This window comes from Malus sylvestris, chromosome 13 (assembly GCF_916048215.2).
Source record: "Malus sylvestris chromosome 13, drMalSylv7.2, whole genome shotgun sequence".
Lineage (NCBI taxonomy): Eukaryota > Viridiplantae > Streptophyta > Magnoliopsida > Rosales > Rosaceae > Malus > Malus sylvestris.
The window spans coordinates 26,546,767-26,618,855 of NC_062272.1; the positions used below are offsets into that span (position 1 = coordinate 26,546,767).

General features: G+C 37.4%; 1 protein-coding gene and 1 long non-coding RNA gene across 3 annotated transcripts; both read right to left on the reverse strand.

Annotated features, from left to right (window-relative positions):
• Positions 1-17,591: 17,591 nt before the first annotated feature.
• Positions 17,592-21,082, reverse strand: LOC126597434 ((DL)-glycerol-3-phosphatase 2). 2 transcript variants are annotated; one of them, XM_050264232.1, is made up of 6 exons: positions 20,902-21,082; positions 20,133-20,357; positions 19,787-19,847; positions 19,451-19,598; positions 18,974-19,053; positions 17,592-17,902 (listed from the first exon to the last, which is right to left on the reverse strand). In XM_050264232.1, the coding sequence occupies exons 1-6, from the start codon at positions 20,978-20,980 to the stop codon at positions 17,770-17,772; spliced, it is 726 nt and encodes a 241-aa protein (XP_050120189.1). In that variant the 5' UTR covers positions 20,981-21,082; the 3' UTR covers positions 17,592-17,769. The 2 variants fall into 2 exon arrangements, with proteins under 2 accessions (XP_050120189.1, XP_050120188.1); XM_050264231.1 differs by lacking the exon at positions 20,902-21,082 and adding an exon at positions 20,651-20,833.
• Positions 21,083-23,511: 2,429 nt separating this feature from the next.
• Positions 23,512-24,721, reverse strand: LOC126595815 (uncharacterized). Its single transcript, XR_007613702.1, has 3 exons — positions 24,339-24,721; positions 23,837-23,932; positions 23,512-23,686 (listed from the first exon to the last, which is right to left on the reverse strand). It is a non-coding gene; the product is annotated as an uncharacterized LOC126595815 (long non-coding RNA).
• Positions 24,722-72,089: the final 47,368 nt, after the last annotated feature.

The following is a 72,089-nucleotide window of genomic DNA, read 5'->3' on the forward strand; positions in this document are numbered from 1 at the left end:
GGCCTTTCATTCATGATTTTCTCGAGAATACCGATCATAACTTTGTTACTTGCTACGGCATGCCCATTCACCTGTGGGTAATATGGCGTGGATTGTTCAAGCCAAAATTTCAAATTTGCCGTGTAGTCTCCAAACCTATCGACCGTGAAAATTATGTCGTTATCTGTGATAATCATTTCTGGGATGTAAAATCTTGTTAACTCAGCATATGACTTTGCTTCCACCCACTTGGTGAAGTAATCTGTTGCTACAAGTATCCACCCGTGTTTTGTTGATCCAAATGACTTTGTGATTTTGCCAATCACATCCATGGCCCATCCTCTGAATGGCCATGGTTTGGTGACTGAATGAAGCAATTCGGCCAAGACTATTTGGATAAGTCCGTGGATTTGACATTGTACGCAACTGTGTGCATATTCTATGCAATCCTTCAAAATACTTGGCCAAATATATCTGTGTCGTCGAAGCAACCATAGGCATTGCATATTCCTTCATGAACCTCAGAAATTACTTGAATGGCCTATTCTGGGCCGAGACATAACAACAACAAACCATCCTCACCTTTTCAGTATAATTCATTCTGGTATACCACATAATTCGTGTCATGTACCCTTGTCTTGCAATTGTGTTTGCCATTAGGATTATCGAGATATCGTATAATCGACCTTTTCCAATCATCTGGCAACGTTTTGACTATGCAGATACTTACGGGAGCCTCTCGTTCGAGTAATGACGGTAAAGACATAACTTGTGTTTGAATTACGTTGTCTAGTTTGAGAGTTTGTTGATTGACCAAGGCCGGGTATGGACGTCGATCAATTGGTGTGACCTGGCCTACCTCGCCCCCCAAAGTTGTGCTTCGAAGGTGATTTGAGCCAACTCATCAGCATCAGTATTCTGAATTCGAGAGATATGCTTTAATGTGATGCCTATAAATGATCCGGCTAAATAGCTGGCGACTATGTGATTGGGCACCAGAGTATAACTCATGCAACAAAAAGTCCCGTTGAGCTGGTTAATGACAATCTTTGAATCGCTGAGGACAAGTACTTGAGCTGCTTTCAAGTCATGAAGAATATTAAGGTCGATAACAAGTGCTTCGTATTCGGCCTGGTTATTGATACAATCGAAATCTAACTTGAGAGAAAAATACCATCTATAGTGATCATGTGATTGGATGACAATATTGACACTAGTTGAGGTCGTAGTACTAGACCCATCGAAATACATCGTCCAATAATTTTCATGTGTTAACACATGTTGATTTCTACATCGTTGCCCTCAAATATGTATGGAGAAGGTTGTTGGGCAAAGAAATCTGTTATGGCTTGACATTTGATGACTTTTGGGGGCACATACTGCAAACTAAATTTAGATAAAGGCATTTTCCATTTTCCAATGCGGCCTTTGACTATTGGTCAAATAAGCATGTAACGAATAACATCAGTTTGGGTAATGACTTGAGTGACGGAGGGGAGCATGTGATGCATGAGTTTGGATGCGGCAAAGAATAAAGCCAAGCAAAATTTCTCGACGGACGAATAATTTATTTCAACCGAGTTGATATTTCGATTGAGAAAAAAGATGGCATGTTCCCGACCAGTGTCGTTATCTTGTGCTAGGAGACAACCAATGGATTTTTCGGCAGCTGAGATATAGAATTTAATAGACTTGTCGTGCTGAGGAGGCATGAGAACAGGATGGCTAGTGAGAGAAACCTTAATTTGTGTAAAGGCGTCATGATGTTCTATCACCATTCGAATCGGTTGGAACCTTTGAGTTTTAGAAGTGTAGAAAAAGCTTTCATTTTTCCTGTTGAATTAGAAATAAATTGGCGAAGAAAATTGATCTTGTCGAGCAAGGATTGCAACTGTTTCTTTGTCGTCGAGGGTGGAACATAAAAAATCACACGAGCCTTGTTCATATCCACCTCGATTCCTCAATAATGCACAAGGAAACCCAAAACATTCCTACAGATAAGACAAAGGCACATTTAACAGGGTTCATTTTGAGTTTATGATGGTGCATGCAGAGGAAAGTTAGCCAAAGATCCTCTAAATGTGTTTAACGGCGTTTGGACTTGACTACGACATCATCGATGTATACGTCAACAATTGTGCCAATTAGGTCGTGGAAAATGGTATTCATGGCACATTGATATATGGCACCGGCATTCTTAAGTCCGAAAGGCATGACAACCCATTCGTAGGTCCCTAGTGCATCGGGGCACTGAAAATAGTTTTATGAATATCTACTTCGGCAATAAAAAATTGTTTGTAACCGGCGTGGCCGTCTATGAAAGATAAAATCTTGTGGTTTGCTACGACATTGATTAATAAATTTGAAATTAGCATTGGATATTCATCTTTACAGGTTGCCAAATTTAGATTACGAAAATCGATACAAATGCGCAAAACACCACTTTTCTTCAAGATTAGGACAATATTCGCCAACCATTCGACGTATCGAGCTGTCCGAAAAAAGCCAGCTTTTAAAAGTTGAACAAGTTCGTCTTTTATGCCAAGCTGAACTTCGGTCGAGAATTGTCTTGGAGGTTGGTTGAAAGGTTTACATCTAGGTTTGATACGTAGTTTGTGTTCAACCAGTATTTGATCAAGGCCAGGCATCTCATGGTAACTCCAAGTAAAACAGTCTTTAAATTCCTCAAGTAATTTACAAAGTTCGCCCTTCATGGGCTGAGGCAACAAGGAACTAATAAATAAAGGCCAAGGTTCGTCGGCCTTTCCAACATTTATCTCTTCTAAATTATCTTTGACTTTAGCTCGAATATCTTCGAACTCGGCCGTTGCAAATCAAATTTTATCGAATGACAACTCTAGGCCGTTATTCCGTTCAGTGAGGAACTCTACTAAGTTCATGCTAGAATATGGTTGCTTGGAAATGGTGTACTAGTGGGCCAACAACCGTTCCATCGTAGATGAAATTGCGGCCTTTTGTTCATCTCATCGTGTTGCGTCAGTCATTAAGACAATTGGCTAAGTCAGCCAATCCAGGTCTTGCCAAATCCTATTGAATAGTTTCAGCGCCAACCTCGATGGCTTTCTGAATAGAGATTCTTGTCTGCCTTCCTTCTTCGTTAAAGTCTTGTAAAGTGATATAGCCGACCTGGTCGTCGTAATAACGTGCTTGAATCATGTTGGCTTCAAACGACTAGTTATCGACCGAATGAACTACGGTCGATTTGCCGTCCAAGAAAATAAGGACCTGGTATAATGACGAAGGGATATAGCCAGTCTGGTGGATCCAGTCACAATCAAACAATGCATTATACTCGGTCTTTGAATCAACTATAACAAAAGTGGTCATATGATTTCGACCTATGATATTTACTTCTAAAGGTAGGACTTTTTTAGTCTGAGATTTATCGCCAACAAAGCTGCTCATGGTCAAGCAAGATGGAATGATTTCATCTTTGGAGTGTCACAGAGCTTTCATTATAGAAATAAGCATGATGTTGACTGTTGCCCCACAGTCAACGAAAACTTTGGATATCGGATATCCTTCAAAATGAGCCGTTACGTACAACGGCTTCATGTGATGAAGGTTGACGGCCAAAGAGCAAGGAAATAACTCAGCTAAGTTTGGTCGGAGCTTCTCTTTGGCAACTACATCACCATCTAAAAAGCTTTGTTGAGACGTGGTTGGTTGGAATTCTGCAGATGGAACATGGACCATGCTAATTTCCATGTTATCGAGGAATGAGGGCCCCATTGGGTTGTATCTCCATCTTTTGGATCGTTTGGAAGAATATCTTGATCTTTGGTCACACCAACTACGTCATCTTTAACCACATGTAAAATATGTGCACCTGGCGTGGCTGTTTCATCTTTGGTTTCGGCAACTGATTTCATTATCGCTAGGACTTAGTCATGTGTTTGCAAAGCTTTGTGAACCCATTCTTGATATGCGATATGAGCATCTCGTGTGTCTAAATAGGCATCCAACCTTTTAACTCGCTTCATCTCTTCGGTCGTGAGGCCAAATAAGGATACAACCGAAAAAACCTCAAAATGATGTCACAAATATTGCAGATCATCTAAATACAATGGGAGGTCTGCAATGTGTAAATCGGTGTATAGGTTGACGTTGAAGCCGAGAACACTGGCTTCACGAATGTGTTGGAATGTGGCCTTTATCCCCAAATCCGAACATTTTTAAATAATTTATTCGACATCGAGGCCGATCAAAGCTAAATCGAGAGACTCATGACATGCCTTTAGGAAGTCGTATAGGTCGTTTGTCAAATTCTACTTGTGAAATTCCCGCATGTATTCTAGAGCCTTACCAAAAAATCGCAAATGGCGATTCCGTCTGACTTTAATCAATGGCTCTTGTGGCGGTAATGAAGGAAGTTTGCTCTCGGCCTTCTTTCTAAAATGCTCAATGTGAGCTTTCATTTCTCCAGGCCGGAGAAAAAGTTTGATTCGTTTATCTAATTCTTTAATCATGGTTTCAAAATAGCGATCAATTACCTTCTTCCCTTGAAGCAACTCGGTAATGATCGCCAGAGTTTGTCAATCATCCTTTTTTTTGCCATTTATTTAGGATGCCATTTTGGGACTAAAACTTCTTGAGCCGCTCGCCGACGGGCCATGCAGTCTATCCTTTGTCGACTACGTTTCAGGGATTTAGACAAAATAGTATATTACGTCGGTAAAGGAATTATAACTATACAAACGGTGGTCGCATGGCTTAGGTGGTTTGAATGTTTGTTGGGTTGTGGATGAACTTGAACTTCCAGAGTTGTGTACATAATAGTCCTCATCATGAAACGGCCCGTTGAAATCAAGCCGCCATCTAGCTAAAGGTAGTTTTTAACTATGTTGTTGAGGGCTGAGTTTGTCAAAAACCTTTGTTGTCATTGACCCGAGTCAAGCACTGGCTGAGATTTCACCAAAATCATATGTGCGAGTTGTGGTGATTCGGCTGAAGGTTTCTTTGGTTTTGGCTTGGCTATGATGACTTCTGATTGGCATCTACTACATAAGATCATTGGGCTTTCAGACTTATCTGAACAGAGATACTGGCTCAACATAAACTGGATTCGAGAAAAAACTAGGCGAGTCATTTTGGGATAAGAAATCTATTTTTAGACACGGCCAGGAATTCTGTTTTGGGACGTGGTATGTTATGATGTACTCAGCTTTTCCTTTTTTCTTATCCTTCGGCAGATAGGCATCCACCATACCCACCATTACTGAAGGAAAATGATCAGCATCAACCAATATTTGTGTCTTCTTCGGGAATTTCAATTTGCCATTGTCGATCTAGCTTTGAATGGCATCACCGAACATGACGCAATTATTCTTCGTGTGCTTGTTTGAGTTATGATACTTGCAATAGGGTTTCCCTTTAAAATCTTCGGCCTTAGGAATGTCATGCCTCGTCCGAAGCTTAATGATCTTTGCAAGTAGTAGCTGGTCAAAGATAGCATAAACCTTGGTGATGTCAAAAGTGTATACCTTTGATGTTTTAATAGCTGCTTCAACAGAGGCCGAGTGTGTTTTGACATCCTTAGAACTAGCATGAGTCAGTGCTTTACATACATAAGGTTTGTCAATCACTATCTCGGTCGCGTCTAAAGAAGATATTAACACATCCATTTTGGGTCGATAAAATTGCTCGTGAATTTCTCAATCAATTCTTCCCAATTTTGTATAGAATTTGATGGAAGGTTGATATACCACATGAACGTCGTGCCTGTCAACAAGAAATTAAACAGTCGTAGTTTATGGAAATCATTGTTGAAATCTCCACATTGAGCGATGAATCTAGCCACGTGTTCTAGTGAGGACAAGGATAATTCTCCAGCGAAGAGATTGAAATCTAGGATCTTGAATCCTCAGGGATATTCAAACCTTTCAATAACGGTCGGGTATGGATGGATAAACTTTGGGAATTTCTGCTTTTTTTTTTCAAGGCCGAATCAATCATTCACTGGACTTCAACCATATCCATAGATGTTATTACTGTTCTTCAGCCAAATTTGGCCTAACTGGTGCATGGCTCACTGTATGTTTTTCCAAGATCGATCGTCCTAGGCCGAGTGAATTCCACCTTGGCTTGTACCAGTGGCAACCTTTCACCTCCTAAACCAGCATTCTTTAAAAAAGGGTGATGCCTGGGTCGATCAACGAGCTCATTCTCGTGAGCTTTGTTAACTAATTTTTTCAAGCAAATTATTATTCACCGATTTGTTATCACACATCGCTTCAAGAGGTTTCATCGTCATCCGAAAAAAGATTTACACGGTGCACCAGAAGTTTCATTGTCGTCGTTACAATCCTTTACCAAGCCTTCGATAAAACCATCTTTTTCTGCCCTGTTAGTCTAGGTGAAGACCACGACATCATGGCTTTGACCGTCGAGATTAATTTATGTTTCTCAGCGAACCGTGCTTGTGGCTTTAGGTGTCACGGCAACAGGAAGATCTTGTGCCCGCGACGTGATACCTTGGACTGTAGTTTGAACTATAGGTGCTAAACTGGTAGTCGATTTACCCATAATTGTTTTCTTTTTAATGGATCATGTCTTAATGGTCATGAACTTCATAGCTTTAACATTGGGTCCCACTAGGCGTGCTAAAATGTTGACCCTAAAAACTACCTAGCCTACGTGGCGCACATGCCTAGTAATTAAATACGGGGTATGCCAACTCGTAGGTCGAGTTCGGCTGGAGAGTAAAATATGTCAATGTGCCATTGGTGCGTTGCTGACTTCTACGTTATGCGTTTACGGCGGTGAAAGGAACTTGTCTCAGCCTTTAGGTTTTAGAGCATGAAGACAAGGCTGCTAGTATCTTCGAAGTTCATGAATCGTTGGCACTGGTTCGGTCTCAATAATTATATTTATGCAAATATAATAACGCTGAACTGGTACCAGATTGTACGAACACAAATACTCAAAAGAGATAAGTGTCTTGATTTTAAATGTGGTTCGGCCGTCTGAATGCCAAACTTTAAAATGTACTTGCGAATATCCAGTCATAAAATAAACTCAGCTTTCAATGTGCCGAGCCTGGTAACACCTTATGTTTGTACCAAACTTAGGGTCTCCGTATTAGATCTCGTATAAATACTCGGGGGACTCAAATGTAATTATGTAATAAATGAAGGGGCAAATATGTAATAAGTGAGGAGCCCTTATTCTATAAAATGACCCATCACTCTCCTCATTGAGGGAGGCCAATTCTTAGGCCTGAGATCCCCAAAGCCTCACTCTCATTACAGAGGCTCTCTCCCTCACAATCCTCTCAGAGAAATACAATATCAGTGTGGACGTAGCCCAAACATTGGGGTGAACCACGATACTCTTGTGTTATTTACTTTCTTGCAGATGCATGGTCGGATTTACGTTGTTCCAAGACCCCTCCGGTTTTGTGCATCAACACCTCACTTCACCGAGAAGGTTGGTCAGATGACCTCTTCCAATAAGGACTTGGAAATCCTCATTAACCAAGACTTGGATAGATAATCAGTCGGTCTCGAAGCAGTGTTGTTTATCCAAATTGAAGGTGCTCCTCAGTCGGCTGATTCTACAACTTTAGTGCTATTTATCCAAACTGAACATGTCGTCAGTTGCCTCCACAGTGCTATTTATCCAAACTGAATATGTGTTGGCAAGAAAAAAGAAAATAAAAATCTCAAGGTGTTTGAGAGGTTTGCACAGGGCAGTTGTGTTAATTGGAGGGGGCTTGAATGATGCACTCCCCTTTCTATTTATAGTAGTAATTTCCCTAATGGTCGAGGTAAAATTTCACTCGGACTAGAACTCCTCAACCCAATATGATTAGGTTTCGACCAATCCTAACTCTCATAGGATTTTGAACCAAGCTCTTTAATCATTTATATTAAATCCCTTGATTCTTGACATCTTTTCGTATTTGAAGCATCCTTAACTTCTGAAGAATCCTTATTGCACTAGGATTCGATCACTTCACCCTTATCCAGGCAAGACCATCTTCTAATAAAATTCAGCCAAATTCTACTGGGCTCGGTCCATGGCAAGGAATATTCCCAATATTTCTTATTGGACCAAGAACACTTCCAGGCTCAACCCAAAGTGTTATTTTGGCCCAAACAGTCACATATACAAAGAAGCTAATATAGCTACTGACGGATTTGCTACCATCAAACATAACTACAAATCAGTCTTGTATTTGGTTTAACAATTCCCAACACCCACCAAAGTTATATTAGGATACATTAGGACTTGGATGGTTTAAGGACCGTAAAAGATCCACATTGAATTGGCCACCATATTATAGGTTCGTAAGATGTCCGAACATTCCCAAGGTGAAATTTAGTAGTCTCGTTTGCATGCATTTTTGTGTTCATGAAATTAGGAATTCAAATTGATTGTTCACTAAAATGAACTAGGGAAGATGACAACCAATCGGTCTCCTTGTCATGCAAGTTTCCAACATGTAAATATAATTCGTTATGGAATATTTGAATTCCGTCTTCCTTTATTCTCACTAATTTGTAACCAAATTATATAAGGACGTATGCATGCATATTGGTGTTTCTAACTTACCAAACGTTACATTATAGTATATTTCTTCTTAATGTTAAAAAAAGGTTTTATTGTTGGATAGATTAAGAAAACAAAAGGATTAAGTTACTCGCATGGGTTAGATTAGAAGGAATAAATATTTTTCACTTTCAGGGATAGGTGTACTAGAATGATACAAACAGTTAGCAGACAGGGAAATTTTGGCATTTTAATGTCGTGCTCTGTGTCAAATCTTCAATTCATTGTTTTAGAAAATTTTAGGTGTCTATGTAGGTTTTCCTTTTTATTTTATTTTCAGAGCTAGAGCCAGGGTTTGATATGAGTATTTAAACAATTTGAGAGGTTATTCTCAAATATATATTGGCTATTTACATGTATGTAACACAATCAACATCTCGATCGTACGACATACTTAAGGATAACTATATGAACCACTTAATTGTTAAGTTTCTAGCCTGTATCGTTTTAGGGTTTGGCATTGATTATAAATTATTTGCAATTTATCTTCTTGCATTCACCACGTAGGGAAATGATAAGGACTCTCTTAAAGTGAAATTCTCCATAGACTTTTTATCACCTCATAGTTTAATATTAATTCTCGTGTCAACAGTAGAGAGACTCATTTTTAAGAGTTTCCTTAGTGTTCTCCACCATGTAAATGACATCTTTCATCCTATCACATACCGAAAATATATATTTATTTTGCACATGGAACAATGCACAAAAGGAATATAAATAAATATACACACACACACACACCCACCCTTTAAGGGAAATTATTTCTATTTTTATATAAAAAAAATGGGGATTAATTGTGAGATTTATTTCATATCAAACTTCAACGATCCGAACCGTCTAATTTGTAAGTCTTGATTCATAAATCATCTTTGCAAAAAATCAATTCAATCCGAAAGCAATTGCTTATTTAATTATCATGATGAAATTTCAATGTTTCTTAGAGAATTTGGCTAATAAACAGTTTAAATTGTTAAAGTTCGATGTGGTGTGCGTCTCATAACTAATCTTCACTTTTATAAAAAAATGAGGATCACTTCCCTTAAAGGCTTCATGTATATGTATACTATGAAATGGGCCCTTTGTCATCGATTTCAAAAGAAAACTATTTTATAACCTTTTTTTTTATCGTTGAAATACATTATGAAATGGGCTCACAAAAACATGTATCAAAAGTTGTATGGAAAAATGAAACTACAAATCTGCTCCCTATATATAGATAGTGTGTGTATTGTCTACGTCAACGTGAGAGGCACCCTGACCTTATCAAGTGGTAGTGGTTAAGATATGGCCATTTTAATTAGGTTAATTAATGTATTTTGGCATTCTATGACTTGCCTGTTAATAAAAATTAATATCATTTAGAGCCTATTAGGTAGAAGTACCCTTTAGAGTTTAGACATTGCCCTCTATCTCCGTGGATTATTTCCACTTCGCTGGTCCTATTTAGCATTAAAGTTCTATAAATGATCTTAAATTTCAATCAAATCGAACAAGAAAAAGCCTATGGTGTCAATGCAATTGAGAAAAAGTTGGTATTCAATAGGGACAGTTGCACTTTTATAAAACCAAACCAAATGGGCTGGCAAGATTTCATATTCTGTAGTTAATATACATAGATGAATAGCTTCTATATAGTTAAAAGACGCTTAAAATTCAAAAGAGGAAAAGCACATGTATATATTATAGGATTATCAATTGAAATACTCTCCGACACTGTCATTTAGTCTCAATTTACCATCTGAAACTGGTTTTGTCTTACTTAATCCCCTAAAACTGACATTGTCAACTCTTTTGTTCTCACTTTAACCCATTCCGTTAAAGAACTGTTAAGTTTAAGGTTATTTTAGGCATCTTATTTTTTACACATTTATTTACCTCTAGCCTACACACTAAACCAATCTCAATTTCATTTTTGACAACTCTAATTTAAAGCGAGTTTTGGTCATTCCGTAAAAATTATGTTAAGTAAGAACAAAAATACCTCAATTTAATAAACAATGGGCCAAAATGATTTAACAAAAATTGAGGGTATTTTTTGTTGGCCATCCTTATTTAATGGAGATTTTTCATAGAATGACCAAAATGATTAACGGTGGACAAACTCAAAGATCAGTTCTATCGATTTCAAATCTCAAGAATCAAATTAAGGAGTTATGCAAATTTCATGGACTATTTTGGCCAAAAGCATTTTTTAAAATAAATTAGTCAATCAATAGAAAAACTTCAAGCAACAAAATCATTATCAACGAATCTAAGGGTTACATTTTTATTATTATAGTCATTTCACTTGCAAGGCAACCATTTATTGGCACTTTTCACTTGGAAAATACTCATTACAATGAAAAGAAAACAAGATCAACCTATTTCAAGATATCTTTCTAATCGAAATTGGCCTAACCACAAGTTTCACCGATAAAAAAAGATCAGATCAACTACACTAAATATAATCTCAAAAAAAAAAAATATCATTAAGCTATCATGTCCAAAATACTTCCCAAACCAAAAACAAAAAAAAACATCTAATGAACGTTCACAGTTTGCAACCAATAATTTCACATTGTTCTCGGAATTTTTCTTTTGATTGAATAATTTAGTTTGAAAAAGGCCCTAACTCATGGGATTAGAATTAGGATTGACAACAATGAAATTGAGATGGGTTTAGTGTGGTAGGCTAGAGGTAAATAGATGTGTAAAAAATAAAATGTCTAAAATACCTTGAATTTAATAGTTCTTTAACGAAATGAGGTGAACTCAAAATAGTTGAAAATGTCAGTTTTAGGGGGCAAAGTGAGACAAAACCAGTTTCAAGAGGTAAATTGAGACTAGATGACAGTTTCAAGCGCATTTCAATTAGGGTTTTTATCATAAATGGTCCCTGAAATTGATCCACCTCATCAAGATGATCCCTGAAATTGAAAATTATTGTTGATGTATGCAGGGGCAATTAAAGAAAGTTGCCAAAACGTTTTAAAATTATAACAACTTTTGTAGTATATATCTACATAATATAATAAAAAATAAAATAAAATGAAAAGGCAAGATATATTCTTTGTAGAAATGTATATAACAAGTTGTTAATGTAGGGTCTTTTTCAGCCCACAAAATAGTGTAGGCCGAGAAAGAGACCACACATGGCCCAATTAAAGTCAAAGACCAAAGAAGATTGAGAAGCCCAAGGCCCAAGGGAGTTAAAAGAGGATATGCCCAAGCGCTAAGACCGACTACTCACTAGTTCAGTTCGAGCAAGCTACATAAAGTACTTTCCGACCGCCAGAGACATTGGGAAGGCTGACAACTTTATAGCACAAGGTCTTAGGAGCAGGCATACTCAAACACTAGTTGGCCACGTGTTAATCAATAATCAAAACCAAAGACATAAAGGTGGTCAGGGCACTGCTTATAGTGACATGGTTAATTAATCAACGCCGAGCAGGCTTCTTAGCCCACATTGATCTAAAAGGGCATCCACTCCTTGACTCAACAAACGTCAGTTAATCGCCGAATATTGACTGATGTTTAAAAAAGTTGTCAGCATGTTGGTCGATGTAAGTGGCACATTAAATGCTAGAAAGATAAGAGAAAGGCTTTCTGGGTTCATTAATGGCCTATAGAAAATGGTGGTAACCTCTTGTAGGGGTTCAGACAATTGAAGCTAGATAGAATTATAGTCATAGCCGAGCATTATATATAACCTTTGAAATCAATATAATCCAAGCAACATTATGGATGCAGCCTAGTTTTGAAGGGTGAACCACTTAAATCCTGACTCCATTTCATTTTAGTTATTGCCATCTGTGGGAAACGCAAACAATTGGGTTGTGTTTTCTACCTTGCTGTCTTAGGCACATTCCTCGATAGTGCTTAACCAAGCAGAAGAATCAGCATAAGGATGAGTGTGAACACGGAAAATTCCTGAAACGAAAGAGACAAGAACAACGTGCACAAACAAATATTATTATTTGATGATTTAGGGTTACAATCTCTCTCTATTTTGATCCTCTGATTCGATCTCTGTAAGGTGTTGATTTGTGAATGTTTGATTGATCCAAAGGGCCGTTGGGCTTGATCTAAGGATGAACGTTCTTCAAAGGCCGTGGACTTGATCTTGAAGGTGGATTTGAGCGGATCTTCAAATGGGCTTTTGGGCTTGCTCTTTGAAGAACAGTGATGAACGGATCTCCAAGGGCTTTTGGGCTTGATCTTGAAGAACGGTGATGAACGGATCTTCAAAGGCTTTTGGGTTTGATCTTGAAGAACGGTTGGATGTGTGGATTTGTCGACGTTGTTGATCCAAAAGGGCCGTTGGGGCTTGATCTTGGATGAACGGATGATGAACGATGGTGCTTTCTTCAAGGGCCGTCGGGGCTTGATCTTGAATTGGTGGATGATTGTTGATCCAAGGGCCGTCGGGGCTTGATCTTGGATGAATGATGAACGAAGAACGAAGAACGAAGAGAGCTTTCTTGATTCTTCGGGAACCTGGATGCTTGAGAGCTTCGGAGTTTCAGAGCTTCAGAACTTCAAGAATTTTGCCTAATGATTTTGGTTCCCCTAAATGAATGAATTAGCCTTCTATTTATAGAAATTTCCAAGGCCTAATTTTGAATATAATATTCCAGATGAAATAAGTCGTTTCTGCCAGGTGTTGACACATGTCCTGTTTGATGACTTTTCCAACTTATTTTGATTTTTTGTTTAGACACACGCTATGTGTAAAATTTATGTAATACATGAGCGTTGAAACTTTGATTTATCGGTCAACATTTATTTACCGAAATTTCGATGTCTACAATGAGAAATAAAGCCTTTTCTAGTAGGTCCAAAGAGCCGTACAAGAAGACGAGAAGATAAGGTTAGGCTTGCCAACTTGGAGGAAAAAATGAATGATATACTTGTCGGCGTCAGAGAGATGAATGAGGTAATGAGCCTCCTCTATGCTAAAAACCTTGCTCTAGGAAAAAGATGTTGACGTCCTAGAACAAATCACTTAGACAAACGAGAAAATCGAGAGCACATCCCGACTTGGGGCTGATCCTACCAACGACCTAACGAATGCAGGTCCTCCTACCCTAAGAGATGTTGAGAGCTGAAGTGAAGATGCCCGTGAAGTCATAAATAGCAAGCTTCGAGTAAAGGAAAACGCTTGGGTAAAAAGGGCACAAGTTGCGAAGTAGGTATCCAAGGGCTTGACCGAGAACCCACACAATCACCTCAACTTGATGAGCACCTTAAGGGAACTCATGGGTAAGGTGATGAAAAGTGTTTGAGACTGATTGTGAAACAGGGCGCCTAAGCTCAAAAACCCCAGCTACTCCAAATAAGAGTTTCCTTAACCATTCTCCAAGGACTTGTTCAACGAACCGACAAGTAGCAATACCTGAGCACTAAAAATGAAAAGCTACATGGGACTTACAAATCCATACAACCATCTTGACAGATTTATCTACGTTGTTGAGGGTCAAGGGAACAATAGCGTAACCAAATGTAGGTTATTCCCGACCACCCTTAGAGGAGTAAACATATATTGGTTCAAATAGATAGCGCTGAGATCAAACAAATAACCCAAGGCCCAAGAGAGTTAAAAGGGATATGCCTGAGTGCTAAGATCGACCGCTCACTAGCTCAGTTCAACCATGCTATATAAAGTACTTTCTGACCTTTAGAGGTCTGTTGTGATTTACGGCTTAAAATGAGGATGATGCAGAAATTAAGTTTGTTTACTTATTTCGTTTGGTGTTCTCTTTGGGTTTTGATTTGACTTTTGGTTGAATTCTTTGCTTGGTGGAGAGATTTTGTTAATTACCTATTTGATTAGGATTTGAATCACTTCCGATTAGGATTATGATTCTCTTGTAATCTAAGTACTTTATAAAAATGACCTTAGGGTTTGGTTATTTTGTGTGCCGGCACTATTGGTTTAGAGAGTTTTCTCTAATTGGGTTTTGGATGGAGGTCACTGTTTGGAGTCATGGGTGTCTAGAAAGTTCATGGCTCATTCGTTTGGCAAATTTGTTAAAATCAATTTGTGAGTTTGTGAGTTAACGAGCATTTGGGAGAATTTTCTCCATTTTGTTTTGAGTTCTTTACCGGTTTGGTTTTGGGTTTGTAATTTGTGGGATTTGGGTTTATGAGAGTTAAACATTCTTCCGCTTGACCATAAAAGTACAACAAGTGGTATCAAAGCCCTAGGTTTTGACTTGGGGTTTGTTTGTCATTGATGATGAACCTTTTTGTGGATTTGGTGAAATTTGATATTTGAAGAATTTGAGGGGAAGAATGACTTTGGTATTTGGCAATTGAAGATGCATGCAGTGTTAGTTGAACAAGGACGTTTGAAAGCGCTAAGGAGAAACGACGACCTCTTGGAGCAGGCACTTGGAGCTATCTTGTTGTTGTTGATGTCAAATATGCTTCGGAGTTGTGGCTCAAGTTTGAGAACTTGTTTACCCATCCCATGTGGTTGTCTTTGAGGCAAAATTTGTTTACTCTGCATTGTCATATGATGGAGTTTGATGTTCTAGACTTTGGTGAAGTGCTAGTTCGCATTTTTGGTCGTTTATTCAGGCTTTACATAGATTTTTGGCTCGTATTTGTTAGTTTCCATAATGAAATTTGTTGGAGAAGGTGTTGGAAGAAATTTCAAGTTTTGCAGACTTCTGGATTTTTTGAGTCGTGGTGGAGATCAGTTTTCGAAAGAATTGGTGCACATTTATGTTTGTATTTGTTATCCCAATTTGAAATTTGATTTGGAAGTTTGATAATTTCTTGCCGAGGTGGAGATTTTTGTGATTTACTACTTGAAATTTGGATGATGTAGAAATTAGGTTTGTGTTACCTATTCCGTTTGGTGTCCTATTTGAGTTTAGATTTGGCTTCTTGGTTGGATTCCTTACTTGATGGAAAGATTTTGTAAATTACCTATTTGATTAGGATTTGGGTTAACTTCCAATTAGGATTAGGATTCTCATTGTAACCTCTAAGTCCTATATAAATAGGACCTTAGGGTTAGTTTATTTCGTGTTCCGTTACCATTGGTTTAGAGACGTTTCTCTAATTGGGTTTTGGGTGGAGGTCACCATTTGGAGTCATGAGTGTGTGGAAAATTCAAGGCTCGTTCATGTGGCAAATTTGCTAGAGCTAATTTGTGAGTTTGTGAGTTAGAGAGCATTTGGGACAATATTCCCTGTTTGTTTTCGATTCTCTACTCGTTTGGTTTTGGGTTTGTAATTTGTAGGATTTGGGTTTGTGAGAGTTAAACACTCTTTTGTAATCTCCGTTTGTTTAGTGAAATTCCTTGTCGTGCTTCACCTGTGGACGTAGGCTTTATGTCGAACCACATTAATCACTTGTGTTCTTATTTTGAGATTGTTTGTTTTAGCTTTCGCCTACGACGTTTGATATTTGGTACTTTGTTAGAATCTGCTTCCGCTTGCGTGTAAAAGTACAACAAGACATGTGGGAAGGTTGACAACTTTATGGCATGAGGTCTTAGGAGAAGGCCTACTCAAACACTAATCAAGCCACGTGTTAAACAACAACAAAAGAAAAATTCTAGGAAGGGACATAAAGGTGGTCGGCCGCTGCTCGAAGTGACATGGTTAACTAATCGAGGCCGAGCAAGCTGCTTGTCACACATTGGTCTAAAAGGGAACACAATCATAACTAAGCAAACGTCACTTCACCGCCAAATATCGACTGATAGTTAAAAAAGTTGTTAGCACATTGGTCAATGGAATTGGCACATTAAATGCTAGAAATGTGGGAGAAAGGCTTTATGGGTTCATTGAGGGCCTATATAAAGCGGTAAGAACCTATTGAAAGGGGGTCGGACAACTGAAGCCATATAGAATTCTAGTCTTAGCCAAGCGCTATTTGTAACATTTGAAATAAATACAATCCGAGTACCACAATGGATGTAGCCTAATTTTGAGGGGTGAACTACTTAAATCATGAGTCCATTCTATTTTAGTTCTATCCTAAAGCCCACCAAGACTAGTTGTTTTAGTTTATTAACCTGCAAGTTTTAAGTGTTAACAATAGTCAACATAGATTAGTTTGGAACATTAAGTATCAAATAAGTGGAAAAAAAAAATCATCAAATAAGTCGGCTTAAACTAATACATTATCATTGGACAATTGTTATACAATAGTTGAAAGAGATGCGAAAGAGCAAACTTCTGATATATTCGTGCAAATTCAGTGATATAGGATCTAGACATCCATGAACAAACTCGGAACTTCTGGTTTGGTGTTGTTGTGCTTTGAAAAAAAATTGTGAGAATAAGCGGCTGTGTTGTGAGAATAAGCGGCTGTGAAATAAATCAGCAGAGTGTTTGGTAAACTTTTTTGTAAAAGTGCTTTTGGAAAAAAAAAAAAAAAAGTCTGATAGTGGGTCTTTTCATTGAAGGAGCACTGTAGCTCCGTGTGCTTTGAAAAAAGGAAGTTTTAACGAAAAACCCACGGTACTTTTCACTTTAACGAAAAACCACATTTTTACACTAAAAAGTCAAACCTACTACTATTCACTTTACCTTTTATTTTGTCCTTATCATTAAAACTCAAAGTTTTCAAGCCCTTTTCATTAATTTCCTTTGAAAAAAAGCCAGTTTTCCAAAGCTGCAAATAGATGCTTCAGCTTTTCCTTTGATTTCAACTTATTCTCACAGCAGCTTCCAAAATAAACCCTTTTTTTTTTAGTTTACCAAACTCCTAAAACCCTCACAGCTTTTTTTCATGGGTGCTTTTTTTTTAAGCACCTCACTTCCAAACCACCCCTTAGTCTCTTGAAGGGCATTTTCTACAAGAAGGCCGACCCATTGAGACATATTATTGTGTTCTTAAGCGTATATGAAGGAAACCGACTATCGTCGTCCTGACCATACGAAGAATGATAAAATTTACTTGTCACACACTTGACCTGATAGTACATATGTTGTGTCGAAGAACGGTCATTTGAGTATTGATGGGTAATCCATCATCTGTTAGCGTTAGTTGGCCTATATTGTAATCCATCATCTAGCGATTAACAGCTGTGGAAGTTTTAAAACAGAATATCGATAGTCACTGTTGAAGCCGCTGGCCAATTAAGAATATCAATGGAATAACAACGTACGAATGATAATCCAGCGAAAACCATCAAAGTGTGCCTTCAAATCTAGGCATAATAGTTGATTATTTCTCTATTTCATCGTAAATGTGCGCACAACGAAGCATGGTTTAGCTCGCCGGATTGTCAAACGGCGGCAGACCCCAATCGCTTGGGTTTAAATCCAATAGGGATTTCAAAACTTGGTCTGCAATATCATAAAAACAGCTGTCCAGTCTTGGATCTGGAACCATTACAACCTTCCTGTTTAACACATGTGATGATAATATTAATAAAAACCAGAACCAAATATTCAATTGAATCAAAGTTTGTATTCTAGTTTTTATAGATATAATATTCGCACGGAGATAGGGTAGAACGTTAAACATTGCAGCATAAAAGCAGGGAATGTATATTTAAATCGACATAAAGTTCAGATGACTTCTATTGGCGATCATTCATTTGAGATGCCACCAAGAACATGTCATAAAGAGGCTTAGATTCTAATGTAAAGGCGACTCAAGGTAGGGCACTGGTAGAGAAGACAAATTAGCCTATTTGGTGCAAGGGCCTTCCTGGTTGAGTCAGAATCAAGCGATGAATTCATGTTTGAATTCTGTTTGTAGTTTAGGTAATCTAAGATTATATATGTATTTGCAAGCGTATGTTCTCTACCTTCGAGGTATTCATTTCAGTACTAAAGACTTGTCATTCCCTAACATTTATGAATGCAATGCGTATTACCTAACACTCAGTTCAATACTAAAAGAAACAAGGCCTCATTAAAAGACCTCAGGACAAATTTTGTAGCCCTTCTGACAGTGGTTAAGCTACATACTGCAATCCAATTCCGCCAACAGCGCAAGTTCTTTTGTTTCATGGCAATATGATCAATGGATGCAGGCAGAAGAACTATGTCAGCTCAATCCCCTTTGGTTGGAAAGAGGAAGTTAATACTAGCACAAATAAACCTTCATGCTAAGCTCATCCTTTGAAACGACATGAAATATCTAATTTTTTCAAGTCCATTTTGCAATACCTCAAAACGAAATGGCCACCGTATCACTCAAAATTCTTTTTGTATTTACTGTTCTATTCTATAAAATATACACATACATCCACATACATCATATCTTTGATTTGTGAAATTATTAACGGCTAGATGTATGCAGACAGATAAGAATGCCACCAACCAAAACAGCAAATGTACACATGTATGTAGCAATAATTCACTCTTTTAACATGTGAAAGTAAATATGATAAAAAAAATCAGTTATTTATGATATGATAACTGATATCTCACATGTGCAATCAAATTCAAACTACAGCACTTACATTCCAGCATTCTTGGCTGCAAGAACTCCAGCTGGTGCATCTTCAAACACTAGAATTTTCTTCGGATCAATTGGGGAACCCTGTTTACACAAATCTTGTAATCAGTCACTTTTACCTAATCAATTTCTATGTTGACCAAAAATACTAATGTGTAAAGGACTTAATAGTACAAACCATTCTGTACAGATATCCCCATACAAAGAAACTATCATGGAAACAAACGTCACAACCCAATCTTGTTTCTGTAATAACCAAATGATTCCAAGTACTTTGATGTCCTTATTTCATTTGTGCATATGTAGTGTGAATGTGTGGAAAGTACTACATCGGTTTTGTGTTTAATCATATCAGCTATATAGATTGATTATGGAAAACCTCATTAGTGACTAGTCATTTTGGGACACCACGCCAATGTGGCAAGCCGCTCAGGGTCATGACAAGTAATATGACAGAGGAACATATCTGAGATGGTTATACCTCAAATCTTTTGGCTGCAGCAAGGAATACATCTGGTGCAGGCTTCCCTTGTTTAACTTCTGGATCATCGCCAAGGACTAGATGATGCATCAATGAAAAAAGTTTGCCATGTTTTTGTGTTTTCAATTCAAAATGTGTCTTCTGAGAACTGCAAGACATATTTTAAAACGAGTGATGGTTGTAGTAGTCTGGTGAGTTATCATTATAAAACTCCAATCATAATAATGATTTATGACAACGCAAAATGTCTGAAAGGTTTGAAGTTATTGGACATGCTATACATAGACCTAATCTCCATTTGCTAAAATTACAAAAAGAAAATTCAAGGAACTATACCCCGTTGCCAAGGCACATGGTATTCCTTTTGCATGAAGATGTCTGATCAAGCGGCTAGCCCCTACAATTTGTACCGAAAAGAATAAATTAAAACTAGCAGACGCGAGCTGTGGCGATGATGATGATTAGCATAAGATAATAATATCCCTGTTCAAAGAAAGTGAAACCTTCATAACTAGCATAAGATTTTAAGAAATGGGGTAACTCATATCCAAGTTATGGAAAGCTAAATCAGATACCATGAAGTTTTGATAGGCATTCGATAGTACATAAGAAGTAAACAAATTTAAGTCTACAGCACTTGTATCCAAGTATTCGTGTTTGTCTGTAAGAATATGAACGGTACCTGGCATGAGCTCACTTGTTGGAAACAAACTCTGCAACACCGCCTCTCTCTCAACTAGAAAACCCTCAGCAGTTAGGGTGTCACTAATTCCAGATTCTTCAACAAACACCCGAGCAGCTTCGATTGCTTTCTTTCCCATCATTTTCGCTTTGAGAGACCAATCAAAAGTTTTATTATACCTAGCAAGTATTTTTTCCTGGACTTCAGTATAAAACTTCTCTGTGTCTGAATCGGCAGAGAAATCATATCCCACCGTCAGTTTATTTCCAAGAATCTGGGCAGAAACTATAATTCTCTCCAACTTAACAACCAAGCTATGAGAACCCGTAAATCAACGAAAACGATATTAAAACTGTTACGGCATTAATTATAGTTGAAAATCAATGTACGCAGAACAGACGAACAACGGGACTAATTAACTTTTCCAACAATGATTAGCAACTAAAATTGGTCCACAAATTAATAAAAAAAGAAAGACCAAGTGAAAATATCAAGACTAGATACACACATATACATACATGGCGAATCCATAAACTTTACACTGGCTGGGCAACGTGCAAATCTGAAGACAACAAAGGATGCCACAACGTGCGTCCGCATAAATATGTGTGTGTATCCTTGATGAATGAATTGATATATGGTAGGTTAAGATGTGAGGGAAGAGCTCAAATACTACTATTGCTAGAGTACTCGAGTGAGACCAAGACAAAGGCAACGGAAGCAGATTGAAAGGGGGAGACGATGTAGGACAAGTGTTTGATGAAATTACCGAGTAAGAGGCCGTCCATATCGAAGATGACATGAGTGATTGGTCCTCTGCCGCCGACAGCTTGGGAGGGATTCGCCATTGCAGAGTACTACCCAACAGCTTTTGCTTTTGGGGAAAGAGGGATGATGCTTCTTCTTTCTGCACAACTGCGACAAACAAAGGGAGGATTTGGGAAAGTTTGGCCATGTCCAACGGGAGAAATTATAGGGTAGCACAGTACCACATCAGCCTAATACTTCCATTCCAATTTTGCCATCTGTTCTCATTTTTACATAGCTGAAATTTAATATCATTTTGACCTTTTAAAAATTTTAAAAAGAGAAAATTGTAACAATAGTCCATCAACTTTAACTCAATTGTTGTGACCGATTTTATTTGACAAGGGGAAGGAGGCCGGCGGCAATGGGAGAAGAGAGAGGTGTGTGTTTGTAGAATTGTGTAGAGGAATGTGTGTGTTATTTCCCCTTACGTAGTGCTTTTATTTATAATAATAAGAGAGATAATAAATCATTCATCCCTAACAAATACAAGTTCATATAGGAAATAATAACTATAATCAAATCTAATTTAGGATTTACACAATCACACTTAAACTATGAAAGTTTACAACACTCCCCCTTGAGTGTGTAAATACTCAAGTAGATTCGACATCATGTAGAGCTTGAGGAAGTCGACTTGTCGGCACTGATTCTGGGAACAAGCTATTCTCAAATAAGGTAGGAACTTGCATAAGGAAGTAAATCTCACTAAAAAAACCCTAAGGCTATGGTAAAAACCCGAGTAGGGACAAAACCCATAGTCTAAGGAAAAATGAGTGAGAAATGCAGAGTCAAATGAAACGTGTATGGGACGTCATCAGGGATATGATCAACCCAAGGTGGGTGCCTCGTTAAAACCTAGTTAGATTGCAAAACCAATTGGGAAAAATGCTCATAATCGTAGGGAAAATAGTACATTAAGATCAAGCAAGTATACTTTAGGATACTCCCCCTGAGTTTGACACAACTCCAAAAAGAACTAGCAATGTTACAACTCAGAAAGTTTACGCATACCAATTCCATGAACAAGCTTCTGAAACGTCATCTTCAGTAGTGATTTGGTGAAGAGGTCAGCTAGATTGTCTTGTGAACGGATTTGCATGACTTCATTCTTCTAATGCTCTTGTTGTTAATGTGAGAAGAAGAACTTCAGCGCAATGTGCTTGGTGTTGTCTCCTTTGATGTAACCCTTCTTGAGTTGTTCGATGCATGCTACGTTGTCTTCATAAATCGTCGTCGGGACATCCACGATGGGGTAAAGATCACAGGAGCTTCGAAAAGCATTCACGAGTTGCTTCATGTAAGGCGAGAATTTCAGCATGGTTAGACGAAGTGGCAACTAAGGTCTATTTAGTTGACCTCCAAGACATTGTGGTGCCTCTAATGGTAAAGACATAACCCGTTTGAGAACACGCCTTATGCGGATCAAATAAGTATCCTGCGTCCACATAACCAACAGGGCGAGGATCGACTCAAGATAAGGGGGTGCGACATCACTTGAGGATCCGTAGGGATAGAATAAGCCCATATCTGTAGTACCCTTAAGGTAGCGAAAGATGTCTTTAACACCAATCCAATGTTTTCGTGTTGGTGCATTACTGTATCTTGCCAAAAGATTAACAGGGAAAGAGATGTCAGGTCTAGTGCATTGAGCTAAGTACAATAAAGCGCCTATCGCACTCAGATAAGGAACTTTAGGCTCCAAAATCTCTTCATCATCCTCCTTCAAACAGAAGGGATCTCATTTTGCATCTAGCGTTCGAACGACCATAGGAGTACTCGAAGGGTTCACTTTATCCTCGTTAAAGCGGCATAACACCTTCTGGTGTAGTTTTTTTGATGTACTAAGATTCCATTTTAACGATACTCTATCTCGAGATCGAGACAGTATCGAGTCTTTCCTAGATCTTTCATCTCAAATTCCAACTTCACGTGTGCAACGCTTCAAGAGTTTCGATAAAATTCATGTCATCGACATATATTGCAACAATCGAAAAATCAGAATATGACTTCTTAATGAACACACAAGGGCATAGTTCGTTGTTCACATATCCCTGACTAGTCAAATACTCACTCAGACAGTTATACCACATTCTTCCAAATTGCTTTAAATCGCAGAGTGAACGCCTCAGCCGAATTGAGAGCGCGTTCTGGGGTTTGGATATATTTGATCCAATCAATGTAAGTCCTTGAGGAACTTTCATATAAATTTCCTTATCAAGATCCCTATAGAGGTAAGCAGTTATTACATCCATCAATTACATACTCTGTTGATGCACAAAATCAGTGAGGACTTTGGTACAACAGAAAGTGTTAAGTTTATGACCTACGCTAGATTGCTCCGGTCACTAGTGTGGATAAGTATGTAAATGGATAAGGACTAGGGCTGGGTTCGGTTCTTTTCGGTTCGGTTTTTTGCCAAAACCGAAACCAAACCGAAATTTCGGTTCGGTTCGGTTCGGCCCATATTTTTTTCGGTTTTTTTCGGTTCGGTTTTTTTTTCGGTTCGGTTTTTTCGGTTCGGGTTCGGTTTTTTTTCGGTTTTTTTTTTTTTTTTTTTTCCTCCAAAAAATGCAAAACAACCACAACATAAGATAGAAATAGAAAATATGACATGTTTCCATCTCTCTAGGACGGTTTTTCAATATTCATGAGACACAAGCGATGAGAACAAAGCCAGCGTAGAACATCCTCGGCACGCCAGATGCGTTTGCAATTAGTACCCCAAGTAGCGGTTTCAGCACATACTGCGCGATAAACCCAACAGAGAGTAGTAAAGGTCTGCAACAGATGAGAAGTAAAGAGTATTGGAAGCACACTCAAAACCTCACTGACAGATTAGGATAAATAAATGACAGTAAGAAGAATATATACACAACACTGAACAAAGATATTACCTTTTGAATGCAAGAGCAAAATCATCAATCGAAAGTTTGATTCCAATTGACAGCATGATCCCACCAAGAGCAGGGGCATATAAATCCTTGGATACCCTGTATTAATTTTAAGTTAATACATTGCTAAACTAAATTAACAAAAAATTAGACTCTCATGTGCCTATAAGCAAACACATGCAAGCAGTCCCAGCTCATGAGCTTTAAAATTTTCCTAAACCAAAATCTCTGAAATTAAGAGTTGACTAAAATGAGCCAGGATTAAAGATAATGACTTTAGATTAATCTATACGAAAGGGTATCCACAAATAGTATTAATTTATAAATTTAATCCTTAATTATCCCAGCAAAAACAAAGTATCCATATATAAAATAAGCTAACTTGGACTGGACTTGCTATAAACTAAAAAAAAAAAAAAAAAACAGAATCCCAGTTGCTAATTCCACAAGAACTCGACATGCGACCATTCAAAATCCAATAAAATTCAAGAAAACCAGAACTGACCAAGTGAACGTTGACGGCTGAGCCAGAGCAGCAATGGCGGTAGCAGCAACGACGAAAGGAAGCATTGCAGATAAGACCTGAGACGACGAGGACTTGGCACGTTGGAAAGAGGAAGAGAGGAAGGAGAGTTGAAGAGAGGAAGAGAGGAAGGAGGGAGAGAGAGACTGAGGAATGAGGGAGAGAGAGCAGCGGATGAGGAAGAGAGAGACTGAGGAAGGAGCGAGAGTGTTTGAGTGACGGCTGCTAGGGTTTGTAAACTTAACAAATTTTATAAAGCATTAGCGATTAGAATACCTATAAATCATATACTGGTACAGATATAGCAACAACAAGCCTACAGTCAAGTTGGCTTGAAGGAATTATCCCCCCTGGACGGAAGGGGTTCGATTCCTCACAGTAGCAGGTTTTAAGTAAATTTAATTTTAAGTTTAAAAGGTTTGTTGATTGCTCAAAAAAACTAAAAAAATTTCTGAAACCCTGGAGGCATGAGGATTCGAACCCATGCGCAGGGGCTTGAAAAGTTTCAAGCAAACCAACTTGGTAACAGGTTATGTCTTGTTATGATTGTATCACTAAAGTATTTATAATATTGAAAAAAAATTAAATATATATATCTATTCGGTTCGGTTCGGTTTGGTTCGGTTTCCGAACCTTAAAAACCGAAACCGAACCAACCAGATTCGGTTCGGTTCGGTTTGGCAGTTTCGGTTCGGTTTTTTTTCGGTTCGGTTTTTTTCGGCCTCGGTTCGGTTTGGTTTTCGGTTTTTTTCGGTTTTCGGTTATTTGAACCCACCCCTAATAAGGACAGGGAAGCAAACACAAGATGTACGTGGTTCACCCAGATTGGCTACGTCCACGGAGTAGATGAGTTCTCATTAATTGTGAAGGGTTTACACAAGTACATAGGTTCAAGCTCTCCTTTAGTGAGTACTAGTGAATGATTTAGTACAAATGACATTAGAAAATATTGTGAGAGAATGATCTCTATTTATAGAATAGAGTTTCTAGATTCATTCTGACATTGACAAGTGTCGTGTTGTGATTGGCTTCTGATGTTGACAGATGTCGCACTATGATTGGCTTCTGATGTCGACACGTGTCGCGCTGTGATTGGCCTCTTGGTTGGAGGGAAACTCTTCTGGGTCCTTGATGGTATAACGTTGACCGGTGCTCAGTAGTTTCGGGATTGGTCAAGTATGGTACAAATAGTGCTCCCCTAAGTTCCCGAGTGAGGGAAGCTCCTCGGTTGGGGACTTGCAAGATCTAAGCCATTTAGTAATCACGAAACTTCTAAGTACTGAAGTATGGTATCATTTTTACTTGCTTTATCTATCTCATACATAGATGTGGCATCTTCTCTGGAAGTACTTTTCCTCCATCCAGGGGTGGTATCTTTAACCGATGAAGATGCACAAGGTAATGTATCAATTTCACTTGAAGCTTACTTGTAGTTTCGGGCTTGGTCAAGTGTGATACAAAACCCTATAGTTGGAGTCCCCCAAGTCGTCGAGCTAGGAGATTTTCCAAAAGAGGTAACAGACAAGGTAAGCAATCAGACTTCCAAGCAAGCAACCTGGATTGGAGGTTCGACTTCGGCTTTCGGTTTATTGTTCTCATTCTCCTTATGTCGTAAATAGCAACAAGGATAAGGAGAAGCAAATGGAGAAGAGATGATATGAGATACTTTTGCTTTTGAAGAAGTAACTTTCCACAGGCTTATTCTTGAACTGGGTTGGAGGGTTTTCTGGTTTCCTTCAGAGTATAAGGCCGACTCAAGAATTTGAGGGTCAAAACAAGTCCATCAAACCAAGAGTGCGTTCGACCTTGATGATATGAGATACTTTGCTGTTGACGAAGTAATAAATGAATCGGCACGTGTTCTGTTGCACTTGTCTCCACATGCTTCCTTGTATCCTTCTTACTTGCCCTATATGTTCCTCAGGCAGATGTGGTATCTTTTCTGGAAGCATAAGATGTTGAAGATGAGTACTCGAGAGCAATGCCAGGTAAGTAATCAGGCAAGGGATTCCAGGCAGTCAGTTCCTGACTGGAAGCTTGATTCTAAGTGCTGACTAATTGCTCTCTTTCTCATTATCTTGCAGGTAAGAACAAGGGAAAAGGAAAAGACAGGGAAAAAGCATGATATGGGATACTTTTGCTTTTGACCCTTATGATATGAGATACTCTTGCTTTGGTGTGACTGGTTTGCATAGGTATTATTGGAGGGGAAGAAAGCTGAGTATTTCGAGAGGCTTCGTTGGGAGTGCCCTCTCAGATATGAGAAAGGGTTGAGCATTTTTGCAGATCTGCTTGTCCGTGGATGATGGAGGTCGACATATATAGGAGTCTCCCTAACAACAAGTAGTAATGTTATTCCTTTACCTTTCTTGGTCGTAGCAATGTAGTGGGAGCTGAAAGCTTCACATGTTTTAACTTTGTCAGAGCACTTTGAAAAAGTGGTATGTGGTATCTAGAAAGCTGATGTTGCGTATGAAGATTGTGTTGGAAATGTGCCCTAAAACCAATCATATGATGATACTTTACGGACATTTCACATGTTAAACTAATCTAGTTTAAATATAAAGGGCAAAGATTATTGTTTGAGCCGTCTCATATAAATGTTATATGCTTAAACGATAAAGTCCAAGGAATATGTGATTGGGAGAATGCAATCTAAAGAAGTTAGATTCATGAGACCATTCTTTCGTAGACACATCCTAAACGTTCCTGATCATAGGATTGCCAATTGGGCATTGACAGTCCGTTAAGATCAGTACGTGCTGTGTCTTCTCTCAGGGAGAGTGACTAGTCTCGAGTCATTAGTGTGTGTGACATTAAGACAAGTACGTAGGTGCTCAATAAAGAATGAGTTCACTGAACACGATCAACGAAGAGTTCTCATATTCATGTCACATGAGAACTCATGGTTAGGATAATGCAAAGTAGTCCTTTGACCTGAGGCATCACAGTTGTCTTGTGGTTAAGTCCTTGATCTTTGATTATGTCAAAGTCACTCCATTTGGAGGGTGTCCATGGCATCTTTGGGGTTAAGCCACTTAGCCATGGAGACAAGTGAATGTGCAACAAGGGATCTCTAACCTTTAAACGGTTTGAGGGAGAATACTCTATGATATGATTTGGAATCTCCTGCCAGAGTATGAATGAGATTTAGGAAGTCGTTCCAAATCACATTCAAGGTAATCATATAAGCACACGAATCACATTGGATAGTAGACATGAATAAACAAACTATCAAAGCAAACAATGTGGTCAAGAGTATTGTATTAGAGAAAGACCGTATTGCATTTGTAATCCTAAACTGAATAGGTTCTCCACCTCTTCTGATTAGCTTGGGTAACCATGATATGCTGCTAGGTGTCACTCATGGTTTGTGGAAGCCCTAAACGTGTATAATCACTAAAGGGAGAATTGAAAGTAAGTTTCAATTCACAATCGATGTGAAATGGTTTTAATCGCCCACTGCCTCGCTAAAAGGAATCTAATGGATCGTACACCGTGTAAGGTGAAGATTGAAGAAACAATGGAGATGAGTAAGAATAATTAAATGGTTTAATTATTTATGGCAAGGATTAATTAATATGTTAATTAATCAAACGAATAAGTTCGTTAAAGACCTCGGGATAGTTTTGGACCTTAAAGCCCAATGGGCTTCGAACGTCAAGCCCATTGACTTAAGTTGTATGACAATTTAATGAATAAAGATTCACAAAGGCCCAAAAGCCCAAATTCCCTATATGGCCGGCCATGTTAGGGAGAATGGCTTTTTGGTTCTTTAGGTCACTTATTTGAAGTGACTATATAAAGGACTTTATAGCCTAAATTCATTAAGGGTTTCTTTTGGAGAAAATTGGTGAGAACTTGTCTCTCCTTTTCTCTCTAGGAGGCCGGCCCCTTTGGAGGGTGCATCTAGCAATCCCACTACTCCAAGGTCACTCATTTCTTCTCCAATCTCTCCTTGGTGTGGAGACTTAGAGGTTCTCAATTTTGGGAACTTGGAGAAACCTTTTCATTCATCCAAATCCATAGATTTTAGATGCAAGGAATGAAGGCCCTCTCTTTGGGTGATTAGCCTTTGCTTATGCAAAGAGGAATCTACAAAGGTAAATTTCAACTCACTTTGATTTTGAGTTGAGTCTTGGTTCACCAATCTACTAGGCTTTGAATTTCATGGTTAATGTTTTGTTTTTGAATGCATGCAAGCATGATTCCGCCTTTTAATTGTTAAATGCATGCTATAGATGTTATTCAAATGAACATGTTTTTCACAAAATCATCCTTCAAGTGGTATCAGAGCCTATGTCTAGTAGTTGGTGAATCCTTTTGGGTTTTGTAGTTCATAGTTTTGATTTAAAAGTTGTAATATGTTACAAGCTTTATTCTTGTTTCTTTGAATGTAAATTTTGTTAGAAAATTTGCCATCTCAAATGTTGTAGATGTAGTTCATATGAGCATGAATATTGGAGCTAAAATTTGGTGCCATGTTTTTGGGAATTTTCGGCCAAATCCAAAGGGTGGATTTTTGGGTTCTTGTTTGACTTGTTAAAAGTGTTTTCAAGTGACTTTTGGAACCCCTATGTACCCTAGTTTGGTTATATGTTATTTCCCTAAAGTTTGAATGGTTTTGGGATGTTTTTGGAGTAAAAATGTTCATGGAAATTTTTTGGGTTTTTCATAAATGTTCTTCATTGTTCTTGACATTTTTGCCAAGAACAAAAAGTTTTGTGTTTTGATTCAAAGTTTTGATTTATTTCATAAAGTTTATGTTTTATGTTTTTCAAATGATTTAATGTGTTAGATATTTGTTTAAATGGTGTAAGAGATGTAAGAGATATTATGGTGGGTGTGAAAGGATTAATTCCCTTTCACACACACCACTTGCACCACTTGCATGCTTTATGTCAAAACTCACAAATCAACACACACATCACTCCATCTCCTCTCCAAAACCGGCCACCCTACATGTAGGGTACTTTTGGGGCTTTTATGCAATTACATAAAGTTTTGATACTTTTGTGTATTTGCACTTTGGCCCAAAAGTTTACGTTTTTACGTTAGGTCCAAAAACGCTAAAGGACAAATTGTTTTGCTCCTTTAATGGAGTTTTTGCATTGTTTAAATTTTGGGTTCTAGTGTAATTACATGAAGTAGTGGACTTTTGTGTTCTTACAAAGTGACCCCAAAAGTTTATGTTTTTGCAATATTGCCCAAAGGTTGTGGTAATTGCATTTTGGCCCAAATTAGGTTGAGAACAAAATTGTTTTGTCTCTTTAAATGAGAATTGGATTTTCATTTCATTTAGCTCCATTTAAATCAATTTTATGGATACAAAAACCAAATGAAAATGTTGCATTCAATTTAATTAGTTAAAGTGTTAATTAATTAAAGGGTGATTATGAACCTAAGCCTAATATAATTGAGCTATGTGAAAGGCCGATTCAAATTTGTTTGAACCATGGGAATGTGTAGATTAGATTTTGGTTGTAATTTGATTTGATCAAATGTTGTAAAAGGGCATAATCCCTTCTTTACTTTAAGGTAATTTGTTTTATGCAAATGTTGTAATGAGCATAAGCTCACCTTTACTTTGAAGTACTTCTTTCTTGCTTTATTTGATATGCATGAAAATGAAGTAGTTGGGTCCAACACCCCTAAGACAACACGCCTTAATGTGATTAAACGCGTAACTAAAATCAATCACCATCCCTAGACCGAGATTCAACACAAGGCTCGTGTTGGATCTAATTAAAAGGTTCATAGTCATCCTAAGGCCCTAAGGCAACTATATAGTCCATCAATGAATGCAAACCTTATGTTAGTAGTATCATATACTCTTGCTTTAAAAACGTTTTATAAGCATAGTGGGAGTATTATATACAACTAAAAACAATCATATGGACCAATAGTTGTAATAGGACCAAAATTGTTTTAATATAGATTAAAATGAATATTTATATGTGATGAGACCTAAAACCCTCAACCAAACCATTATTAAGTTGATAAGCGTGAGAGTGGTTTGAACACTCTTTCGTGGCCTTCCACCGTGGTAGGCTCCAATCGTTTATGACTTGTACACCGCCTTCACCCTATCATGGGGGAGTGCAAAGTGCATGCTTATACTCAGGAGGAGTCTATATACATACTTGATGAGGTGAGTGTAGGCAACGAGGATGGCCGACATCGTATCATCGTGAGGCTATTCTTGAACCCCTTCACAAACTAAGCATGGTGGGAATGACTTAACTAAGTGCAATGGAGCCAACATCATATCATTGTGAGGTGACATTCTCTAGAGGCCAAATAAGATGGGTACTTGCAAGTGATGCAAATGAGTAAGCGTACTCTCTCATTATTATTAATGCTAGCCAACATCACATCATTGTGAGGTGGGCTTGGTAGTAGTGAGTCTCCCATACCCTACTAAGAGTTTCCTCCAAAACTCTCGAATTCCAATGAGGGATATGGAATTTGCCAAAAATAGTGGGTGGTGCTATTTGATTTAAAGACCCGGATCAAATGGCTTAAAATCAATCAATTTATATTCGTTATGTATTTGTTTACCAATATATTTGCAAACGCTATCCAATACTTGACAAATAAAAAAACCGAATGTTTTAGTTTCCGGACTTGGTACCACAATCCCCAAGATTGTCTTAAATGGATTGTATATGTACCTAAGTTGTCTTATCCTCAAAATCTTCCTATAGGTAATGTATCATTGGAAGAACATGTTAGAAAAGTCTATCATGAAGAGGACAACCCAAACAACCAATGCTTAATCCTTTGTTAAATGAACAAAGGAACTTACGAAGATTAGCATAAAGAAAAGGACACTTTTAGTGTTATTAGTTCTTCACTTACAAATCGTTGTATGAAGAAATAAGAGTTGTTTTGAACAACCCTTAGTCAATGCAAACATTAGTGCTTGTTTCTTTGTTACATGAACAAGGAACTTTAGAAGAAAGCACAAAGGCATGGACACTTAATGTGCCATGATTCTTCACTTACAAATTGTTGTATGAAGAAATGAGAGTTGCCTTGTACAACTCTTGAAAGTTTGTAATTATGTTTAGAATATAATGGTTGGTTGACAAAAATAGTCCATCAACATGGACTTATGATGATTTTGAATCATTGAGTGTTGAAGTGATAAACCACTTAACGAGACGGAAACTAGGCAAGGACTTCACCTTTGTGTCCCTATCCTAATGGTTCACTAAGTTTATTGTAAACTATATAGTGACCAATATCCACACGCTCTCCAAAATTGTTTGATGTGTATAACACAATTGAAAAGGTTTCAAGAGAGATAGTGGTAGTTTAGGGACCATGACTAATGTAGTCAAAGGTGAAAGTCAAATGAAGAAGATAAGAATTAACTCCAAGGGAACAAACTTTCTTTATGAAAGGATGGACATTGGAAGGGGTATTTGCAAGAAATGTCTTGCAAGTGTCAAGAACACACCTTTCGAAGGTGTTGTAAATTGTTCTTGAATAGTTCAAAACAGTTGGTTCTTCTACTTGAATGCTTAATTCCGTATTAGTAACTATGTTTTACAATCGTTGTAAAAGTGTGACTAATAAGAAGTAGAAGATATATGAGAGAAGGAAAAGGTACTTCACATTCGGAACGTGAATAAAATATAGATCTCTGCGAAGGCAGATAGTACTTACTTCCTCATATGAACTACCAAAGAAATTGGAAAAACCAAAGATTGTCTTTACATTCCAATTTTAAGGAATTTAATTCCGTCACTATAGTAGAGATGGATGAATGTTTTGTTTGACAAAACATTGTTCTTTATTAATCAATGATTGGATTATAGTAATCTAATTGATTGTCTCTATAGTAGAGATGATATGGTAGTGTTAACTGTTTAGAATATAACGATGCTTAAAACCCAAAAGGTTGCAAGGTAGTGACTAATCTCAACTAAATTGTGATACCTCTAAATCATAAATTACGAGTTGGTCAAAGATGGATGCTTTGGATCGTTAGATCCGGATCCAATACCTTCTTGTTAACATTGTATAGAGGTGAAATGTTCGAATCTTTATTCTTTTGGAAAGAAGAAAGAATCACAAAGTTGTTAAGGTTAATTCACTTAGATGTTAGTGGCACTTGTCCACAACATAATACTACTCATGTTATATGACATTCACCGAAGATCACTCTCGGTTGGACTATAGTTTATTTTGAATAAACACAAATCCGAATACTTTGCAAAATGTTTCAAAGAATTCAAGTAATGTAAGTTGATGAGTAAGACGTCTAAAGTATTTACCTCCTTAGATTTGATCCAAGATAAGGTAACACTTTAGAACAGTTTCCTTGAAAGATATCAAGGAAAGAAGCATCATAAGATAATAAATTTCTCCATTAAGGAGAAGAACGAACTTAAATAAGATTTAGTTCGTTGGATGTTATCTATTACCCATATATAGGATATATACTTCTAAAAACAATATGATTGTCAATTAGAAGATCTTCCAAATTTTTCATAACTCCATAAGATGTAGTTGGAAAGAAAGACAAATCTTAAGCATGTTAAGATTTGGGGTTGTGAGCTAATAAGCAATATTTGTTTGATAACAATCTTGTGGGATATCCTTAAATTAACTTTTGGATATCGCTTCTATAAACCAACTAACAAATGTTGTTTTGTTGGGTAGTTCATTGTAATCCTACAATGTGATTTGCCTAAGAGCAAATGAACGAGAGATAGAACTCAAAGAATGGGTTCTTTGAGAGACAAGAAAGTAATCAACAAATATAAACAACCTAGTTCCTATACCAAAAGCTCCAAGGTAGTCAAGAAGGATTTATAAACCGTCTCAGTTGAATGGTTTGAACTTTATGACTATGTCATAGAGTTGCACCTCTTAATTCGAAGAAATAAGAATGAAAATCCTTATGACTACTTTGAGTGTATATATGATATATACTCAAGGAAATGGTAAAGTACCATTTGACCCGAAATAATGAAACCTTCATAAGCTAATTGGTAGCTTAAGGTAACTACAATCAAAAGGATGGTTGACTTTGAAGAAACCATTTTTGACGTAGTCTTGGTTTCAATTAATTCGAAGATAGCTAGCTACAACTAAATGGTGATTCAATGTTTGGACATAATATGGGTTTCATAAACCATTATTAAGATAGTCTTGATAATATATGTCTAAAACTATAAATCACAAGACATATAAGTTGTAGAGATCCAACCATCATGAATCTTAGCAAGCTAGTGGGAGCTATAAGCATCTTATGAGAAAAGAATCAAATCGTTTGATTTCTCATAAAGATGTAAATGAATCTTTTGTTTACTAGGTTTACAAAAGGTTAGTGGGAGTTAATCATGTTCCTAAAATTCAAATATATATGATATATTAATTTTGGAAATGAAAAGAATACTTCTTCATTAAAGTTATGACTTTAAAACATTATATGAAGATAGAATGTATATGGGAGTTAATCATGTTCCTAAAATTTAAATATATATGATATATTAATTTTGGAAATGAAAAGATTACTTCTTCGTTAAAGTTATGACTTTGAAACATTATATGAAGATAGAATGTATATGGGAGACATAGTCTATATACATGGGATGTAAATCTATAATGATAGATTTTAGGATATAATTGGATTATATCAATCCCTAATAATAGACAAGAGATGCTAGGAAGTTTCTCATATAATGATAAACTTCAATTAGAAGGATGATTCTAGTGAGACTAGCAAGTTGCCCTTCTCAAAGGGAACGTACCCTTTGACTCCCAAAGAAATCATGCGTAAATAGAATCCTTTATGCATACACATAAAGGGGATTTATGTATTTCATATTGTATGAAAAACATTGATATGAGTTGTACCTAGAACGGTACAAGACGATATCAGTGAAAGCCCAGGATCAGAACCATGGCAACTGTCAAGTGAATCCTTAAGTATTTAAGAAATACTAAAGGATAGATTCCTCAAAGAATGAGGAAGAATTAGAGTAATGTAAAGGAAGCGTAAATGTATTAGATTATGAATCTAATCCATCATTGGATGTTTCTTCATTATGAATGAAGAGATAATCAGATATCTCTTTATTATGACTAAAGAGATATTTGGATGGAAACATTAAAGTAATGACTTTAGTGTGTTCCATTATGAATGCAAAATATATTGCCATATAGAAGTTTACAACAATGTTGTTTGGATGGGAAAGTTCATTTATGAACTCTCTATTCGGTTCCAACCAGAAAGTGTATCTAGTGTACTGACACTATGACACTAATGGGGCGATAGCTCAAGTCAGGGAATCAAGGTCTCATCAAGGTCCGAACTCAAATGAGAGACTGAACCACATGATTGAGAATCATGTATAATGGTGACGTCGTTATTCTCAAGGTTGCTTCTATGGATAACATATAGATATCCATTGTCTAGGCCTACTATTCAGCCATTTATGAAATGACTACAGAAGAGGTATCATAACTGATGACCAAGCTGATTGGCTCTAGTGCAAGTGGGAGATTGTTGGAAATGTGCCCTAAAACCAATCATATGATGATACTTTACGGACATTTCACATGTTAAACTAATCTAGTTTAAATATAAAGGGCAAAGATTATTGTTTGAGCCGTCTCATATAAATGTTATATGCTTAAACGATAAAGTCCAAGGAATATGTGATTGGGAGAATGCAATCTTAAGAAGTTAGATTCATGAGACCATTCTTTCGTAGACACATCCTAAACGTTCTTGATCATAGGATTGCCAATTGGGCATTGACAATCCGTTAAGATCAGTACGTGCTGTGTCTTCTCTCAGGGAGAGTGACTAGTCTCGAGTCATTGGTGTGTGTGACATCAAGACAAGTACGTAGGTGCTCAATAGAGAATGAGTTCACTGAACACGATCAACGAAGAGTTCTCATATTCATGTCACATGAGAACTCATGGTTAGGATAATGCAAAGTAGTCCTTTGACCTGAGGCATCACAGTTGTCTTGTGGTTAAGTCCTTGATCTTTGATTATGTCAAAGTCACTCCATTTGGAGGGTGTCCAAGGCATCGTTGGGGTTAAGCCACTTAGCCATGGAGACAAGTGAATGTGCAACAAGGGATCTCTAACCTTCAAACGGTTTGAGGGAGAATACTTCATGATATGATTTGGAATCTCTGGCCAGATTATGAATGAGATTTAGGAAGTCGTTCCAAATCACATTCAAGGTAATCATATAAGCACACGAATCACATTGGATAGTAGACATGAATAAATAAACTATCAAACCAAACAATGTGGTCAAGAGTATTGTATTAGAGAAAGACCGTATTGCATTTGTAATCCTAAACTGAATAGGTTCTCCACCTCTTCTGATTAGCTTGGGTAACCATGATATACTGCTAGGTGTCACTCATGGTTTGTGAAAGCCCTAAACGTGTATAATCACTAAAGGGAGAATTGAAAGTAAGTTTCAATTCACAATCGATGTGAAATGGTTTTAATCGCCCACTGCCTCGCTAAAAGGAACCTAATGGATCGTACACCGTGTAAGGTGAAGATTGAAGAAACAATGGAGATGAGTAAGAATAATTAAATGGTTTAATTATTTATGGCAAGGATTAATTAATATGTTAATTAATAAAACGAATAAGTTCGTTAAAGACCTCGGGATAGTTTTGGACCTTAAAGCCCAATGGGCTTCGAACGTCAAGCCCATTGACTTAAGTTGTATGACAATTTAATGAATAAAGATTCACAAAGGCCCAAAAGCCCAAATTCCCTATATGGCCGGCCATGTTAGAGAGAATGGCCTTTTGGTTCTTTAGGTCACTTATTTGAAGTGACTATATAAAGGACTTTATAGCCTAAATTCATTAAGGGTTTCTTTTGGAGAAAATTGGTGAGAACTTGTCTCTCATTTTCTCTCTAGGAGGCCGGCCCCCTTGGAGGGTGCATCTAGCAATCCCACTACTCCAAGGTCACTCATTTCTTCTCCAATCTCTCCTTGGTGTGAAGACTTAGAGGTTCTCAATTTTGGGAACTTGGAGAAACCTTTTCATTCATCCAAATCCATAGATTTTAGATGTAAGGAATGAAGGCCCTCTCTTTGGGTGATTAGCCTTTGCTTATGCAAAGAGGAATCTACAAAGGTAAATTTCAACTCACTTTGATTTTGAGTTGAGTCTTGGTTCACCAATCTACTAGGCTTTGAATTTCATGGTTAATGTTTTGTTTTTGAATGCATGCAAGCATGATTCCGCCTTTTAATTGTTAAATGCATGCTATAGATGTTATTCAAATGAACATGTTTTTCACAAAATCATCCTTCAGATTACAGACAAGCTTTATCCAAGGAAATCTGGCTCTCGAAGTTCGGAGAACGATGCCTCTTCGGTTTTCGAACAAGCAATCTTGTCGGGGATCTGGCTCTCGAGATTCGGAGAACGGTGCCTTTTCGATTTTTAAGAAAGTAATCCTGTTAGGAGTCTGGCTCTTGAGATTCAGAGAGCGGTGTCTCTTCGATTTTTGGGAAAGTAATCCTGTTGGGAGTCTAGCTCTCGAGATTCGGAGGGCGGTGCCTCTTCGATTTTTGAGCAAGTAATAATGTTATTCATTTACCTTTCTTGGTCATAGCAATATAGTGGGAGCTGCAAGCTTCACATGTTTTAACTTTGTCAGAGCACTTTGAAAAAATGGTCTGTGGTATTTAGAAAGCTAATGTTGCGTGTGAAGATTGCAGACAAGCTTTATCCAAGGAAATCTGGCTCTCGAAGTTCGGAGAGCGGTGCCTTTTTGATTTTCGAACAAGCAATCCTGTCGGGGATCTGGCTCTCGAGATTCATAGAACGGTGCCTCTTCGATTTTTGAGAAAGCAATCATGTTGGGAATCTAACTCTTGAGATTCGGAGAGCAGTGTCTCTTCAATTTTTGAGAAAGTAATCCTGTTAGGAGTCTGGCTCTTAAGATTCGGAGAGTGGTTCCTTTTCAATTTTTGAGCAAGCAATCTTGTTAGGAGTGTTTTCTCGAATGTGAGTAAAGGTTGGGTATTTTTGCCAGTTTTCCTTGCCACGGAGCACGGAGGTTGACACACATTGGGACTTTTTAGTTATCAAGTAGTGGTGCTGTTCCTTTACCCTTGTGGGTAATAGTAGGGTAGCTGGACCTTCAAAATTTATGTGTCTAAACTTTGTCAGAGATCTTTGGCAAAGTTATCTGTGGTACCCGATGAGCTGCTATTGCGTGTGGAAAGTGGTGCATTTTCGGAATCCGGAAAGTGGTACCTTTTCAATTTTTGAACCAACGGCCCTGTTTTATAAAGGCACCAATTGTGTGCAAAAAGTACATTAAGAGTGTTGTTGCTTGTAGGAATTTCCCCCTTACTTTAGAGATTTATTGCACCTCATTTCTCCTTCATCATTTCTAAGAATGTCTGGCCCATCCGACCGTCGTTTTGACTTGAACTTTGGTGGAGAGGCAGCCATGCCTTCTCAAGACAACATTTGGCACCCATCTTTCTTATCCTTTACTGGTCCTCTTACCGTTGGGGACTCTGTGATGAAGAATGATATGACTGCTGCGGTGGTGGCCAGGAACCTTCTCACTCCCAAAGATAACATACTATTTTCCAAACGGTCTGATGAGTTGGCTGTTAAGGATTCTCTGGCTCTCAGTGTTCAGTGTGCAGGTTCTGTGTCTAATATGGCCCAAAGCCTATTTGCTTGAACCCGCCAAGTTGAATCATTGGCGGCTGAAGTGATAAGTCTCAAACAGGAGATCAGAGGGCTCAAACATGAGAATAAACATATGCACAGGCTCGCACATGACTATGCTACAAACATGAAGAGGAAGCTCGACCAGCTGTAAGAATCTAATGGTCAGATTTTACTTCATCATCAGAGGTTTGTAGGTTTGTTCCAAAGGTATTTATTGCCTTCGTCTTCTGGGGCTGTACCATTTAATGAAGCTCCAAATGATCAACCTTCAGTGCCTCCTCTTTCTAGGGTTCTGCCTAGTATTGAGGCTCTGAATAATCACCCTCTGGTGCCTCCTCTTTCTAGGGCTCTGCCGACTGCTGAGACTTCTTCTAAGCAACCTTTGTAAAGGCTCCCTCTTGTTTGTTTATTTTGATTCATGTATATGTACATATTTGTAACTTATCAGAGATATCAATAAACAAGATTTGCTTCATTTCAACATATTGTGTTAAATACACCAAGGCCTTCTTCACTAAGTTCTTTGAATTTTTTCTTTTGTTGAAGCTTGTATGTTGAAACTTTGTGAGTGAAGCATGTAGGTTGAGGTAGTGCTCCCTTAATTTCCTAAGTGAGGAAAACTTCTCGGTTGGAGACTTGAAAAAATCCAACTCACTAAGTGGTCGTGAAACTTCCGAGTATCAAGGTGCAGGAGCATATGGTAGAAGTCTCCTAAGTCTCCGGTCGAGGGAGTTGACGAAGGAGGTATCTTGCTAGTAGCCAAGTTTCCAAAGTAACAAAACTTCACCATTTTCCTTTCTAATTGGTAGCCCAAAACTCCTCCTTCATATATATTTGTTATGAAAGTTGTTAGGCCCAAAGAAAATGAGGCCTAGGTAATTTTTTTTTAATTTTTGGTTTTTTTTTTTTTTGAATTTTCGAATTTTCGAATTTCCGAATTTCCGAATTTTTTAATTTTTGAATTTCCGAAAATATATATATATATATATATATATATATATATTTAAGCTTTGTAGGTGAAGCTTTGAGGTTGAAGCTTTGTTGGGTACCATGAATTGATTTTGCTTCACACTATCTTGATCAAGATAGTGTGAAGCTTTTGTAGGTGAAGCTTTTGTGGGTGAAGCTTTTGTGGTGGGTGAAGCTTTTGTTGGTGAAACTTTTATGGGTCAAGCTTTTGTGGGTCAAGCTTTTGTAAGTGAAACTTTTGTGGGTCAAACTTTTGTGTTGAAGCTTTGTAGGTGAAGCTTTGGAGTTGAAGCTTTGTAGGTGAAGCTTTTGTAGGTAAGGCTTTGGAGTTGAAGCTTTGTAGTTGAAGCTTTGGAGTTGAAGCTTTTATTGGGTACCATGAATTGATTTTGCTTCACACTATCTTGATCAAGATAGTGTGACGCTTTTGAGAATTTGTGGTTGTCCTCCATTAATGAAGCTTTTGTTGGTGAAGCTTTGTTGGGTACCATGAATTGATTTTGCTTCACACTATCTTGATCAAGATAGTATGAAGTTTTTGAGAATTTGTAGTTGTCCTCTATTGATGAAGCTTTTGTTGGTGAAGCTTTTGTGGTGAAACTTTGTTGAATTTCCCAATTTCCTTTCTTCTTCTTTTTTTGGGAAAATTAGAAATTTGTTGAATTTCCCTATTTCTTTTTTTTTCTTTTTTTTTTGGGAAAATTAGAAATTTGAAAATGTAGGAGAGACAACATATACAAATTTTGCTTTCACACTGTTGAGCAAGAGATTTTGATGCAAGCCACACCTTGTAGTAGTCGAAGGTTTGGATGAACCATATAAATTGAATTTGCTTCGAACAGTCTTGATCAAGAGTGTGTGAAACTTTCTACGAGTTGTAATTGCTCTTCATTGATGAAGCTTTTGTTGGCACCATAAATTGGTTTTGCTTCACATTGTCTTGATCAAGAGTGTGTGAAGCTTTTGAGATTTGTGGTTGCCCTCTATTGATGAAGCTCTTGTTGGCACCATAAATTGGTTTTGCTTCACACTGTCTTGATTAAGAGTGTGTGAAGCTTTTGAGAATTGTGGTTGCCCTCCATTGATGAAACTCTTGTTGGCACGATAAATTGGTTTTGCTTCACACTGTCTTGATCAAGAGTGTGTGAAGCTTTTGAGAATTGTGGTTGCCCTCCATTGATGAAGCTCTTGTTGGCACCATAAATTGGTTTTGCTTCACACTGTCTTGATCAAGAGTGTGTGAAGCTTTTGAGAATTGTGGTTGAACTCCTTTGATGAAGCTCTTGTTGGCACCATAAATTGGTTTTGCTTCACACTGTCTTGATTAAGAGTGTGTGAAGCTTTCTACGAGTTGTAGTTTACAGAGGGGAAATGTTTGAAGCAGATGCAAGAGAGCTGAATAGCTTGATCTTCATATGCCATGCACTGAAGTTGCTGTTGGCTTGCAATAAGACTTTGTTGGTGACTATAACTCTTGTTGGGCATAAGTGCTCCCCTAGTTGAGTTGTCAAGCTTGAGGGTTTTTGATTATTTGTGAATGCTAGGAGTTCACATGTACAAGTTGTACCACTCATCTTCTGGTAAGTGGAATGAATGGTGAGTTGCTTTCATCACTTGGTTGATGGTACAAATGTGAGTTCCTTCTTCCCTTGGTTGGTGGCATGAATGGCAAGTTGCCAAATGATATTAGAGTACGGGTTATACATTTCATCACCCGGTTGGTGGCATGAAGGAGAGTACAAGTTGTACATTTCATCACCCGGTTGGTGGCATGAAGGTAAGTTCCTTCTTCACCTGGTTGGTGGCATGAGTGGCAAGTTGCCAAATGATATTAGAGTACGGGTTGTACATTTCATCACCTGGTTGGTGGCATGAAAGAGAGTACAGGTTGTACATTTCATCACCTGGTTGGTGGCATGAATGGCAAGTTGCCAAATGATATTAGAGTACGGGTTGTACATTTCATCACCTGGTTGGTGGCATGAAGGAAAGTACGAGTTGTACATTTCATCACCTGGTTGGTGGTATAAAGATGAGTTCCTTCTTCACCTGGTTGGTGGCATGAGTGGCAAGTTGCCAAATGATATTAGAGTACGGGTTGCACATTTCATCACCTGGTTGTTGGCATGAAGGAGAGTACGGTTTGTACGTTTCATCACCGGTTGGTGGCATGAAAATGAGTTCCTTCTTCACATTTCATCACCTGGTTGGTGAGAATAAGGGCAAGGTGTCTAGGCACATTATAGCAAGTGTCGAATGACACAAAATATGTTGAACCCTTTCAAAGCACAGTTGGCTTATGTATGAATGTGTTGGAATGTATGATCGAACGAATATACTGTGAAGCTGTTCGTTTATTTGTATAGTCTTGTTGACATATACTTAGACTTTGTTTCATGTTAGAAGCATTCATGTTAAAGCTTTGAACCCGAGTGTTTCATTACTAGGAATGTAAGAGAATTAGGATCAAGTTGTCTAAATCACCTCTTTATTGAATTCATGCCAAATAGTCTTCATTACATAGGATGCCGAACGGCTGAAGCTTAACACTTGTACAATGTGAGTTTACTTGTAATAGTACTTCAAGTGATCAGCGTTCCATTGATGGCCAAGGGTCTTGCCATCAGAGCTTCTAAGCTTGTAGGAGCCAGGGCGATTGATGCCAACAACTTCAAACGGTCCATCCCAGTTTGGACTAAGTGTTCCTTCACTCAGGACTCTGTCGCAGATTAATCTTTTCTTCAATACCCAGTCCCTCACTTTGAAAGAATGACGTTTGACCCTTGAGTCATAATAGTTAAAGATGCGCTGCTTGTAGGCGACATTTCTCAAGTGAGCCTGGTTTTTGTGTTCCTCGACTAGATCTAAGTTGAGGGTAAGTTGTTTGTCATTTTCGCTTTGCACGTAGTTTTGGACTCGGAACGTTGCTTGCTCAAGCTCAACTGGGACAACTGCCTCTGTACCAAAGGCAAATGAGAATGGGGTTTCTCCTGTTGATGTTCGATACGAAGTGCGGTATGACCAAAGAACTTGGGGTACAAATTCTGGCCAACAACCTTTAGCCTTGTCCAAGTTGGTTTTTAAAGTTCGCTTGATTATTTTGTTAATGGCTTCAACTTGTCCATTAGACTGGGGATGAGCTGGAAAGGCAAAACATAAGATGATGTTGAACTTAGAACAGAACATCCTGAACTTATTGTAGTCGAACTATCACCCGTTGTCAGTGACTATCGCATTGGGAATGCCGAATCTGCAAAGGATGTTCTTCCATACGAAGTATTCTATTTTTGCCTTAGTAATGGTTGCCAAGGGTTCTACTTCGGCCCATTTTATGAAGTAGTCAACTGCAATGATTGCATAGCGAACCTTGCCCTTCCCTGCAGGCATTGGGCCGATCAAATCAAGTCCCCATTGGGCGAAGGGCCAAGGGCTAATCATAGGAGTGAGCGGCTCGGGAGAGTAGTGAGGAATAGTTACGTAGCGTTGACACTTATCACATGAGCGGTATATTCTGATGGCATCTTGGTGGAGTGTTGGCCAGTAATATCCTTGGCGAAAAGCCTTGTGTGCTAGGGATCGAGATCCAGCATGATCTCCGCAGACTGCTTCATGTATTTCCCGAATGACAGTTTTTGCCTCTGCGGGCGTAAAGCATCTTAGGTATGGTAGGTTAAAACCCCGCTTGTAGAGTTGGTCATTAATGATCAAGTAACGGGTAGCCTTGTATCGAATCTGCTTAGCTTGGACTTTGTCATTTAGAAGGGTGCCATGAGCAAGGAATCTATAAATTGGGGCAATTCAACTATTTCCTTGTTGTAAGTTGCACACTTCCGCAGCCATGGTGCTTAGTGTTGCCAACAATTCGACCTGAATTTTTCTCCCAATCTTGTCTTCCACCGCTGAGGCAAGGCGAGCCAAAGCATATGCATGACTATTTGCCGCTCGAGGAATTTGGGTGATCTGGTAGTGGAGGTGCTTGAGCAACAATGTGTTTGTGCCAGATATGCTGCCATGGAGCTATCCTTAGCGTCAAAGTTGTTGGTGACCTGGTTAACCACCAATTAGGAGTCACTGAAGATATAAATTCGTTTAACCCCAAGGTGTTTGGCCAAACGTAAGCCTGCTAAGAGGGCTTCATATTCGGCCTTATTGTTCGATGCCTTGAATTTGAAACGAAGAGCATACTCCATCGCCACTTTGTCAAGGGTCGTAAAGACTAATCCTACTCCACAACCCTGTTAGTTGGACGAGCCATCAACATATAGACTCCATGCTGGGGCTGTTGGTTCTATTTTATGAGCTTCCGAGGGTAATGAAACTACTTTTTTAGGAGTAAAAACAATGTCAACAGGATATGTGAAGTCAGCGATGAAGTCTGCCACTGCTCGGCCCTTCTCAGCTGGCTTTGGTTGGTAGGAGATGTCAAACTCACCCAATGCTATCGCCCATTTGATCATTCACCCGGAAGTGTTAGGACTTTGGAGTATCTGTCGAAGAGGATGATTGGTAAGCACGATGATGGAGTGTGCTTGGAAGTAAGGATGAAGTTTTCGAGCAGACATAACCAATGCTAGAGCCAATTTCTCAATGTTGGCGTATCGTGTCTCCTCATCTTGTAAGGCCTTGCTAGCGTAGTAGACAGACCGTTCGACATTACCATCATTTCAAATGAGAATGGAACTTACTGCTGAAGCTGATACCGGCAGATAGATAATGAGAGTGTCCCCAACCTCAGGTTTGAAGAGCGAAGAGGCTTTACTCATGTAATCTTTGAGGTTTTTGAATGCCTCAACACACTCATCAGTCCATGTAATGTACTTCTTACTTCCCTTAGGTGCTTTGAAGAAAGGAGCACACCTTTCGGTGGCCTTAGAGATGAACCTAGTTAAGGCTGCCACCTTGCCAGTAAGGCTTTGGATGTCTTTTGAAGTTACAGGTTCCTTCATGTCAAGTATTGCTTTAATCTTCTCAGGATTAGCCTCAATGCCTCGTTGGCTTATCATGAAGCCTAAGAATTTGCCAAAGCCTACGCCGAAGGCACATTTGTTGGGGTTCAACCTTAGTCAATACCTCTTCAGAATGGTGAAAGTTTCAGATAGGTTGGTGATGTGTTGGTCAGCATGTTTGCTCTTGACTAGCATATCATCAACGTAAACTTCCATGCTCTTCCCAATCTGTTCGGCGAACATTGAATTGACTAGTCTCTAATAAGTCGTTCCTGCAGTCTTTAGGCTGAAGGGCATGACTTTATAGCAATATAGTCCCCTGTCAGTAGTGAAGGTTGTGTGTTCTGATAGGAGCATATTTATGCGCCTTAGTTAGTTAGTTCTTATGCATTTATGTTGTGTTTTCTTAGTTAAGTTAGTCTTTTAAGCTATTTTCATGTGTTTTCAGGTTTTAGAGACAAAGTGAGCAAAAGGATGCAATTTGGAGCATTTTGGAGCAAAATTGGGCTAAAATGGAGTTCATGCACATGAAGCACAAGGGATGGACGAATTTGAGGAATTGGTGAAGATAGGAAGGCGTTTCAAAGTTGAAGAATTGAAGATACAAAGTTTCTTAGTTGAAGAAGGAAATGACTTGAATGAAGGATTCCTAAATGAATTGAGATTCCTAATCACTAAAGGAGTCCTAATTGAAGATGGATTCCTAGATATATGAAGTTTCCTACTCAAGCAAGGTTTCCTACATGAAGAAGAAGAATTAAAGCCAAAGAATCAACTCAAGAGAAGGATCTTATCCAAAACCTCATCCATAACCTTATCTTAGCTTATCTTATCCAAACAAACCTTATCCTATCTTATCTTATCCTAATCCTAAATTATCCACATTCCAGCCACTTAGGAGGGTTTCTAACTAGATTAGGATGCTTAAAATGGGATTTCTAGAAGACCTAATCCTTTCCTACAAAGGTGCCACACCTTATCCCTTGTTTTTCTAGAAATCAGCCACAAAATAACCTTTCTAGAAGGCCTTATCCCTTCTCCTACAAAAGTGACGCCCCAAACCTTTCTAGGACTCCTAGAAACCTGATTATTCCTTTCCCCCTTGGTTTCTAAAAGCCTTAGCCTTTTCCTTCAAGGATTGTGTGTTATTATCCTATACAAATTAGGTTTTTAAATCCTTTTCCTTTGCTACATAGGGGCTGCGAATTTCAGCCTATAAATACCACCCTTTGCTGCACCATTTAGTCACCATCCTCTACCATATTTTCACTACACCATTCACCCAAACATACCTTGTGTGCCGTGAGTTTGCAAGGAGAAGAAGGAAGACAACTTGGAGCCGTGCATGCCATTCAAGGAGCTTGGATTGTGGAGCGTTTCTAGGTGTTTTCTATCTTTGTTTTAATGTTTAAATTTATTTATCTTTGTTTATTTGCGAGTATGAGGAACTAAACCCCCCTTGGCTAGGGGAGGATTCGAAACCATGATTATGCTTGCTATATGATTTGATTACTTTTAATTGCGTTTCATAAGTTGTGATTTCAATTTGCTTATCTATGTGAATTAAAACTTATTCTTGTATGTTGATTGAGGGTCGACACTTAGTTTGCATGCATGAATTTTATGCTAGGATATAAGGGAATTTCACCTAATCGTTATGAACTTATATTCACAAGTAGTAAAGGTTGTTGATCACAATCGTGTTAAGTAAATTCTTGGCATAAGTTTCATGCAATCATAGTAACAAGTGCTTCGTCAATGCTTATGGTTTTCATAGAACTTAATGATTCTTGCTTATATCTCTATTATGCAATCATGTAGGGGACTTGTGGGGAATGCTTTGGGTTGTTGTATGCAATCATCCAATTCAATAACATTAGGAAAATCTGAAGGTTAATTTAAGTGGACCTAATTAACTTGGGGCGTTGGGAATTCATGGTTTATTGAAAAGCAATTAGAGATCGTTTTATATGCAAGTGTGACATGTGTGGAGATGAACCCCTTAGCTAGCCTTCCATTCACCCATTTAAATCAAATTCGTTTTTACAATCTGTTCTAATTTACAAAGTTTGTTTTGTTTTTAAATTCGTCCAAAACCAATCCCCCTTTGTTTTAAAGTGTCAAATTAGTCAGTAAGTGTTTTACTTTGTGTTTTTAAGTGTTTTGATTCAAGTTAAAACCCAAATTCGTCCAATTTGGTGCTTAGTGTCCAAAACTGCCCAGATTGTGTTTTTAAGGCAGTTTTGAGTGTTTTGGTGCTGTTTTGAGTCTTTTGGTTTGTTTTGGTGTTTTAAAGTTTAGTTTTGCATTCTTTGAGTCTAGTTTAGTGTTTCAAACTTGTTTTTACGTAGTTGAGTCAATTCCAAGTGATTTTGCAATCCCTCCTAATCCCCGGCCTAGAACGATCCCTACTTACATACTTGCTACAATTGATAAAAAGAGGGTTAATTTGAGTGTCAACATAATTTTCACATCATGTTCTTGGTCCGGAGGGTTCATGAGGATTTGGTTGTATCCTGAGTAAGCATCCATGAAGCTCAGGAGTTCACACACTGTCGTAGAGTCTATAAGTCTGTCTATGAGAGGAAGAGGAAAGCTATCCTTTAGGCATCTTTTGTTTAGGTCGGTGTAATCGACACACATTCTCCACAAGACCTTTCGGAGCAGGTGACTTTCCTTGGTCGGATTCTTCTTAACAAGGACAACATTTGCTACCCACGTTGGATAATTGACTTCGCGGACGAAGCCTATGCCTTTAAGTTTTTCAACTTCTGCCTTCATTGCCTCGTACCGTTCAGCGTCATAAGATCTTCGCTTCTGTCTCACTGGCTTGATCTTGGGGTCAATACTTAAGCGATGATAAATGATATCAGGAGAGATGCCTGGCATGTCCTCGTATGACTAGGCGAAGACCTCAGTGTTTTCTTGCAAAAAAAGAGATCAATGCCAACCGAATGGGTGGTGACAAGGTGGTGCCAATTTTCACCATGCGATTTAGATAATCTTTTGAGATAAAGACCTTCTCTAACTCTTCAGCGGGTTGTGCTTGTTGGGTGAAAGAGTCATCTCGATGATCATTGGGTTGACTGTTGCCATCATGAAGATCCAAGTTGGCTTTGTCTGGGCTGGTCTTTATGACTTGGTCATGTATAGAAAGGGTTTCCTTGGGCACAGGCAGGTGCTGTTACTTGACCGAAGTGTTGTAACATGATCGTGCACTAAGTTGATCTCCTCTGATGTAACCATTGCCATAGGGGGTTGGAAATTTCATCAACAACATATGTGTGGATACCATGGCCTTGAGATCATTGATACCTGTGCGTCTGAAAATGACATTGTATGCCGTTGGGCAATCAACCACCAGGAAGTTAGTGGTAATGGTAGTTGTGTAAGGGCCTGTACCAATGGTGAAAGGTAAGTGTATGCTCCCTAAAGGTTGCACGATATCACCGAAGAAGCTATCAGAGGGGAAATCGAGCAATCGAGCAAGTGTTCAACTACATTAAGTGCCCTGAAAGCTTCAGCAAACATGATATTGACCGAAGCCCCCGTGTCTACCAAGATTCGTCGTACTTCAAAGTTGGCTATATGAGCTTCCACGATCAGTGGGTCGTTGTGAGAGTAGATGATACCTCTTTCTTCCTCAGGGTAGAAGGATATTGGATCCCATTTAAGCTTTTGATACTTACCTCCCCTGATGTCTTCCACGTGAAACACTTGGTGGCTAGACCTTAAATCTCGTTCACTATTTTTCATGGCCTTGTTGGAAGATTTAGATATGGGTGTGCCACCACTTAGGGAATATATCACATTCACCTGGCGTTGGTTACGGTTACCCCTTTGAGAGTGGGAAAGGAATTGATCAATTTTTCCTTCACGTGCCAAAGCTTCAATATGATCACAAAGGGTGATACACTTCTCGCCGTCATGGCTGTTATACTCGTGGTAGCAGAAAAACATGCTCGTGTTCTTCGTGGGCTTGTAATTCGGGTGCCTCGACTTTGGCTTCGATATCAAATGTGCTATGCTGGGGTAAATGGCATTCAAAGGTATGTATGCCTCATACCTCGGGGTAAGGGCTGTCCTAACACGTGCTTGACCCACTGTGTTGATTGTTGGAAGTATGCCCACAAAGCCACTCATTTGATGTAATAGCTTTTTGGAATACTTAATGTCTTAAACTTTTATATGTTTAATGAAGGGCAAAGCTTATTGTTAATCACTATTTATTGTATCATGTGTTTAAGCAATAAGGGAATCCTAGGGATGTATTTGATCTAAGAGACAAGTGATCTAAGTGAGTTAGATTAACGATACCATTCTCTTATGTTCATTCCTAAAACGTTCCTAACCATAGGATTGCCAATTGGGTATTGACAATCCGCTAAGGTTAGTATGTGTTATGTTGACTCAAGCGTGAGTATGACTAGTCTCAAGTCATTTAGTGTTGGACACTAAGACAAACACATAGGTGCTCGAAAGAGTAATCGAGTACACTGAACAACGATCAAAAGAGAGTTTGAACATACATGTCATGTAAGAACTCGAAAGTTGCAATATGGAAAGTAGTCCTTTGACCTGAGGCATCATAGATGTCTAATGGTTAGGTCCTTGATCTTTGATCATGTTAAATGGCATTCCATTGGAGTGTCCATGGCATTGTTGGGGTCAAGCTATCTAGTCATGTAGGCATATGAATGCACAACAAGGGATCTCTAACCTTCCATGGTGGAAGGAGAATACTCTAAGATATGATTCTAAAGTCTTTGGCCAAAGCATATGAATATGACTTTGGAAGTTTGTTCCAAATCATATTCAAGGGAATCATATAGATAAGTATCACATTGGATAGTAGACATAAACCAACTATCACTCAAACAATGTGATTAAGAGTATTATATTAGAGAAGGACCGTATTGCATTGTAGTTGTAACTGGATAGGTTCTCCAACCACTTCTACTTAGCTTGGGTAACCATGACATACTACTAGGTGTCACTCATGGTTTGTGGAAGCCCTAAATGATTAGCAAACACTAATCATTAAGGGAGAATTGAAATGTGGTTTCAATTCACAATCGATCGTTAAGAGTAACAATCGCCCACTACCTCGCTAATTGGAACCTAATGGATCGTACACCGAGTAAGGATGTATGTGAGGAAATTAAATAAAATGGATAAGCAATTAAATGGTTTAATTGATGAATGGTCAAGATTAATTAATTAGTTAATTAATTTTACGAAAGGTTCGTATTGGGCTTTTAAGTTAGTTTTGGGCTTCGGGTCCCGAAAACGTTTTGGTCCAAAAGGCCCATTATGTTTAAGTTGTATGACAACTAAAACAAAATGGGCAAATAGCCCAATAACATTAATATGGCCGGCCATTAGGGTGAATGGGCAAGCTTGGATTAATTACAAGTTTGCCACTCACTTGAAATGAAGTATAAAAGGAACTTTATGGCTTTATTTCTCATAAGAGTTTTCTTAAAGAAATTGGGTGAAACACTTTCTCTCACTTTTCTCTAAAGAGGCCGGCCACTTAGGGGAGGGACATCTAGCAATCTCTTCTTCCCTAAGTCATCCATATTATCTTCACAAGATACATCCTTGGTGTGGAGACTTAGAGACATCAAATTCTTGGTGTTTTGGAGAACAAATCCTCAAATCCTCAAAGAAGCAAAGGAGCACTAAAAGGAGGAAAATCACAAGGAATATCCAAGGAGCTTGGAGGTGACTTGACGGCCCTGCACTTGGGTGAATCCCTTGTGTAAACAAGGATGAGCTTCAAGGGTAAAGAAACTCTAAATCTTTACTTCTTTTTAATGTTGTTAAAGAGTTTATTGGTTCACCATACACTAGGCTTTGAAAGTCATGGGTTTTATGAATTGTGTTTGAATGCATGCCTACTTTAAAGTGTTAATAGTATGCATATGTATTCAAATGTTCTTACTTGTTCTTAGCTAGGACAAATTTTTTCCTTCATTGATTGCATGAGGTCGGGGATTATCATAGCGATACCCTTGGTTATCACGGTAGTGTCCTTTACTCTTTTTACTAAAATGAGACTGGTGAGGATGGAAATCTTTCCTTTTGCCCTGAGATTGATATTTATGTTGACTTGGCAAAGTATTAAGTAAGGTAGGGGGAGGCACCGTTGCCGTTTGGAAGGTCGAGGTCTTCTCATTTGGTTGGATTTGGCTTCCACTTCCTACTTGCTGATAAAGGGTGGTTGTGGGGGGTTTCCCTTGATATGTCCTTGCCTCGGCGGAGGCATGGTTGTAAGCCTATGCCATCACCTTAGAGTAAGTCTTCTAAGTGTTGGCATTTATCATGTACATGAAGAAACAATCACGTCGGCCTGCCGTGAAGGCCTTGAGGGCGGTCTTGTTATCTGCCTCAGCGCAGCGAGAATACTCATGGTTGAAACGACCAGTATACTCTCGTAATGACTCGTCCGGCTTCTGGCGAATAGTGTACAAGTCATTTGCAGAATGCAAGCGATCGGTCTGGAAGATGTGTTGAGAGACAAACAGTTTCCTCAGTTTCTCAAATGAGTCTACTGTTTCAGATGGAAGTGGCAATACCAGTTTAGAGCTCTGCCAAAGAGGGTGGAGGGGAAGAGAAGACATCATTCTTCATCGGTGTGCATATGATATGCCATGGTGGACTCAAAGAGGTTAAGGTGTTCAATTGGGTCCTCCCTTCCAGTATAAAGTTGTAAACCCAGCTTTTGTTTTGTCTTCGCTTGAAGGGGATGTCGAGGATCCTCCTTGTGAGAGAGCCAGGCCTGGGTTGGTTCCAGTCAGGTATCTTGGCCTGACGTTCGACGTTCAACTTGTTTACTTCCTCAAGGAGCTGTAGGACAGGGGGTTTTTAGTGGAGTCATGTAACACTGGCATTTTCTTTCGTAAGTCTCCATTACCTCTTGGAAGTAGGAAAGTTTGAGCAAAGGCATATGATTTTTCCTTGAACTCACCGTACTAACTTCTAGGGCGAGTCTGTCGAAATACCTCAGAGTCCCATGTACCTTCATGTTCCTCTGGAACCTGTCGTTCATTCCCTAGATTGGCAGCTGGCTTGGGTGAAGGAAATTTTGTGAAAAACATGTTCATTTAAGCAACATCTATAGCATGCAATTAACAATTAAAAGGCGGAATCATGCTTGTATGCACTTAAAAACAAAACATTAACCATGAAATTCAAAGCCTAGTAGATTAGTGAACCTTGACTCAACTTAAAACAACATTTGTTAGTTGAGAAATTATACCTTTGTAGATTCCTCTTTGCATAAGCAAAGGCTAATCACCCAAAGAGATGGCCTTCATTCCTTGCATCTTAGATCTATGGATTTGGATGGATGAAATGGTTCTCCAAGTTCCCAAAATTGAGAACCTCTAAGTCTCTTCACCAAGGTTAGATTGGAGAAGAAATGAGTGACCTTGGAGTAGTAGGATTGCTAACTAAACCCTCCAAGGAGGCCGGCCACTTTAGAGAGAAAGGAGAGCTTATGTTCTCATCCTTTCCCCAAAAGAAAACCCTAAATGAATTTTGGCTATAAAGTCATATTTATACCTTTATTCATTGGAGTGGCAAACTTGTAATTAAGTCCAAAACCCACTCTTTTAACAAAATGGCCGGCCATAGGGTTTCATTGGGCTTTTAAAGCCTTTGTGAATTATTTGTCATTAAGTTGTCATACAACTTAAGTCAATGGGTTTGACGTTCGAAGCCCATTGAGCCTTGAGGCCCAAAACTATCCCGAGGTCTTTAACGAATTTATTCGTTTGATTAATTAACATATTAATTAATCATTGCCATAAATAATTAAACCAGTTAATTATTCTTACTCATCTCCATTGTTTCTTCAATCTCCACCTTACACGGTGTACGATCCATTAGGTTCCTTTTAACGAGGCAGTGGGCGATTAAAACCATTTCAAATCGATTGTGAATTGAAACTTACTTTCAATTCTCCCTTTAGTGATTATACACGTTTAGGGCTTCCACAAACCATGAGTGACACCTAGCAGTATATCATGGTTACCCAAGCTAATCAGAAGAGGTGGAGAACCTATTCAGTTTAGGATTACAAATGCAATACGGTCTTTCTCTAATACAATACTCTTGACCACATTGTTTGGTTTGATAGTTTATTCATGTCTACTATCCAATGTGATTCGTGTGCTTATATGATTACCTTGAATGTGATTTGGAACGACTTCCTAAATCTCATTCATACTCTGGCCAGAGATTCTTAATCATATCATAGAGTATTCTCCCCCAAACGGTTTGAAGGTAAGAGATCCCTTGTTGCGCATTCACTTGTCTCCATGGCTAAGTGGCTTAACCCTGACGATGTCGTGGACACCCTCCTGATGGAGTGACTTTGACATAATCAAAGATCAAGGACTTAACCACAAGACAACTATGATGCCTCAGGTCAAAGGACTACTTTGCATTATCCCAACCATGAGTTCTCATGTGACATGAGTATGGGAACTCCTCGTTGATCGTGTTCAGTGGACTCATTCATTATTGATCACCTACATGCTTGTCTTGATGTCACACACACCAATGACTCGAGACTAGTCACTCTCCCTGAGAGAAGACACAACACATACTGATCTTAACGGACTGTCAATGCCCAATTGGCAATCCTATGATCAGGAACGTTTAGGATGTGTCTACGAAAGAATGGTCTCATGAATCTAACTTCTTTAGATCGCATTCTCCCAATCACATATTCCTTGGACTTATCGTTTAAGCGTATAACATTTATATGAGACGGCTCAAACAATAATCTTTACCCTTGATATTAAACTAGATTAGTTTAACATGTGAAATGTCCGTAAAGTATCATCATATGATTGGTTTTAGGGCACATTTCCAACAATCTCCCACTTGCACTAGAGCCAATCAGCTTGGTCATCGGTGATGATACCTGTTCTGTAGTCATTTCATAAATGGCTGAGTAGTAGGCCTAGACAATGGATATCTATATGTTATCCATAGAAGCAACCTTGAGAATAACGACGTCACCATTATACATGATTCTTAATCATGTGGTTCAGTCTCTCATTTGAGTTTGGATCATGATGAGACCTTGATTCCCTGGCTTGAGCTATCACCCTATTAGTGTCGTAGTGTCGGTACACTAGAGACACTTTCTGGTTGGAACCGAATAGAGAGTTCATAAATGAACTTTCCCATCCAAACAACATTGTTGTAAGCTTCTATATGGCAATATATTTTGCATTCATAATGGAACACACTAAAGTCATTACTTTTAATGTTTCCATCCAAATATCTTTTTAGTCATAATAAAGAGATATCAGATTATCTCTTCATTCATAATGAAGAAATATCCAATGATGGATTAGATTCATAATCTAATACATTTACGCTTCCATTACGTTACTCTAATTCTTCCTCATTCTTTGAGGAATCTATCCTTTAGTATTTCTTAAATACTTAAGGACTCACTTGACAGTTGCCGTGGTTCTGATCCTGGGCTTGCACTGATATCGTCTTGTACCTTTCTAGGTACAACTCATATCAATGTTTTTCATACAATATGAAATACATAAATCACCTCTCTGCGTATGCATAAAGGATTCTATTTACGCATTATTTCTTTGAGAAGAACAAAGGGTACATTCCCTTTGAGAAGAACAACTTCCTAGTCTCACTAGAGTTGTCCTTTTAATTTGAAGTTTGTCATCATATGAGAAACTTCCTAGCATCTCTTGTCTATCATTAGGGCTTGATATAATCCAATTATATCCTGAAATCTATCATTATAGATTTCCATCCCATGTTTATAGACTATGTCTCCCATATACATTCTATCGTTATAGAATGTTTATAGTCATAACTTTAAAGAAGAAGTATTCTTTTCATTTCCAAAATTAATATATCATATATGTGTATATATATATATATATATTTAAATTTAGGAACATGATTAACTCCCACTAATCTTTTGTAAACCTAGTAAACAAAAGATTCATTTACATCTTTATGAGAAATCAATTGATTTGATCTTTCTCTCATAAGACGCTTATGGCTCCCACTAGCTTGCTAAGATTCATGATGGATGGATCTCTACAACTTACATGTCTTGTGATTTATAGTTTTAGACATATATTATCAAGACTATCTTAATAATGGTTTCGGAAACCCATATTATGTCCAAATATTGAATCACCATTTAGTTGTAGCTAGCAATCTTCGAATTAATTGAAACCAAGACTATCTCAAAGATGGTTTCTTCAAAGTCAACCATTCTCTTTGATTGTAGTCACCTTAAGCTACCAATTAGCTTATGAAGGTTTCATTATTTCGGGTCAAATGGTACTTTACCATTTCCTTGAGTATATATCATATATACACTCAATGTAGTCATAAGGATTTTCATTCTTATTTCTTTCGATTTAAGAGGTGTAACTCTATGACATAGTCATAAAGTTCAAACCATTCAACTGAAACAGTTTATAAATCATTCTCGACTACCTTGGAGCTTGTGGTATAGGAACTAGGTTGTTATATTTGTTGATTATTATCTTGTCTCTCAAAGAACCCATTCTTTGAGTTCTATCTCTCATTCATTTGCACTTAGGCAAATCATATTGTAAGATTACAATGAACTACCCAACAAAACAACATTTGTTAGTTGGTTTATAGAAGCGATATCCAAAAGTTAATTTAAGGATATCCCACAAGATTGTTATCAAACAAATATTGCTTATTAGCACACAACCCCAAATCTTAACATGCTTGAGATTTGTCTTTCTTTCCAACTAAATCTTATGGAGTCATGAAAATTTTGGAAGATCTTCTAATTGACAATCATATTGTTTTTAGAAGTATATATCCTATATATGGGTAATAGATAACATCTAATGAACTAAATCTTATTCGAGTTTGTTCTTCTCCTAATGGAGAAATTCATTATCTTATGATGCTTCTTTCCTTGATATTTTTCAAGGAAACTGTTCTAAAGTGTTATCTTTCCTTGGATTAAATCTAAGGAGGCAAATACTTTAGACGTCTTACTCATCAACTTATATTTCTTGAATTCTTTGAAACCTTTTGCAAAGGATTCGGACTTGTGTTTATTCAAAATAAACTATAGTCCAACCGAGAGTGATCTTCGGTGAATGTCATACAACATGAGTAGTATTATGTTGTGGACAAGTGCCACTAACATCTAAGTGAATTAACCTCAACAACTTTGTGATTCTTTCTTCTTTCCGAAAGAACAAAGATTCGAACATTTCGCCTCTATACAATTTTAATAAGAAGGTGTTGGATCCGGATCTAACGATCCAAAGCATCCATCTATGACCAACTCGTATTTTATGTTTTTGAGGTATCACAACTCAGTTGGGATTAGTCACTACCTTGCAACCTTTTGGGTTTTAAGCATCGTTATATTCTAAACAGTTAACACTACCATATCATTTCTACTATAGAGACAATCAATTAGATTACAATAATCTAATCATTGATTAATAAAGAACAATGTTTTGTCAAACAAAACATTCATCAATCTCTACTATAGTGACAGAATTAAGTTCCTTAAAATTGGAATGTAAAGACAATCTTTGGTTTTTCCAATTTCTTGGGTAGTTCATATGAGTAAGTAAGTACTATCTGCTTTCGCAGAGATCTTTATTTTATTCACGTTTCGAATGTGAAGCACCTTTTTCTTCTCTCATATATCTTCTACTTCTTATTAGTCACACTTTTACAACGATTGTAAAACATAGTTACTAATACGGAATCAAGCATTCAAGTAGAAGAACCAACTATTTTGAACTATTCAAGAACAATTTACAACACCTTTGAAAGGTGTGTTCTTGACACTTGCAAGACATTTCTTGCAAATACCCCTTCCAATGTCCATCCTTTCATAAAGAAAGTTTGTTCCCTTGGAGTTAATTTTATCTTCTTCATTTGACTTCTCCTTTGACTACAATAGTCATGGTCCCTAAACTCCCACTATCTCTCTTGAAACTTATTTCAATTGTGTTATACACATCAAACGATTTGGAGAGCGTGTGGTTATTGTTCACTATATAGTTTACAATAAACTTAGTGAACCATTTGGATAGGGACACAAAGGTGAAGTCCTTGCCTAGTTTCCGTCTCTAGAAGTGGTGTAACACTTCAACACTCAATGATTCAAAATCATCATAAGTCCATGTTGATGGACTATTTTTGTCAACCAACCATTATGTTCTAAACATAATTACAAACTTTCAAGAGTTGTTCAAGGCAACTCTCATTTCTTCATATAACAATTTGTAAGTGAAGAATCATGGCACATAAAGTGTCCATGCCCTTGTGCTTACTTCTAAAGTTCCTTGTTCATGTAACAAAGAAACAAGCACTAATGTTTGCATTGACTAAGGGTTGTTCAAAGCAACTCTTATTTCTTCATGAAGGATGATTTTGTAAAAACATGTTCATTTGAATAACATCTATAGCATGCAATTAACAATTAAAAGGCGGAATCATGCTTGCATGCATTCAAAAACAAAACATTAACCATGAAATTCAAAGCCTAGTAGATTGGTGAACCAAGACTCAACTCAAAATCAAAGTGAGTTGAAATTTACCTTTGTAGATTCCTCTTTGCATAAGCAAAGGCTAATCACCCAAAGAGAGGGCCTTCATTCCTTCCATCTAAAATCTATGGATTTGGATGGATGAACAGGTTTCTCCAAGTTCCCAAAATTGAGAACCTCTAAGTCTCCACACCAAGGAGAGATTGGAGAAGAAATGAGTGACCTTGGAGTAGTGGGATTGCTAGATGCACCCTCCAAGGGGGCCGGCCTCTTAGAGAGAAAAGGAGAGACATGTTCTCTCCAATTTTCTCCAAAAGAACCCTTTTTGAATTTTAGGCTATAAAGTTCTTTATATAGTCACTTCTTTAAATGACTTAAGAACCAAAAAACCCTAATTCAACACACATGGCCGGCCATATAAGGGATATGGGCTTTTGGGCCTTTGTGAATCTTTATTCATTAAATTGTCATACAACTTAAGTCAATGGGCTTGACGTTCGAAGCCCATTGGGCCTTAAGGTCCAAAACTATCCCGAGGTCTTTAACGAACTTATTCGTTTGATTAATTAACATATTAATAAATCCTTGCCATAAACAATTAAACCATTTAATTATTCTTATTTATCTCCATTGTTTCTTCAATCTCCACCTTACACGGTGTACGATCTATTAGGTTCCTTTTAGCGAGGCAGTGGGCGATTAGAACTCTTTCAAATCGATTGTGAATTGAAACTTACTTTCAATTCTCCCTTTAGTGTTTATACACGTTTAGGGCTTCCACAAACCGAGAGTGACACCTAGCAGCATATCATGGTTACCCAAGCTAATCAGAAGAGGTAGAGAACCTATTCAGTTTAGGATTATAAATGCAATACGGTCTCTAATACAATACTCTTGACCACATTGTTTGGTTTGATAGTTTATTCATGTCTACTATCCAATGTGATTCGTGTGCTTATATGATTACCTTGAATGTGATTTGGAACGACTTTCCTAAATCTCATTCATACTCTGGCCAGAGATTCTAAATCATATCATAGAGTATTCTCCCCCAAACGGTTTGAAGGTTAGAGATCCCTTGTTGCGCATTCACTTGCCTCCATAGCTAAGTGGCTTAACCCCAACGATGCCATGGACACCCGCGGATGGGGTGACTTTGACATAATCAAAGATCAAGGACTTAACCACAAGACAGTTGTGATGCCTCAGGTCAAATGACTACTTTGCATTATCCCAACCATGAGTTCTCATGTGACATGAATATGAGAACTCTTCGTTAATCGTGTTCTGTGAACTCATTCTCTATTGAGCACCTACGTACTTGCCTTGATGTCACACACACCAATGACTCGAGACTAGTCACTCTCCCTGAGAGAAGACATAGCACGTACTGATCTTAACGGACTGTCAATGCCCAATTGGCAATCCTATGATCAGGAACGTTTAGGATGTGTCTACGAAAGAATGGTCTCATGAATCTAACTTCTTTAGATCACATTCTCCCAATCACATATTCCTTGGACTTATTGTTTAAGCATATAACATTTATATGAGACGGCTCAAACAATCTCCCACTTGCACTAGAGCCAATCAGCTTGGTCATCTGTGATGATACCTCTTCTGTAGTCATTTCATAAAAGGCTGAATAGTAGGCCTAGACAATGGATATCTATATGTTATCCATAGAAGCAACCTTGAGCATAACGACGTCACCATTATACATGATTCTCAATCATGTGGTTCAGTCTCTCATTTGAGTTCGGACCTTGATGAGACCTTGATTCCCTGGCTTGAGCTATCGCCCCATTAGTGTCATAGTGTCAGTACACTAGATACACTTTCTGGTTGGAACCGAATAGAGAGTTCATAAATGAACTTTCCTATCCAAACAACATTGTTGTAAGCTTCTATATGGCAATATATTTTGCATTCATAATGGAACACACTAAAGTCATTACTTTTAATGTTTCCATCCAAATATCTCTTTAGTCATAATAAAGAGATATATGATTATCTCTTCATTCATAATGAAGAAACATCCAATGATGGATTAGATTCATAATCTAATACATTTACGCTTCCTTTACGTTACTCTAATTCTTCCTCATTCTTTGAGGAATCTATCCTTCAGTATTTCTTAAATACTTAAGGACTCACTTGACAGCTGCCATGGTTCTGATCCTGGGGTTGCACTGATATCGTCTTGTACCGTTCTAGGTACAACTCATATCAATGTTTTTCATACAATATGAAATACATAAATCCCCATTATGTGTATGCATAAAGGATTCTATTTACGCATTATTTTTTGGGAGTCAAAGAGTACGTTCTCTTTGATAAGAGCAACTTCTTAGTCTCACTAGAGTTGTCCTTCTAATTGAAGTTTATCATCATATGAGAAGCTTCCTATCATCTATTGTCTATTATTAGGGATTGATATAATCCAATTATATCATGAAATATATCATTATAGATTTCCATCCCATGTTTATAGACTATATCTCCCATATACATTCTATCTTCATATAATGTTTTAAAGTTATAACTTAATGAAGAGGTGTTACTTTCATTTCCAAAATTAATATATCATATATATTTAAAATTTAGGAACATGATTAACTCCCATATACATTCTATCTTCATATAATGTTTTAAAGTCATAACTTTAATGAAGAAGTATTCTTTTCATTTCCAAAATTAATATATCATATATATTTAAATTTTAGGAACATGATTAACTCCCACTAACCTTTTGTAAACCTAGTAAACAAAAGATTTATTTACATCTTTATGAGAAATCAAACGATTTGATTCTTTTCTCATAAGATGCTTATAGCTCCCACTAGCTTGCTAAGATTCATGATGGTTGGATCTCTACAACTTATATGTCTTGTGATTTATAGTTTTAGACATATATTATCAAGACTATCTTAATAATGGTTTCGGAAACCCATATTATGTCCAAACATTGAATCACCATTTAGTTGTAGCTAGCTATCTTCGAATTAATTGAAACCAAGACTACGTCAAAAATGGTTTCTTCAAAGTCAACCATCCTTTTGATTGTAGTTACCTTAAGCTACCAATTGGCTTATGAAGGTTTCATTATTTCGGGTCAAATGGTACTTTACCATTTCCTTGAGTATATATCATATATACACTCAATGTAGTCATAAGGATTTTCATTCTTATTTCTTCGAATTAAGAGGTGCAACTCTATGACATAGTCATAAAGTTCAAACCATTCAACTGAGATGGTTTATAAATCCTTCTTGACTACCTTGGAGCTTTTGGTATAGGAACTAGGTTGTTTATATTTGTTGATTACTTTCTTGTCTCTCAAAGAACCCATTCTTTGAGTTCTATCTCTCGTTCATTTGCTCTTAGGCAAATCACATTGTAGGATTACAATGAACTACCCAACAAAACAACATTTGTTAGTTGGTTTATAGAAGCGATATCCAAAAGTTAATTTAAGGATATCCCACAAGATTGTTATCAAACAAACATTGCTTATTAGCTCACAACCCCAAATCTTAACATGCTTAAGATTTGTCTTTCTTTCCAACTACATCTTATGGAGTTATGAAAAATTTGGAAGATCTTCTAATTGACAATCATATTGTTTTTAGAAGTATATATCCTATATATGGGTAATAGATAACATCCAACGAACTAAATCTTATTTAAGTTCGTTCTTCTCCTTAATGGAGAAATTTATTATCTTATGATGCTTCTTTCCTTGATATCTTTCAAGGAAACTGTTCTAAAGTGTTACCTTATCTTGGATCAAATCTAAGGAGGTAAATACTTTAGACGTCGTACTCATCAACTTACATTACTTGAATTCTTTGAAACATTTTGCAAAGTATTCGGATTTGTGTTTATTCAAAATAAACTATAGTCCAACCGAGAGTGATCTTCGGTGAATGTCATATAACATGAGTAGTATTATGTTGTGGACAAGTGCCACTAACATCTAAGTGAATTAACCTCAACAACTTTGTGATTCTTTCTTCTTTCCAAAAGAATAAAGATTCGAACATTTCACCTCTATACATTTTAACAAGAAGGTATTGGATCCGGATCTAACGATCCAAAGCATCCATCTTTGACTAACTCGTAATTTATGATTTAGAGGTATCACAATTTAGTTGAGATTAGTCACTACCTTGCAACCTTTTGGGTTTTAAGCATCGTTATATTCTAAACAGTTAACACTACCATATCATCTCTACTATAGAGACAATCAATTAGATTAATATAATCCAATCATTGATTAATAAAGAACAATGTTTTGTCAAACAAAACATTCATCCATCTCTACTATAGTGACGGAATTAAATTCCTTAAAATTGGAATCTAAAGACAATCTTTGGTTTTTCCAATTTCTTTGGTAGTTCATATGAGGAAGTAAGTACTATCTGCCTTCGCAGAGATCTATATTTTATTCATGTTCCGAATGTGAAGTACCTTTTCTTCTCTCATATATCTTCTACTTCTTATTAGTCACACTTTTACAACGATTGTAAAACATAGTTACTAATATGGAATCAAGCATTCAAGTAGAAGAACCGACTGTTTTGAACTATTCAAGAACAATTTACAACACCTTCGAAAGGTGTGTTCTTGACACTTGCAAGACATTTCTTGCAAATACCCCTTCCAATGTCCATCATTTCGTAAAGAAAGTTTGTTCCCTTGGAGTTATTTTTATCTTCTTTATTTGACTTTCACCTTTGACTACATTAGTCATGGTCCCTAAACTCCCACTATCTCTCTTGAAACTTATTTCAATTGTGTTATACACATCAAACATTTTGGGGAGTATGTGTTTATTGTTCACCATACAGTTTACAATAAACTTAGTGAACCATTAGGATAGGAACATAAAGGTGAAGTCCTTGCCTAGTTTCCGTCTCGTTAAGTGGTTTATCACTTCAACACTCAATGATTCAAAATCATCATAAGTCCATGTTGATGGACTATTTTTGTCAACCAACCATTATGTTCTAAACATAATTACAAACTTTCAAGAGTTGTTCAAGGCAACTCTCATTTCTTCATACAACAATTTGTAAGTGAAGAATCATGGCACATAAAGTGTCCATGCCATTGTGCTTTCTTCTTAAGTTCTTTGTTCATTTAACAAAGAAACAAGCACTACTGTTTGCATTGACTAAGGGTTGTTCAAAACAACTCTTATTTCTTCATACAACGATTTGTAAGTGAAGAACTAATAACACTAAAAGTGTCCTTTTCTTTATGCTAATCTTCGTAAGTTCCTTTGTTCATTTAACAAAGGATTAAGCATTGGTTGTTTGGGTTGTCCTCTTCATGATAGACTTTTCTAACATGTTCTTCCAATGATACATTACCTATAGGAAGATTTTGAGGATGAGACAACTTAGGTACATATACAATCCACTTAAGACAATCTTGGGGATTGTGGTACTAAGTCTGGAAACTAAAACATTCGGTTTTTTTATTTGTCAAGTTTTGGATAGCGTTTGCAAATCTATTGGTAAACAAATACATAATGAATATAAATTGATTGATTTTAAGCCATTTGATCCGGGTCTTTAAATCAAATAGCACTACCCACTATTTTTGGCAAATTCCATATCCCTCATTGGAATTCGAGAGTTTTGGATGAAACTCTTAGTAGGGTATGGGAGACTCACTACTACCAAGCCCACCTCACAATGATATGATGTTGGCTAGCATTAATAATAATGAGAGAGTACGCTTACTCATTTGCATCACTTGCAAGTACCCATCTTATTTGGCCTCTAGAGAATGTCACCTCACAATGATATGATGTTGGCTCCATTGCACTTAGTTAAGTCATTCCCACCATGCTTAGTTCATGAAGGGGTTCAAGAATAGCCTCACGATGATACGATGTCGGCCATCCTCGTTGCCTACACTCACCTCATCAAGTATGTATATAGACTCCTCCTGAGTATAAGCATGCACTTTGCACTCCCCCATGATAGGGTGAAGGCGGTGTAGAAGTCATAAACGATTGGAGCCTACCACGGTGGAAGGCCACGAAAGAATGTTCAAACCACTCTCACGCTTATCAACTTAATAATGGTTTAGTTGAGGGTTTTAGGTCTCATCACATATAAACATACATTTTAATCTCTATTAAAACAATTTTGGTCCTATTACAACTATTGGTCCATATGATTGTTTTTAGTTGTATATAATACTCCCACTATGCTTATAAAACGTTTTTAAAGCAAGAGTATATGATACTACTAACATAAGGTTTGCATTCATTGATGGACTATATAGTTGCCTTAGGGCCTTAGGATGACTATGAACATTTTAATTAGATCCAACACGAGCCTTGTGTTGAATCTCGGTCTAGGGATGGTGATTGATTTTAGTTACGCATTTAATCACATTAAGGCGTGTTGTCTTAGGGGTGTTGGACCCAACTACTTCATTTTCATGTATATCAAATAAAGCAAGAAAGAAGTACTTCAAAGTAAAGGTGAGCTTATGCTCATTACAACATTTGCATAAAACAAATTAACTTAAAGTAAAGAAGGGCTTATGCCCTTTTACAACATTTGATCAAATCAAATTACAACCAAAATCTAATCTACACATTCCCATGGTTCAAACAAATTTGAAACGGCCTATCACATAGCTCAATTATCGTAGGCTTAGGTTCATAATCACCCTTTAATTAATTAACACTTTAACTAATTAAATTGAATGCAACATTTTCATTTGGTTTTTGTATCCATAAAATTGATTTAAATGGAGCTAAATGAAATGAAAATCCAATTCTCATTTAAAGAGACAAAACAATTTTGTTCTCAACCTAATTTGGGCCAAAATGCAATTACCACAACCTTTGGGCAATATTGCAAAAACATAAACTTTTGGGGTCACTTTGTAAGAACACAAAAGTCCACTACTTCATGTAATTACACTAGAACCAAACATTTAAACAATGCAAAAAATTCATTAAAGGAGCAAAACAATTTGTCCTTTAGCGTTTTTGGACCTAAACGTAAAAACGTAAACTTTTGGGCCAAAGTGCAAATACACAAAAGTATCAAAACTTTATGTAATTGCATAAAAGCCCCAAAAGTACCCTACATGTAGGGTGGCCGGTTTTGGAGAGGAGATGGAGTGATGTGTGTGTTGATTTGTGAGTTTTGACATAAAGCATGCAGTGGTGCAAGTGGTGTGTGTGAAAGGGAATTAATCCTTTCACACCCACCAGAATATCTCTTACACCATTTAAACAAATATCTAACACATTAAATCATTTGAAAAACATAAAACATAAACTTTATGAAATAAATCAAAACTTTGAATCAAAACACAAAACTTTTTGTTCTTGGCAAAAATGTCTAGAACAATGAAGAACATTCATGAAAAACTCAAAAAATTTCCATGAACATTTTTCACTCAAAAACATTCCAAAACCATTCAAACTTTAGGGAAATAACATATAACCAAACTAGGGTACATAGGGGTTCCAAAAAACACTTTAAAACACTTTTAACAAGTCAAACAAGAACCCAAAAAATCACCCTTTGGATTTGGCCGAATTTTCCCAAAAACATGGCACCAAATTTTAGCTCCAATATTCATGCTCATATGAACTACATCTACAACATTTGAGATGGCAAATTTTCTAACAAAATTTACATTCAAAGAAACAAGAATAAAGCTTGTAACATATTACAACTTTTAAATCAAAACTATGAACTACAAAACCCAAAAGGATTCACCAACTACTAGACCTAGGCTCTGATACCACTTGAAGGATGATTTTGTGAAAACATGTTCATTTGAATAACATCTATAGCATGCATTTAACAATTACAAGGCGGAATCATGCTTGCATGCATTCAAAAACAAAACATTAACCATGAAATTCAAAGCCTAGTAGATTGGTGAACCAAGACTCAACTCAAATCAAAGTGAGTTGAGAAATTATACCTTTGTAGATTCCTCTTTGCATAAGCAAAGGCTAATCACCCAAAGAGAGGGCCTTCATTCCTTCCATCTAAAATCTATGGATTTGGATGAATGAAAAGGTTTCTCCAAGTTCCCAAAATTGAGAACCTCTAAGTATCCACACCAAGGTTAGATTGAAGAAGAAAATGAGTGACCTTGGAGGAGTAGTATGGCCAGATACACCCTCCAAGGGGGCCGGCCTCCTAGAGAGAAAAGGAGAGACATGTTCTCTCCAATTTTCTCCAAAAGAACCCATAATGAATTTTAGGTTATAAGGTTCTTTATATAGTCACTTCTTTAAATGACTTAAGAACCAAAAACCCTAATTCAACACACATGGCCGCCCATATAAGGGATATGGGCTTTTGGGCCTTTGTGAATCTTTATTCATTAAATTGTCATACAACTTAAGTCAATGGGCTTGACGTTCGAAGCCCATTGGGCCTTAAGGTCCAAAACTATCCCGAGGTCTTTAACGAACTTATTCGTTTGATTAATTAACATATTAATTAATCCTTGCCATAAACAATTAAACCATTTAATTATTCTTCCTTATCTCCATTGTTTCTTCAATCTCCACCTTACACGGTGTACGATCCATTAGGTTCTTTTCAGCGAGGCAGTGGGCGATTAGAACTCTTTCAAATCGATTGTGAATTGAAACTTACTTTCAATTCTCCCTTTAGTGTTTATACACGTTCAGGGCTGCCACAAACCAAGAGTGACACCTAGCAACATATCATGGTTACCCAAGCTAATCAGAAGAGGTAGAGAACCTATTCAGTTTAGGATTACAAATGCAATACGGTCTTTCTCTAATACAATACTCTTGACCACATTGTTTGGTTTGATAGTTTATTCATGTCTACTATCCAATGTGATTCGTGTGCTTATATGATTACCTTGAATGTGATTTGGAACGACTTTCCTAAATCTCATTCATACTCTGGCCAGAGATTCTAAATCATATCATAGAGTATTCTCCCCCAAACGGTTTGAAGGTTAGAGATCCCTTGTTGCGCATTCACTTGCCTCCATAGCTAAGTGGCTTAACCCCAACGATGTCGTGGACACCCGCGGATGGGGTGACTTTGACATAATCAAAGATCAAGGACTTAACCATAAGACAGTTGTGATGCCTCAGGTCAAAGGACTACTTTGCATTATCCCAACCATGAGTTGTCATGTGACATGAATATGAGAACTCTTCGTTGACCGTGTTCAGTGAACTCATTCTCTATTGAGCACCTACGTACTTACCTTGATGTCACACACACCAATGACTCGAGACTAGTCACTCTCCCTGAGAGAAGACACATCACATACTGATCTTAACGGACTGTCTGAAGGAAAAATTTTGTCCTAGCTAAGAACAAGTATGAACATTTAAATACACATGCAAGCTATCAACACTTTAAAGTAGGCATGCATCCAAAAACAATTCATAAAACCCATGACTTTCAAAGCCTAGTATATGGTGAACCAAAATAAACTCTTTAACAACATTAAAGAGAAGTAAAGATTTAGTGATTCTTTACCCTTGAAGCTCATCCTTGATTACACAAGGGATTCACCCAAGTTGAGGGCCTTCAAGTCACCTCCAAGCTCTTTGAATCCTCCTTGTGTTTTCCTCCGTTTAGTGCTCCTTTGATGATTTGAGGAAATAAGGATTTCTTCTCCAAAAACATCAAAAGCTTGATGTCTCTAAGTCTCATCACCAAGGTGTATATTGTGAAGATGATATGGATGACTTAGAGAGATTTTAGATGCTAGTAAAAATCCTCTAAGTGGCCGGCCTCTATGTAGAAAATGAGAGAAAATTTTTCACCCAATTTCTATTAGAAAACCCCCAATGAGAAAATTGCTATAAAGTTGCTTTTATAACATTTTCTTTGGTGAGTGGCAAACTTGTAATTAAGCAAGCTTGCCCATTCACCCTAATGGCCGGCCTCTCCTTGTTATTGGGCTAATTTGCCCATTTTGTTTTAGTTGTCATACAACTTAAACATAATGGGCCTTGTGGACCAAAACACTTTTGGGCCCCGAAACCCAAAACCAACATATAAGCCCAATACGAACTTTTCGTATAATTAATTAACTAATTAATTAATCTTGACCATTCTTCAATTAAACCATTTAATTGCTTATCCATTTCATATAATTTCTTCACTAACATCCTTATGTGGTGTGCGATCCATTAGGTTCCAATTAGCGAGGCAGTGGGCGATGTTACTCTTAACGATCGATTGTGAATTGAAACCACATTTCAATTCTCCCTTAAGATTAGTGTTTGCTAATCTTCAGGGCTTCCACAAACCATGAGTGACACCTAGCAGCATATCATGGTTACCCAAGCTAAGTAGAATTGGTTGGAGAACCTATCCAGTTACAACTACAATGCAATACGGTCCTTCTCTAATACAATACTCTTAATCACATTGTTTAAGTGATAGTTTGTTTCATGTCTACTATCCAATGTGATACTTTCCTATATGATTCCTTTGAATATGATTTGGAACAAACTTCCTAAGTCATATTCATATGCTTTGGCCAAAGACTTTGGAATCATATCTTAGAGTATTCTCCTTCCACCATGGAAGGTTAGAGATCCCTTGTTGTGCATTCATATGCCTACATGACTAGATAGCTTGACCCCAACAATGCCGTGGACAATCCGAAGGAATGCCGTTGACATGATCAAAGATCAAGGACCTAACCATTAGACATCCATGATGCCTCAGGTCAAAGGACTACTTTGCATATTGCAACTTTAGAGTTCATACATGACATGTATGTTCGAACTCTCTTTTGATCGACGTTCAGTGTACTCGATTACCTTTTCGAGCACCTATGTGTTTGTCTCAGTGTCCAACACCAAATGACTTGAGACTAGTTCATACTCACGTTTGAGTCAACATAACACATACTAACCTTAGCGGATTGTCAATGCCCAATTGGCAATCCTATGGCTAGGAACGTTTTAGGAATGAACATAAGAGAAAGGTCTCGATAATCTAACTCATTAGATCACTTATCTCTTAAAACAAATACATTCCTTGGATTCCCTTATTGCTTAAACACATGATACAATAAATAGTGATTAACAATAAGCTTTGCCCTTCATTAAACATATAAAAGTTTAATACAATAAGTATTCCAAAAGCTATTACATCAAATGAGTGGCTTTGTGGGCATACTTCCAACAATCTCCCACTTGCACTCAAAGCCATCTTCCCATGTATCTAATACCCATCTTATCCATATGACGATCAAGCTGGATTTGAGACATTGGCTTTGTCAGTGGATCTGCTACGTTATCGGCTGAGGCAACTTTGAGGATGTTGACTTTGAAGGGAGATTTATGAGATTCTAGAATGGGATTTCATAATGACTATCATGCATATACAAATCAAATTTAATATACGAAAGCAGCGGAAGCATTTATAACATATTATCAAAGCTATAGTCATGCAAATCCCCTTCAAGGTTCATAGGTTTATATATAATGCATCAAAACAATTTTAGAATCAAGAACAAAGTGAAGGTTAGTCTTATACCTCTTGATCTAGACTTAAGACCAAGGATGGACCACCTCCAAGGCCTTTGCTCCTTGAAATCCTTGAGCCTAGCTTCCCTCCTTGCCTCCTCCACTTTGTTACAATGAGTGCTCCTAGGTTCTCTTCAAGTTCCCAAAGTAGGAAACCTCTAAAGATCCTCACCCACTAGTGTAGTGAGAAGGATGAAGGAATAACCAAAAGGGTGTAAGAGATGTTAGTAAAAACCCCCCTTTGGTGGCCGGCCTTTGTGGTTCAAGATGACTATTTTCTTTTGCCTCTTTTGTTGTTCAAAACTCACAAAAACCCTAATGAACTTTATCTCTATAAAGTTGCTTATATAGACAAAAAGAAAACCTAGTCAACACTTGACTAAATATCTCACCTTTCCTCACCTAAAGTGGCCGGCCCCTTTGTGTTGTTTTTGGGCTTTGGGCTTTTGTTATTTCAAGTCATCCAATGCTTGAATAAAAGCCCAATGGGTTTAGGCCCAATGGGCCTAATTAAACCCGAACGTTTCTTTAAGCCCAAAATGATCTTTATCGCTTTTATGATTTCTTTAGACTTTTCTAAATTAATCACAACACATAATTAATCCAATTAATTGTTTCCATCATCCATTAGTTACTCACTACAATAGTGTTGTGGTGAACAATCTTTTAGGTTCTAATTAGTAAGGCAGTGAGGTGATTGGCATTAATCCAATTGCTTATATTTAATTCAATCACTTAGTGAATTAAAACCTCATTTTAATTCACCTTTCTTCTTTGACGACTACATCTAATCATCTAGAAGAACTCACAAGCTATGAGTGACATCTAACCATATGTCATAACTACCCAAGCTAATGTAGAAGTTTATTCAAAGAACCCAGTCAGTTAGAATTACAATGTAATTCAATCCTTCTCTAATACAATACTCTCAATCACATCATTAGGGTATGGATATATCATGTCAAACCCTTAATGTGATTATTCCTTCTTATATGATCCAATTGAGTCGTATAGGAACGCTTTCCTTTATTACGCTCGATACTTCGGCCGAAGATTCCCGAATCATATCTTAGAGTATTCTTCCTCTCTTATCGAGGATTAGAGATTCCTTGTTGCGCATACACTTGCCTTCATGACTAAGTGGCTTAACCCCAATTATGCCGTGGACACCCTCGAATGGGGAGACTTTGACATAATCAAAGATTAAGTACTTAACCACAAGACAACGACGATGCCTCAGGTCTAATGATTACTTACATCTTTCCAACCATTAGAGTTACTTGCTTGACATGTGAGTAGACCTCCATGCAAGTACTCCCGTTTGATTGTGTTCAGTGAACTCATTCCCTTAATGAGCACCTACATACTTGTCTTAGTGTCACAACACGAATGGGGTGAGACTTTCCATCCTTCCAATTGAAGCGGACATAGTATGTACCGGTCTCCGCATTGTCAGTATCCCTCCGACAATCCAACGATCAGGAACCTTTTTGGACATCTGGTTATATGAAGAAGGTCTCTGTAGTCTAACATCATTAGATTACTTCTTCAATCGATCCATTGTCCATGGATACACTATTTAGGACATATTTCGTTTATTGAGATAGTCCTAATTCGTGTCTTTGCCATTTGATGTATAAGATTCATCCATACATCCATATATTTGTCCTGAAAGATTTCTTCCAAAGATTGACTTTCAGGGCATATTTCCAACAATCTCCCACTTGCACTAAAGTCAATCCCTAGTGTATCTTATACATCTTGTTGAGAGAGTTTATGCTCGTAGGTTAAGTTGGTTATGTATTAATCCCTTTTATTATTCAAAAGGGGTTTACTTATCTAATGTTTCCAAAACATTAGATGATGTCTCTTTATTGTGTTCGAATACTTTGATGAGACCTTGATTCCATGGCTTGAGCTATCGCCCCATTACGTCGTAGTACTCTACTAACGACCTTATGGTTTGGATTCAATCATGGGTTCTAAAAGAACCCCTTTCATTCAAAACACCTTTTTGAAGCAGTTTCTAAAACTATATATCGACATATATTTCGTTTGTATACTTTATACAAACTTTGCTCCAAGCTTGAGACCATTGTAGTACAATACTAACAATTCATTCATATGATTAGTACTTCATCCATCATGAAGTTCCATTTGTTAAAATGGCTTATTTTCACTTTGGTTAACAACCTAAGTGAATGCACGCTTCCAGAGTCCCACTCTGATGTTTCTTTCTTAAAGGCAATAATACTCTATCAGTTGCTTTGGTTCTGATCCTGGGATATAGTAATATCTTAAAGTGATAAACTCAGTGGTTTCTTCACCTTTGGATATCTACTTCACAAGTCAACACATGTGTCCCTTTTGTGATTTTATGACACATTCATTATAAGGGTTGTGAAAGTGATTTCTTATCACATAGGAAAATGCTTTCTTAAATCTTCAACATTTGAGATTTAATTCCCATATAACATTATTGAGATAGCCTTGCTATATCAGTAAGTCCAATTTCAAGTCTATACTTCAAAATTGACCGTGTCATGTTTTGTCATTTTCGAGTAACATCTATGTTTCATCAAGTCTATCAAATAGACTTTATTCATATCTTGTTGCTCAAATTATGACATCACTCCCACTGGCCTTGTTGTAACTTAGCATTCATTCAAAAATAACACTTATATTTTCTTGATTTGAATGCGTGTTGCTCCCACTAACTTGTCTTGGATCCATTGAGATCCATTAGCTTATTGATGATATCTCAACAATTTTGAGACCATCAACAACCCTAGCTAACACAAGTTATTTAAATGAATCACATACAAAAGAATTCCTTCTAAAGTAATTCCTTTTGAATATGTGACTTGTTTTATCAAGTCTATTCATTTAATTATACGATGTCATACACCATACTAAAAGTTTTAGTCATACAAGACCTTTAATGTAGTCATATAAGAATTATCTAATTCCTTAGTGGAAGTATGGCTCCTACTAAGGATATAGATACTCAACCATTCCTTCTAGGTGGTTGATATAATTCTCTATCAAAACTACATAGAGCAATATCGTTACATGAGATGTTGAATTTGGATTGTCTAGTTGTTAAACCATATGTTGTGACTCATTTTGAAACTTATTCCCTTTTGTTTCATCAACTTGTCCATATGCTTTGTTATTAGCATGTTCTCATAAAAGAGAATGATGGACAACTCCCAACATATAACCATTTTATGCTAGGTTGACGAAACCAACATTCAAAGACTATTCTTTAAATGTTACACAACATAGATTTTTAACGTTTGAAGAGCTTGAGTCCTTTTAACAATTAAAATTACAAACTCTTAATAATAGTCAAGTACTATTATTCTTTAGACAACTATAAACCAATCACAATCAAGTTTATATCCATTTTCACACCTCCCACTATTTCTCATGACTTTAATGAGAAATCATTTCATACATTCAAAATGTATAAAAGTGGATTATATTGGTAGAAGACATTGTGTAGTAGCTTTGAAACATTTCAAGCTTATTTGTTTCAATCTTCACTAAGTTTAATGTCTTGTTATTTAAGTGACTAAAGTCTTTAAAACTTTTATAGATTTAGACACTTCTTTCTTGGTTTAATCACTAACACAATTTACATTTTAAAACAATTTTAAGAATGCCCAATTAATTGTTCAAAACTATTAATTGAATCAAGAGTGATCTTGATCATTGTGTTTCAAGTGATAACCTTATAAGAAACGTTTTTCTTATTACTTATATCATTGTAATGTGATCTTCCTTTTCTTCAAGAAAGGATTCTCTAGACTTTTGTCAATTCATATAGAACTCATAAGTGGACAAATGGAACCAAATCTAAAGATTCATTGTATCCTTTTATGTCCTACATGTGAGATCTATCCATAATTGATAAATCTAAAGTTTGGTTTATCACATTACAATTAAGTGATATAACTCTTGTATCTCATCTAGGATACAACAAGACAATTTTCAATTC

Bases quoted from the DNA above. Each gene is read 5' to 3' on its own strand.
- LOC126597434 (XM_050264231.1), bottom strand. From the start codon at position 20,732: ATGCGGACGCACGTTGTGGCATCCTTTGTTGTCTTCAGATTTGCACGT. The intron at 19,054-19,450 runs GTATAACCATCT...TTGTGTAAACAG, and splicing joins CTGCAGCCAAAAGATTTGAG to GGTTCCCCAATTGATCCGAA. The intron at 17,903-18,973 runs GTAAGTGCTGTA...TGTGTTAAACAG, and splicing joins GCAGCCAAGAATGCTGGAAT to GAAGGTTGTAATGGTTCCAG.